The sequence below is a fragment of the Terrapene carolina genome, unplaced genomic scaffold, assembly GCF_002925995.2.
Source record: "Terrapene carolina triunguis isolate 2854851 unplaced genomic scaffold, T_m_triunguis-2.0 Scaffold95, whole genome shotgun sequence".
NCBI classification, from domain to species: Eukaryota; Metazoa; Chordata; order Testudines; family Emydidae; genus Terrapene; species Terrapene triunguis.
The window spans coordinates 28691041-28763129 of NW_020664446.1; the positions used below are offsets into that span (position 1 = coordinate 28691041).

General features: G+C 41.1%; 1 protein-coding gene across 1 annotated transcript; it reads left to right on the forward strand.

Moving 5' to 3' along the window:
- The first annotated feature begins 3095 nt into the window (after window positions 1-3095).
- LOC112109443 (gamma-aminobutyric acid receptor subunit pi-like) lies at window positions 3096-55863 on the forward strand. Its single transcript, XM_024203962.1, has 9 exons — window positions 3096-3148; window positions 8868-8971; window positions 25294-25361; window positions 26877-27094; window positions 29121-29203; window positions 33400-33537; window positions 50149-50301; window positions 51305-51498; window positions 55552-55863. The coding sequence occupies exons 1-9, from the start codon at window positions 3096-3098 to the stop codon at window positions 55861-55863; spliced, it is 1323 nt and encodes a 440-aa protein (XP_024059730.1).
- Window positions 55864-72089: the final 16226 nt, after the last annotated feature.

Below are 72089 nucleotides of genomic sequence, written 5' to 3' on the forward strand. Positions count from 1 at the left end.
AGTTTAAATGATCTTTTCAACCTTAAAGTTCTACGTTAGAAATTCAGTAATATCTGTAGGTAAAGATGATTGCTTTAGAAAAGATCAGCAACCGATTCAAATGCTAATGGACATGATCCAAGGACAGAAATACAGTCACAGAAATGTCTGCAAACTCCCTTATTCCACTTGCATGTTTCTTAAAACATGTTCACAAGCCCATAGCAACAACACAAAGGTTACATTTAAAAGAAGGCTTGTGAGCTTGTTATAAAGACAATAAACAATTTCCTGGGAACGAAAGTTCAAAATAAAAATAAGGGAGGCATTACTCTCATATATGAGGAAAGTGTGCTCAAAGGATGAACCATGGAGAATCAGAAAGCATTCATCCAAAAGAAGAATAAAAAATATCACCACAACACTGATACTGTGACTTGAAGTAGGAGTGAAACTGAATCAAAATTCAGAGGGAAATGTTCTGATAACACCATCTGCTCATTTGCACTAAACCAGATTCCCCTAACACAGGCCATCATAATGTCTTATGCATGTTTTTCCACTGAGGACAATGTGTGTAAGTACATAATTTATCTTGATATCAATATCTCCTACCATATTCAATGACCATAGTTAATGAATTCTTCAATTGTTTTAAAGGAGATACTGAAATAGTTTCCCCTTTTTATTGGAGACAGTAATAACCATTACCTTTACTCTTGTCACTTCACTGCTTCTTTAATATGGCAAATGAAGTAACATACCATTCAGATTCTGGTAATTCAACAAATAACAATACAATCATACCATATATATATATACACAAAAGTTACCTTAGGGTAAAAAAAGTTGCTAGCAGTTCACACTCTGCTCAGTTGAAGGATGGGGACAAACCTGTGCAAAGCCTGAACAAATTCTTTGTTATTACTACATTTTCCACGAACCTGCAAAGTGCAAAAGCCTGTGCTATTGCAAAATACATCCTGAAAGCTGAAAATCATGTCAGATGTGATATTTTGTTCATAGCATTTAACATGGATTCTGTATTAAAACTTTCTTTTACCCATCCACATCCAAGATAAATCATTTGTTCTGAATTTTTGTTAATATTTCTCTGGTACACATTTTCTTAATATTTTAAAGCATGCCTGCAAAACTATTCCTATCAGGGACTTGATGATCAATAGTTAATTTCAGATCTATTGTGTGGTTTTGCACAAAATCATTTTGAATGATATACTCTCTATCTTAAAGTCAGGAAATGGATTATAGATCTTACAAACGGTTTTAAAATTATCATTATGGTTGTGAATCAATCTGACAAAAGCAAGAAAATTCCATATTAAAACTAAAACACCTGCCCCCAACCAGACACATTTTGATGAATGTGAATGTTTTTATTTTTTCAGTTCAAGGATTATTTATGGCTAGAGGTAGAAAAACATAGTTTCATTTTTTTCAACTGCCATCTAAACTTTTGTCCATTAACAAAAATCTTGCTAGGGATGTGTAACAAATATAGCTACAGCATATATAGCATGGATTTTATTCTTAGATAGCAATGGGTCCTAAAACTGCTACTTGAGAAAAATACAGTCAAAAGAAATTACAGATTAGTCACCTGTGGGTTGTGGGTGTGAGTGTGGGTGTGCATGTAGTGATACTATAGGATAAAACTGTCTTGAACTTTTTGTTGTTTATAATTTACCAAAAGTATGCAGTTATTTTTAAAGTATAATGCCACTTTTCCAAAAAATAATAAAATTTAAATGTTAAAACATTAAAAACACAAATCTCCATGCTGATGACTCACGGAACTACCTCTCCATTTCAGACCTGTTTTCCTCTGTCCAAATTACAATCTCAGCCTGTCTCTCTGACATGTTCTTGTGGATGTGTAGCCATCAGCTCAAACTAAACAGAGCTCCTAAGTCCTTCCCCCACCAAGCCCTCCCAGCTACTTCCTTTCTTGATGACTGTGGACAATACCATCATCCTACCTGTCACTCAGGCCCGTAATTTGGCTGTCATCTTTGACTCAGATCTCTCTCTGAGGCGTCACATCCAGGCCATATCTCATTATAACTTCTCTAAGATACAGCCTTTCTTATCCATCCACACAGCTAAAATGCTCATCCAAGCTTTCGTCACCTCATGTCTTGATAGGCATGATAGGCAACATCCTTTTCTCTGGCCTTGACAAATGCTGTCTTGCCCCACTCATATGCATTCAGAATGCTGCTGCAAATTTTCCTAGCCCATCTGGAGAGGTTATCCTTCTCTTTGAATCCCTCTCCTAGCTCCCCGTTCTCTATTACATCAAACATAAGATACATTTATTCACTTTCAAGGCCCTTCATGGTCAGTCCCACCCTATTTTCTCTATCAAGCTATTGGTGCTCACTTCTGATCACCCCATGATACCAGTCTCCTGCATCCTTTCTCCATTGCTCCTCACATGCTTGGGAGTTGTTCCCCAGGAATATCTGCAAAGCTACCTCATTATCCAACTTCAAATCCCGCCTCAAAACTCTTCTTTGACAGGAGACACACAAAACATTCAACAAAAGTTAGGCTGCTGGTGTACAGTGACAACAGCCTATCATACTGACCAATATTGTCTCACTATTTCCTTGTACTCTTCTGTAGTCCATTGGGGCAGAGACTGTCATTTTGTTCTGTATTTTTACAGTACCTAGCACAGTGGGGTCCTGGTTCATGACTAGGACTCCTAAGTGCTACAGTAATACAAATAAAATAAATAAATAAATAAACTATTAGTCCGCAAAACGGACACAGAGCTTGAATTCGCTAGAGAGCCAATCTATTACTGAGTTAAATCAAATACTGCTGCCCTTTCAAAACTGTAATTTAAAAAAAATGTGGGTCTTTTTACTTGTTTTAGATATTTGCTAATAAATATGTGGCAACACTTGTTCAGGATAAATTAGCATGGCTTTACTGTATACCATTACCATATAAAAAGCTTCATGTGATTTGAAGTTTGATCTACTATAACCTTTTTTAGAATAAATATTTATCATTATACTTTACTACTAAACCTTTCCCATGTTTGCTTTTAGGAAATACAAGAACTCTTGAAGCCATCTCTGACAATGTGCACTCTTTTCTGGTGTTCCAAAGCCCTGTTTCTACTGATGTTTTGCAGGTAAGAAAGCTAGACTGTTGTTATCCCTTTGATATGTGTGCATAATATAGTTGGGTATCACCAAACAGATTCTAGTTAGAACATTATTTTTTCCCAAGTAACAAATGCACCTGAGAGTCTGACCTTTTAAACATGAATGCAGTTCTACTGAAATCAATAGGGTTGCGAGGATGTAACTTTTCAAAAAAAAAGACAAAAAGCACTCTTTAAAGAACATTAAAGAATAAAATAATTTTGAAGAGGTCTGTGACAGGTTGCCCCCCATTCTGGGGAGCCACCTGATGTACTGGGACACCACTTAGCCCGCCTGTTCTGCCAGCCTGGGCTTCCTTACCCTGTCTTGCTCAGCCACGCCCTCAAGCTTCCTCTAGCACACACACAGGTAGGGACACATCCAGCTGCAGAAAGACACAGAAACTGAAATTAGTACTGAATGGGAAGAATTTTAGCTAAGAAATTGCCCAGCACTCAAGTGCACTTCCCCTCTGGAGAGTAAACCCAAAATTGTATTATCTTGCACTGCACAGAGAACTGTACAGTGTAAGCTAATTGAAATTTGCCCTCTCCCTTAAAGTGGAGAGTGATATGCACAGCTTTTTGCCCCTCCCCCCTGCCCAATTATGAATTGGGTTTAAAACAAAAACAAGTTTATTAAGTACAAGAGGTAGATTTTAAGTGATTATAAGGGATAGCCAACAGATCAAAGCAGATTACCTAGTAAATAAACCAAAAACGCAAACTGAGCTTAACACACTAGATAGGTAGGATATAAATTAGCAAATTCTCCCTTTGAATGATAAACAGGCTGGCAGACTCTTAAGGCACAAGTTGCTTTGGCTTTCCCACGTTTTCATACCACAGGCTAAAGATCCTTCTAGCCTGGGACCATCACTTCCCACTGTTCAGTCCTTGCCCCTCAGGTGTTTCCAGGTGTGTTGTTGCAGGCAGAGTGAGGTTCCCTGATGATGTCATTGTCCCACTTTTATATCTTCTTTCCACTTGCTGGAAAGCTCTTTTGCTGTGGCCTGGATCAAACAGTTCCCATTATGTAGTGCTATCTCTGAGAGGTTTCTATTGTACACAGTTCCTGTGGTAATCCTTGTGCTTGTGTGCATTTCCTCAATAAGCCATTAACATTGTTTGGCCTTTATACTGTTGTACCTGAAAGGCTGCTTGTGGGTGCTTTTAACCTCACAACATGTTTCAGTAACACATACATAGCCAAACTTCATAACGTCACATTCGACAATAACACGTACAATTCAACAAGATGTTAATGTCTAACAGATCAAGACCTTTGGAATGATACCTCACAAGACATACTTTGTACAAAACATATCCTAATTACATAACAGTGGTAAATATTGGGGTTTCAGGGTGTCACAAAGTCTATGCAACATATCCTTCCCCTATGAAAAGATAAAATAAGAGGGAAAAGTTTACATATATTGTGACAGGATGTATAGACCCCACACGGATGAGGAAGGGGCAGAGAGGCATGGGTGGAAGGCCTAGCCCCACCCCTCTGGCCCTGTCAATCATGCATTATAGGGAGGAGGCCTTTAAAAGGAAGGAAACTGCAGTCAGTTGTGGAAGTACACATGCACCAACCACCACCACCAGGGTTGCCCTAAGCAGAAGACTGCAGGAGCAAGTCGTGAAGGGCACTCCTAGGCAGAGGACCTTCACCCCGGCCCTGAGGAGAGTACAGCAGGCTCCCAGTCCCAGCTAAGACAGACAGGTTGAGCCTGTGTCAGAGACCCAGCCACAGCAATTTCCTCAAACCCATTATGCTGGGACTGGATTCTTGGCAGCACTAGACTTGCCACCCTCATATCCCCCTTTTGCTGAAACTCCAGGGGAGTTTAAAACTCTCAGGTTTTCTCCTTCAGCCCTTCACACATACAGCTCCCCCAAACACGTCCCTGTAGGTATCACATCCCACTTTTCCTTTTGGAGGGAATCAAGCACAGGAAGAGTGAAGAAGAGGTTGTCTATAGGAAGGAATCCAGTTAGTCCCTTCTGAGACAGAGGAATCCACAGGGGAAGGATCTGGATTGTGGGTAAGGCCCGAGAGGGTGGCCAACGGGCTTTGGGGACTGTTTCTGTGGCCTGCCAACTATGCTTACTGGCCCCTAAGTGAACCCCACTATACAGAATCTTGATTATTTTGGAGCCAGTTGCATGGAAAATTTTACCCATACTGCTTAATTGCTTAATTATGCCTACTATTTTATTATCAAATATTTTCTCTGAGATTAGTATGTTGTGGACCTTAATCAGGAACTCCTTTCTATTTCCCTTTTTGTTTCATAATACCATGTATTTATGGATGAGATCTCTTTAAGAAATTGGGAGATTAATTGATTATTTTGATAGACTCCTACCCTTACACTCTTTTGCAAATGGATAGGGTATAAATTGGCCATTGAGTTTATTCTGTTGATACTTTGAGCCAACAATCTTACAATGAATAGATCTCTCTTCTGAGGGATAGACTAGCAACAACCTCTTCATCCTACCATGTATATTCTCTGAATTGTGTTTTCTTCACCTATTTACTTGCAAATAATGTTGGACCTGGATAACTGGTGAACAGTTATTTTCAATATATCCTATTTCAATATCTACAAATGACATTTCTCATTTCATTTCTGGGACTTGCCATTATTTTATATTACAGTCACAACACAAAGCATAGCTTACTCCCATTGAAATCAATGGACAACCTGTATAGCCAGTTTCAAGGAAGCAATTTTTGTAAAGAAAAATCAAATAAAACATTGAGTAAAAGCATTCAATACCTAAGTTACAGGAGTATACTGGGGCATTTGTAACCATTAGCTTTGTCACTTTAGAATTAATGCAGGGTCAATAGCATATGCAGCAAAATGACAAAATCCACTGACATTTTACCTTACAGTTCTTCATGTTAAATTTAATTATTGTATAATTTTCCAATGGAATAAAATATATAGAAAATGATTTAAGGTATGTATGAATCAGATTAGATAGATATATTGGGCCTGATCATGTGGGTTTTGTTCAGGAAATATCCCATTGATTTCAATGAGAGTTTTATAAGATTAAGGAAGGATTGTTGGATTGGGTTTTCAAGGATTGATCCTGAGAGGTTCCAACCACCTTCTGTGAAATGTTAACAGTCTTCACCTGGATTTGAGAGCATTTACCATATTTCATCATTGGGTTTTTAATAAGGAAAGAATTAACATACATATTAAATTCTTGATAGACTGAAGTGACTATCAGAGAGTTTCATTTCAATTGCTGATGTATTTCAAAGTATTATTGTTTTGCTGTGTAGAAGCCTCTGTGGTTTGTTAAATATAGAATGTTTTAAAATATGCATTATACACCTGACAGACCAGAACAAATAGGCATTCCAGTCTACTGGATAAATACATATTCATAATTTTTCTAAAACACATTCTCTAGACAGTAGCCTGGGACAGCTGTTTCAAAGTAATTTTGTATTAGGATAAGTGCTAATGCATTTTGGATAAATTCCTTAAGAAAATTTAGGAACAAGTGGTTGGAGCATTGGCCTGCTAAATCCAAGGTTGTGAGTTCAATCCTTGAGGGGGCCATTTAGGGATTTGGGGCAAAAATCTGTCTGGGGATTGGTCCTGCTTTGAGCAGGGGGTTGGACTCGATGACCTTCTGAGGTCCTTTCCAACCCTGATATTCTATGATTCTATGAAAGGACACTTTAGGCGTGTAGACATGTTTAAAAATTAAGTACCAAAGCAAAGGAAGCTCCGGTACATATGTGGCGGAGATGCATAAGGAAAAAGTTCTTGGCTTTTTTCAATTCCCTTTGTTACAACTATACAAGATGCCCTATTGCAGTAGTTACTCCTGCTCCTTTTGAGGTGGGCTAAAGAAGGGAGTACACAGCATCCCAATTACAGAATAGGACTGCTTGGTAGGCTCAGATTTTTGGCCCCAAAGGCAACATGGTACTTAAGCAAGGAGCCTATTTTTAAACTCATAAGTTGGACAGTTAGCTAAATGCTTAAATATCTTGCTGAATCAGGGCCTTATTTAACTTGCGTTTTGGAAACGCAAGAGTTAGTGCTACTCTGCGTATGGAAGAAGTGTAATGTACCCTTCTCCAGCCACCTGAATACGATGGGTTGTCCTAATGCCCAAATGATTATGAGGTCTTGTGGACTGAACAGGACCCTTAGTTATTATTTAATCAAAAACAAGAGGAATGAGGCTGCACACTAGAAGCTCATTACATAAATCCAGAATTATCTTGGAATAGCATAGAGCTGGGTGATAATTAAAGTGATTGAAAGAAATTGTTTCAAAACACCGGTTACTTAATGCACATACCCACCACGCAACAGCTTATGTAAATTATAACAAAGTTGACACTCCAGACCAATGAAATACAATCTGTAATCATATATTGGTCAGAAGAACAATATTGTGTGATGTGATGAAAAAGAATGTTGTCTGGCAATTTTCCCTGGTTTTTTTAGAACTACAAGAAATATATTCATCCACAGCCCATTAAAACTGTGTGGTTAAATTCATGCAACTCACTGACTGTTTAGCTGTAATCATGTGTTCCTGGGTGAGAGACAGAAAAACTGCAGCAAGCATGGCCTCCATGTAACAGATTAAAAGGTGATACTTATACAGCAATTAATTATACCTACATTTCATTAATATTTAAAATATACACTTGATTTAAAGGTTCTTTCTTCTTTAGAAGATCATTAATCTTATAGTGAACAGACTATCTAATTGTGGCCAAGTATTGTTAAAAGAGCATACTTAAAAGAAAATGGAGTAAATCAATGAAATACCTCCGCCTAATAAATCAATTTCCAGAGACAGGAGAATTCATATAGTCTATGTGATTCTAGGGAAAAGAACTTTACAACTGACAATGAAATACAGCTACCTCCCAGCAAAGATTGTGAGAGGAAATACACTTGCCCAGTGTCACACAGTAGCAGAGTGGGGAATAAAACACCAGTCTCCTGATTTCCAGTCCTGTATCCTATCCACAGGACTCCCACCCCCATCTCTACATAAACCTCTACTATTAGGTCACTTGAATAATCTTGTTATACCACTAGTTTTGTTTTACTTTCCTATATTGTACTCATAGCAAGTTTGTGTACATAGGAGCTGTCCACTGTAATTCTACTTTATTTACCCAACATGTTTATTTCTCTCTCTCTTTTAAAATGTGGTGCAGTAAAAGCAGGATTTTGAGAGATTTAGTGTATAAAAATATTCCTTTTTTTTAAACTGTCTTTTTTTCCCTGGGGACTTTAAGTGGATTTCACTGTATAAAAAGAAGCATTGTTATAAATGAAGAAACAAAAAACAAACAAACCAGGAAAGATATGGTACTGTACGTTTTACACATTCAGTGCTAGAGAAACCTGAGTTGTTTCCACAAGCTGTTCAGTTATTAGTGCAATTAAAAAAAAATTAAGGCTAAAAATGATAGTTTCTGCAAATTAGGGATTGAACAGGATTCATGAAGTCTGACATTCTCTAGGATATTATTTTTCTATAGATATGTGCTTTATGAAATACAAAAGCACAAACATTTCATGTTATGTAAATCTAATGGCAAGCAGTCCTTTATGGCTCTGACACAAGTACCAGCTTCAGGAAACTCAATTTTGTCTCTATAAAATTCTTCCTCCATGTTCTTCTTTTCCTTTAGGTTAATGAAAATGTCCACAGCTGAAGGAAAAGGTGAAATTCTTCCTCCAACTATACAGAAAATAATGAAGGGATACAACAAGTACCTGCGTCCATTTTTTGATAGTAAGTATATAAGTTGTTTTGGACAAGTTTACACCGTAACATAGGCGCTGACTTTTGTTTTTGCTGGTGGGTGCTTTTGAAGAGGTGTGTGTGTTTGGGAATGGGGACGGGGGGCTCTGCCAGTTTTGGGGGGAAGCTATTTTTAGCATATTTATACACTTCTTTCATATTCTAGTTATTGAATATGTGTCTATCATTGGAATCTTTACTATTTTAATAATGATTGAATTGTTATGAACTACTAATTAATTGATAATTGCATTATTATGAATAATATATTAACATACTATATAAATAGTATATTAACATCATTGCAATCACCTACAAACTGTCTTCACTAACGTCCCAGGTTAAAGACATTAGGTATCTCACTGTAGCTTTCTGGATAACTGTCACCAATCTTATTTACATCTAGTTCCCTGGTATGGTCTTGATGCACGTTAAGGACAGCTACATTATTCAGTTGCATCTGTCCCATTGACGACTGGAGATGATTTTTAAGTGTTCTGAAGCTGGAGAATGAGTGTTCCGCAGTTCAGGATGGTACAAGCACACTGAGAAAGATGCATAAATTTGCATAGTGCTTTCAGAATACTGCAAATGACTCCAAGATTTCTTTCTTGATGGGTAACAGCTAATTTAGACCCCCATCATTTTGTATATATAGTTGGGATTATATTTTGCCAATAGCATTATTTTGCATTTAACATTGAATTTCATCTGCCATTTTGTTGCCAAGTCACCCAGTTTTGTGCGATCCCTTTGTAACATTTTGCAGTCAGCTTTGGACTTAACTTTGTTGAGTAAATTTGTATCATCTGTAAATTTTGACACCTCACTGTTTACCCCTTTTTCCAGATAATTTATGAATATGTTGAACAGCACTAGTCCCAGTGCAGGCCCCTGCATGGATCAGCATATTGTATAAAATCTGTCTTCCTTGAATAACATGCAGACTCTGAAACTGAAGTTCTCTAGTTTTAAAGTTTAAAACATATGCAGGTCATGTATGGCATTGTAAAATAAATTAATCCAAGGGAAAGAAGGCAATAATTCTAAAGATAGGAGTTCAGAAGCTTAATTCTCTCTGACAAAATTATTTTCTTTTATGTAATCACTTAAAGTCATTGGCTAAAGAGGTTCTTAGATCATGCAGTTATGTTTGAACACATGTGGTGAGACTAGTCGTCAGTTTACCAGCCAGAGCATGTCACGCCACATGTAATTTTTAGAGCAATTTTATAAAATATGAATAGCCATCACTATATTGTATTTAAATTGCATAAAATATCTACATCTGTTTCTCTCTTTTTTTTAAGTGTTCCAACTGCTGACACAGCTGCTTTTGTTTATGTAGTATGTTGGGGGAGATAGTCTTTTGTTAGCAAATAACAAACTATTTTAGGCTATGATTACACTTGCAGATGTAGAGTGCCAGGAGTTAAACCAGCCCTTGGAGACAGCAGCAGGGAAAGTGCTGCCGTGTTTTCACACTGTCAGCTGCAAGCGCAATGGCGTGGCCAAATTAGCAGCTCTTGCAATGCCACAGAGAGCAGTGCATTGTGGTAGCTATCCCAGTGTGCAAGGAGCTGCAGCGTGCTTTTCAAATGGTGGGGGTGGAGTGTGACAGGGAGTTTGTTGTGTGTATGTGGGGGGAGAGACAGTGTGTTTTGGGGGGCAGAGAGTGTGTCAGCATGCTGTCTTGTAAGTTCAGACAGCAGCAGGGGAAGGGGGAAACCCCGACATAAGCCCCACCCCTCGCCTCTCTCTCACACACACGCACAAACGCCTGTCTCTGCTGCAGCAGCATTCCACAGTGATGGTTTGCTTTGTGTCCCAGAGCAGATAAGCATGCCGGCTGTCAGAAACGGAGCTTTGAAAGGGGATAGCTGCACGCCTGCAGCCGAGTTCAAAACAATGACCAGAGTGGCCACTTGACATCAAGGGATTATGGGACATTTCAAGAGGCCAATCACAGCACAGTAAGGCAACACGTCGGCCACACTGACACCCCGGAGTTTCAGCCAGGGTGCAGCAAGCTCTATGTTTCTCGTGGAGGTGGATTACCAGGAGCACTCCAGCTGCAGAGTCCAGGCGCTCTAAGTGCCTTGCCAGTGTGGACACCTCAGGAGTTAGGGCACCCGGGGCTGATTTAATGCGCTCTAATTTGCAAGTGTAGCCAAGGCCTTAGTAAATGTGGAGTGCTAAGTACATTCCATCTAATTTAGGACAATACACAATGAGATAGGTTAATAGTGGTTACCATTAGGATTTCCATTTTTAGGTATAAGAATTGCTGGGGCCACTACATACATATGTGGCTGGATCAGCAGAAAATGACTTTAGTTCTAGTCTGCTTCTAGTACACATTTGTTAATGTGCCTTGGTTGAGTGAGACAGACACAGAGCAGTAGCAAAGCACATCTGTTGAGGTCCAATACTAAAGCACCTCAGCAAAATCACTTTAGTTAAGACCTAACACGTGAGTACATTTTAGCACTGGCTCTCAGCTTCTGGAGTTTGGCCAGAGCTTCTTACCTCTCAGTTGTGTTATAGTAAGTCTGCTAAAGAGGTGGGGTGAGACCATAGGAAATGCATTTTACAGGTGGCAATTTTTACAACAGGATTAATCATGATGGGAGAGAGAAGAAATTTAACAGGGAGTAATGTAGGTGACTGTGGCATTAATGTTTTGGCACCATGTAAATTTTTATGTATTTTTGTGAGAATAACCTATGGGCAGCAGTAGCACCTAATGATGATTTTTAGTAAGGAAGTTATTGAAGCAGCATAGCTCTCTAATGTAGACACAGCCTACAGTGACAAAGACATTTTTTCTGTAAGCGCAGGAACACCACTTCCCTGAGTAACATTAGCTACGTCAACAGAAGCCCTCTTCCTTTGATATAGGTGCATCTACATGGGGGGTTTTCCTGGCATAGCTTAGTGGGTTTTGTTATTGTTGTTTTTCCCCACACTCATGACCAATGTAGCTATGCTGACTTACCTTTTAAGTATAGGCCAAGCCTAAAGTATAACAGACTTTATTCAGAGCTGCAACTATGTCCACAACCCCTAAATGCAGGGTTAAGCCACTGGATCAGTGTAGTCACATAAACCTCTTCTAGGGTCTTATTATTATGGGTACCTCAACTTTTTTTTTCTTGTTTAGTTGTTTAATAATTGTATACAGAAAATGACAAAGGGTTGACCAAATGCAGATGGATGTTTTGCTGTAAATGGGTGTAGCTTCACTGAAGTCAATGAAGCTATGTTGATTTATACCACCTGAGGATCTGGTCCTAAGTACAACATATAGACCCACATGCATATGCACATAAGCATATATGTAAACTGGCATGAGTCCAAAGTATGCCTGTACAATCCCTGAAGCGCAAGCAAGTATTTGTACATATGTATGTTGGATACACATAAAAGTGTGCTTGCGAATTTGAAAATCTGGGCCATAATGCTGCTTACATTACCCAGGAGACTCTGCAGATTGTATAATCCATTTTATCAAGGAGTTCATAGATTTGATAAAATCATCTCCTAACTGTTTTCATTAATTTTCTTGTACAAACGGACATTGGAATACAACACACACAGTTTTCAGTGTGCATATTCTTGTTTGTATCTGCTCTCCATTTGATCTGCTATTAATTATATACTCAGTAAAGATGTTTACAGAAAAAAATATGCTCCCAAAAGGGAATTAATTTGTCATATGACTAGATCTTGTTAAGATGAGCTGATTGCTGGCATCAACAATGATTAGAGTTTAGTATTAACTAGGTATAAAGGGATCTAGTAATATGATTTAATCTAGTGAAAAATTGAACCAATTTTATCCTGAATTTTGAAATCCAATAGCTCGGAGGTTTTGAGGTTTTGCTTCAGGCAGGACATGAAGTTTCTTAGTGTGATCCTTGCGTACTAGTATCACTCTATCAAAAAAAATTGACACTAAATTCTCTTTAATATTTAGCAAATGGATTTCTAACCCCAAAAAGAGAACATCATTTATTAACAGGTTGGCATCAGACAGTTACTGTGGATTCCCCATTGCTGTGCCAAGAGGGAGAGAAAAGTATCATTGTCATTAATTAATGATACATTTTAAGGAGGCATAATTTTTTGTTTTAGCAAAGCCTCCATCTTGCCAGTTCCTTTTCATGTGTCATTTATTCTGAGGTAGACAAATGACTGGAAATTATTTTCAATTAAAAAAAAATCAAGCTAGAATCACCATTGAAGAGACTATGAAGATATTTATTCTTGTGAATACAGTGAACCTGGATACATTCTTCTATAGCAATAGAAAAATGGTAATTTATTCCTCTTGTATGGTGCAGTATCCATGTAGTTAATAGAGTCTAATCTCTCATAGCTTTTTGCAGATGTAAAATTGTTCAAGGGGTTTTAGGTTTGTCTATATCAGATCTGTTTAAGTACATATCCACTCCTCTCATTTACTAGAGGTTTGTAGAGTATTTAACACAACAGGGCACCAACCTGGTTGCTAAAAGGTGTGTAATGGTCCCTTGCTCTCCCGCTCGGAGGGAGACCACTCAGGCTGGTTCTGTCTGGCCGGGACCAGAGTCCACAGGACAGCCAAGAGCCCACAATAGGGCTGGGCGATCAATAGTCACTGTCAGGCTTTAGCCTGGGTTTGGGTGGTTCAAGCGGTCAGCCCTTAAACAAAGTCTATCAGGGCAGGCCGTGGCCTGGGCGGAGCTTAGGCAGCCAGCAAACAGCCAGTCTGTCAGTGGGCTGGGGCCTGCGCTTGAAGAGGCTCAGGCAGCCAGCAATAAAACAGTCTTTAGGGGAACTGGGTCCTGGGCTTGAAGAGGCTCAGGCTCCCAGCAAGCAACAGTCTTTTGGCTGGCTTTAGCCTGGGCGGGACTCAGGCAGCCAGCAAACAACTGTCTATGGGTGAGTTAGTAAGGGAGGCTCCTTCCTCAGGAATAGAGCTTCCCTGCACAGTGCAGGGAGTCAGTCACCCTGGGGTGAGGTGGCAGGGGGACGTGGACCCACACTACTCCACCGCGTCCCAGCCCAGTGCCCTGGCAGGGGCAGGATTGGCTGCCCCTGCGTCAGCGGGGATCCAGCCGTAACTCGCCAAGTCACACCTGGCTCTGCAGCTGGCTGCTCCATGGCTGTCCCTGGGCCACTTCCTGCCTCCCCGGGGTTTGGTACCTGTAGCCTCCAGGCTTCCTCTGGCTCCTCAGGGTACACGGCAGCAGGCACTCTGGGCCGGTCCTCGTCAGCACCTGGGGATCGGGAACAGCCAGGTATAGGTTCCCCTCTGGGCCGCAGCAGAATGGGCAGAGCGTCCTTCTCCTCCGCAGGCTCTTTCCCAACTGTGCTGCGGGGCCTGCCTTTTATACTTCCGGCCACGCTCTGGTGCTTCCGGCGAGGGGGGCAGGGCGATCTAGGCTCTGCCCTCCAAGGCCATTCGACCTCACTACAAGGTGCTACTGTAATATCATTTTTTAAAATTATTAACAATAACAATAATGTTCACATTTCCTAACTATGCTCCTGCAATGCTTTTCTTTTGCATCAGTTCATCAGTCAAGTCAGAATGAATTCAAAGGATGGGAGTGGGGTGATAATATTACAGAAAAATCGAATTCCCTAATGTAGAATGACTCCTCTGTGTATCTTACTTTTCATAATTAATGACTGTGAATTCTCCTCTCCTTCCCCCACTCCCTTCTGAGTTAATTTCTGTATGTTTGTCTAGTCAGTTTATATTGTAAACTTGTCAGGGCAGGGACCCTGTCTCTTAACTTGTTTAATTTGCTTTGTAAACCACCATATACATTGATTGCCTGGTATACAGATAAAAGGTATACATACAATATATTTTCTTGAAGATTAGCCAATCAAGTAGTTCACCTTTTCCCCAACAGGTGGCATTAGCATGTATTCAAGTGACTGATCAAGACTTTTAAGTAGGCTAGCTAACAGATGGCACCATGATGCAATCAAAAAGGTAGGCTGCCACCTACATCAAGGCATTCTTGCTGGACTATTTGATGGTAAACTGACTTCTTGCCAACCCTTGTATTTATACTCACAACATCCCTGTGAGGTATTAAAGTATTATCTCCATTTTACAGATGAGGAACTGAGGAACAGAGTGACTTGCCTGAGGTCCAACAGGATGTCTATGAGAGAGTAGGGAATTAAACTAGGGTCTCCCAAGTTCTAGGCTCGTGCCCTAACAACTAGATTATCCTTCTCCAAGAACATGATGGCTGCCTCCAGATGGGAAAGAAAAAGCCCATGTTTAAAGGCCACTCTCAACCTTAAAACCATATTTTTTGTGAAATTATCATTTTCTTTAGCTTTGTAACTAACTAGTAGACACTTTACTAAAGTCTGTGTCAGCTGGTGCACATGCTCTAACATAGCGACTTTGGGTAAAATTTTCAACAGCCCTAAGTGATTTAGAAGCCTAAGTGTGATGTTGTGCAGTCTATATGGTTTTATAAAAACATGATAATAAGTGAATATAATGTAACTGGGATAGTTTTATAAAAATTTGATAAGTGACTATAATGTAATTGGGATATGCTTCATGCAAAAGGTCTCTTGTAAGGTATCATTACAAAGCTCATAATCTACTGAGTGTGATCATCCTATTTGTAGAAATGTACTACTCTTGTATCTAAAACTAGAAATATAAAACATAACTCTGAGGGCCTATTGTAATTATGTAAAGTGTGGGCCATTAATGATGGTTTGGAATCTTGATGACTCCCATTAACAAGGACCATTGTCTGCAGATGACTGTGTTTACCTGTGAGTCTTCCTGTATACGTGTGTGCTGGCAAGTGAGTAATGAAGTCTTGCAGTGACATGTGATCATGTCACCTGAACTGGAATCCATCTTTAACCTGGTGCTTTTCCAGTGAGGGGGGGTGGAAACCCAGAGAGACAAAGGGTTCCCGCCTTATGCAAAAGATATATAAAGGGGTGGAACAGAAGAGAGGGAGAGAGGAGCCATCATGGAGAAGCCCCTAGATAACACCTAAGCTGGAACAAAAGCTGTACCAGGGGAAAGAATTGTGCCCAGGCCTGGAAGGTGTCCAGTCTGAGAAAAACTTACTGAAGCATCTCTGAGGGTGAGATTATCTGTATTTAGTTTGATTAGGCATAGATTTGCGCATTTTATTTTATTTTGCTTGTGACTTACTTTGTTCTATCTGTTACTACTTGGAACCACTTAAATCCTACTGTCTGTATTTAATAAAATCACTTTTTATTTAGCAATTTACTCAGAGTATGTATTAATACCTGGGGGAGCAAACAGCTGTGCATATCTCTCTATCTGTGTTATAGAGGGCGAACAACTTATGAGTTTGCCCTGCATAAGCTTTATGCAGGGTAAAACGGATTTATCTGGGTTTAGACCCCATTGGGAGTTGGGCATCTGAGTGCTAAAGACAAGCACACTCCTGTGAGCTGTTTTTGGGTAAACTTGCAGTTTTGGGACAAGTGATTCAGACCCTTGGTCTGTGTTGGAGTCAGACAGGAGTGTCTGACTCAGCAAGACAGGGCGCTGGAGTCCTGAGCTGGCAGGGAAAACAGAAGCAGGGGTAGTCTTGGCACATCGGGTGGCAGCTCCCAAGGGGGTTTCTGTGATCCAACCCGTCACACTAAGTTCCATTAAGTTTCAATGAGACACACTCCTAATAGGGGGATTTCCAAAATTACCTACCTACTATTAAAAGTAGGCATCTAACCTGCTTAGGCACTTTTGAAAGTCCTGTGCTAAGTGCTTTTGAAAATGGGCCTTAGGCTCCCAAATCACATTGGGGCTTTTGAAAATTTTAACCTTCATACCCGTCTGCATAGTTTTTCTTGTAGTTCTTAAAGGAACTGGACACCAAAAAGTCAAATTAGATCTTAAGAAAAGCTCAAAAGCTTGCCTTTCTCACCAACAGAAGTCAGTCCAATAAAAGATATTACCTCACCCACCTTGTCTTTCTAATAGCCTGGGACCAACATGGTTACAACAACACTTCAAATTACTACTATGTCTTGTGTGAATCTGAATATTCTTTTTTTTCTAATTATTAGGGCTGTCAAGCGATTAAAACAATTAATTGTGATTAATCCCATGATTAATAAAAATTAATGACAAATTTACAAATGTAGAATTATGTACAAAAAATAGCTGCATTCAAAAATAAACTAATATAAAAAACTTTAGAGCCTAGAAAGTCCACTCATGCCTACTTCTCATACAGCCAGTCACTCAGACAAACAAGTTTGTTGACATTTGCGGGAGATAATACTGCCCATTTCTTGTTTACAATGTCATCTGAAAGTGAAAACAGGCATTCGTATGGCACTGTTATAGCTGGCGTCGCAATATATTTACATGCCAGATGCGCTAAAGATTCATATGTCCCTTCATGCTTCAACAACCATTCCAGAGGACTGGTGTCCATGCTGATGATGGCTTCTGCTAGATAATGATCCAAAGCAGTGCAGACTGATGCATGTTTATTTTCATCATCTGAGTCAGATGCCACCAGCAGAAGGTTGATTTTCTTTTTTGGTGGTTTGGGTTCTGTAGTTTCTGCATTAGAGTGTTGCGTTTTTAAGACTTCTGAAAGCATGCTCCATACCTCATCACTCTCAGATTTTGGAAGGCACATCAGATTCTTAAGCCTTGGGTCAAGTGCTGTAGCTATCTTTACCAGCTTTGGTACCTTCTTTGCATTTTGCAGTGAAAGTTTTCTTAAAACAAACAACATGTGCTGGGTCATCATCCGGGTCTGCTATAAGACGAAATATATGGCAGAATGTGGTTAAAACAGCAGGAAACACAATTCTCCCCCCAAGGAGTTCAGTCATAAATTTAATTAATGCATTATTTTTTTAACGAGTGTTGTTAGCATGGAAGCATGTTTTCTAGAATGCCAAAGCACAAAGGGGCATACGAATGTTTAGCATATCTGGCATGTAAATACCTTGCAATGCCAGCTACAAAAGTGCCATGCAAACACCCGTTCTTTCAGGTGACATTGTAAATAAGAAGCAGACAGCATTATCTCCCATAAATGTAAACAAACTTATTTCTCTTAGTGATTGGCTGAACAAGAAGTAGGACTGAGTGGACATGTAGGCTCTAAAGTTTTACATTGTTTTGTTTTTGAATGCAGTTAAGTAACAAAAAATAAATCTACATTTGTAAGTAGCGCTTTCACAATAAAGGGATTGCACTACAGTACTTGTATAAGGTGAATTGAAAGATACTATTTCTTTTATCATTTTTACAGTGCAAATATTTGTAATAAAAATAATAATATAAAGTGAGCACTGTACACCTTGTATTCTGTGTTGTAACTGAAATAAATATATTTGAAAATGTAGAAAAACATCCAAAAATATTTAATACATTTCATTAGGTATTCTATTGTTTAACAGTGCGATTAAAACTGCAATTAATCATGATTAATTTTTTAATTGCGATTCATTTTTCTGAGTTAATTGCATGAATTAACTGCGATTAATTGACAGCCCTACTAATTAGGCTAATTTATTTGAGTGCTAATACAATTATTTTTAAAAAAAATACTGCATTTCCTATTTAACATGCTTAACAATTTTACACTAAATTCACACTCTTATATCCCTCTTCTCCTCCAGTCACCAGTATTCCAGACAGACAGCCCAAAACCCCATGCCCACTCTCCAATTCAAATTTGGGTTAAAAGTTGGGACTCCCAAATCTCTGTGTTGAAGTTAGCCACAGTCTAAACTAGGGTGAGTATTTTATCCCCTCTTCCTACAAAGAGGTGTACTTAAAAATATTTTTAGGCAGGGATAGTCTCACTCTCAAAGTTTTTCATAAATCTGTCCTAAGTGAGGGGAGTCTCAAAACTTTCTGTTTAGTTCATCATCGTCTGATTTCTTCTTTCCACTTCCTCTTGTCTGTCTTCTTTCCAAAGAAAAGCCAAATATGCAACTTATTTACATTATTATAAAGTAGATATAAAAAACTTAAGACATCTGCTCCCTCAGAATTGTTTCTTTCTCTTCATTTGTCACCACAATCCAATTGGCCTTCTTGGGCTAGAGAGCAACACTATCTACATGTAGATGTCAATAACATGTAATGTTCCTCAATTAGACACTCTTTAGAGAGAATTCTATTGTGCATTTATATATTCTAATTTCTCTAATATACACAATCTTGAAGCTTTCAAAGTGCTTATTCACTCTGCCTTTGGCTAGTAAAAGTTTTATACATGAGAAATAACTATTGTTTCCTTGTGGACAGTAATTTTTATTGCATAAGTCCATCCCCTGTTCAAAGTAAGAATGGCTAATCACAGTAATAATTAGTTTACATTTATATTTCTGGATCTTGCATTTTATGCAAAAATGTAGCAAAAGTAATGATTGTTAATGACAAATCTGACTTTATTAGTGTAGCGTGGCTGGGGTTGGACTGGAGAGAGAAAGCATGGAGTGCTAAGAGCCAAAAAGACGTTCCTTGAGCCATCCTGCTTGCACAGTGCAACAATGTACTCTGCAGTGCTCCTTGCTGCTCCACAAGGATCAGTGTGCATTTCCTCATAATGCAGTGACAATAGCAGGAAGAGGATAGGGGGCCCAGAGGCCTGCCCTAAAAATTAAATGAGGTTAAAATGTATCTCCTGTCGGCAAATATAGAATTACATCAGGCTAAATGCAATCCCACTAAACAAGATGCCTGTATTGCTGAAGCATGGTGTGTGCACTATATCATCATAACATCATGGCTGGATGTATCAGCTGAAACACTGACCATAATTAGAGCTTTTACAAAACTGTCCTGAGGGATAAATTTTTAACACAGTTATTGAAAGTTAGATGCAAAAATAACAATGCATGTTAACTAGATTTGTGCACACAGCACCACAGTTAGGACACTCACTCTCTTTGACCAGGGGCTATGAATAGATTCCCAGCAATAGCTATTGCAGTAATAAAGAACAGAATATGTGACTTTACGAATGTAAATTATTTTGAGCTGGGGTTGTACACATACAGTAACGCCTCAGTTAAAGTCATCAGCTTAACGTTGTTTCGTTGATGATCAATTAGGGAACATACTCATTTAAAGTTGTGCAATGCTCCACTCTTACGTTGTTTGGCTGCCTGCTTTCTCCACAGTCCCCCCCCCCTCCCCCAGCGCCTCCCGCCCTCCGGCAGACCCCGCGGATCAGCACCTTCCCCCTCCTCCCCCCACCTCCTGCTCGCGGCAATCAGCTGGCTTGCGGCATTTAGGAGGCAGAAGGGAACGGGGAGGAGTGTGGACTCAGCGCGCAGGCTCCCCCTCCCTCTCCTGCCTCCCGAACGCCGCAAGCCAGCTGATTGCCCCGGGCAGGAGGCAGGGGGGGTGGGAGGGGGAGCCTGCGCCAAGTCATCACTCCTCCCCACTCCCTCCTGCCTCCTAAACGCCGCAAGCCAGCTGATTGCCCCGGGCAGGAGGGAGGCGCGAGGACTCGGCGTGCCTCCCCCCCCCCACCTCCCGAATGCAGCAATCAGCTGGCTTGAGGCGTTTAGAAGGGAGGGAAGGAAGGGGGGAGGAGCCAGGATGCAGCGTGCAAAGGAAAGGGGGAGGAGATGGGGGGGAGAAGAGGCGGGTCAAAGGTGGGGGCTTGGGGGAAGGGGTGGAGTCGGCGGGCTGAGGGTTGAGCCCCCCGTCCCTGGTGCTTGCAGAGTAGGGGAAGCTGCCCTGGAACCTAACCCCCCCCTTTTACATTAATTCTTATGGGGAAATTGGATTCGCTTAACATTGTTTCGCTTAAAGTCACATTTTTCAGGAACATAACTACAACATTAAGTGAGGAGTTACTGTATTTGCTAATGCTGCTTGCAAAGCACATAAGAACATAGGAATCTGCCATATCAGATCAGTCCAGCATTCCAGTTAATCCAGTGTCCTGTCTCAGATAGTGCTAGTAAAAGATGCTTCAGAAGAAAGTTAGAGGAACTCTTTAGTGGATATTTATGGAATAACTTTCTTGTAGAAATTTTGTCCTAACCTCTGTCCGTTATTTTCTAAGGACTGTTGATTTATAGCCTCCCTCCCCAAACACACAACATTCTATATGTAACTGTGAATATTCTCATCAATATAAATATCCATTCCTTTTTTTAATCCTACAAAGCTCTTAATCTCAATGATAACTTGGGGCAATGAGTCCCACACACAAATTATATTTTCTATAAAAATATCTTCATATATCAGTTGGAAATTTGCTGTCAATATAATTGAATCATTCCTATGTATCCTTTCTCATAATGCGAAAACAAGGAATGCATAATTTATCCTCTTTATACCATTCATTATTTTGTATAATTCTAACATGTCCCCTCTTATTCATTCTGTTTCTAAATGAAACAGTATTATTCTTTTCAATTTTTCTTTATAAGGAAATATTTCCATGCCTCTGTTCATTTTCACTCTTCCTGCTCTGAACCCCACTATTTCTGCTCTCTGTTTTTTGAGAAAGACAGACCAGAATTTAACACCACATTCCAGTTGAAGTTATAGGATTGATTCATATAATAGCATTATATTATTTCCAGTATTATCATCTATCCCATTCCTTATTCATCATAGCAATGTGGTTGCTGTTGTTGTGTTAGTATACCACTACACATTGAACAGGAATTCCTTTGGGCATCACTTGTGTTTGTCAGCACTGAATTTAATCTGTCATCATTCTGCCCATTCACTCATTTTTGTTAAATCTCTTGAAAGGTCTGATTTTTTGAGTCTTGACTAATCTGAATAATTGTGTGTCATCTGCAAATTTACTATCCCACTGTTTAACCCTTTCCCAAATCATTACTAAATATAATAAACACTGGTCCTAATGGAACCTTGACACATGCCACAGTTAACCTTTTGCTGTGCTGAAAATGGACAACTTATTTGACAATTTATTAATCTTTTTGAAAATCCAAATTATGTCAACACATTCATCTTAGTCCACTCTTTTGTTGACATTATCAGAGAACTTTAATCATTTAGAGAGTCACAGTTCTCTTCTACAGAAGCTGTGCTGGTTTGTCCCAATCATGTTATTCACCTAGCTGTTTTATAATTCTGTTTTTAATTTGTTCAGCCAATTCACCTGGTACTAGAATAAATCTTACTGGTCTGTAATTTCCCGGATCATCCTAGCACCTTTTAAAAATAGGTTTAACATTTTCTGCAATCTTGGACAATAGCCAATTTTAACTAGAAATTGCATATTTTTACAGGAGGCTCAGCCCTTTCATTCATAAGTTCCTTCACAACTCTTGGATGTGTGCCATCCTATCATAGTAACTTGGGTTGTTTTAATTTATCAGTTTGTTCCATTACTTTTTTTTTATGTCTCAGAGTCTGTTAGTACCTCATCTTTATTACCAGAAAACAGTAGGTACACGGTAAGTATCCTACTAATATCCTCTATGGTATACACTGAGGCAAGCAAATCAATTAGCTTTTTCTGCAATATCCATACCCGCCTTAATGGCTTCCTTTTCATCCTGGTAGCCAACAGACCTACAGAGTCTCCTGCAGGTTTCCCACTTCTGATATATTTTAAAAAGTACTTGTTTATTTTATATCTTAGGGCTATTACTCTTCAAAATTCCTCTTCATGCACTTAATTTCCATTTTATATTTTACCCACATAGTTTATATTCTTTCAGTTGGCATCATTAGTCTTCACTTGCCATGATGATGTCAACTTATGGCACTTGCAAAAACAGACAGTGCAAAATAGCTTATCCTATTCTGGATGTGTTAGTATACATTTGTCCAGAGGGTACCAAAGGGATTACGTTTGAACAGTTTCAGCTAACTCTATGATCATTAACAAATTTATGTTCTTTCACAATATGGTACAAGATTGAAACTAGGGATGGGAAAACTTAATTATGTCATTAAATAAGAATAAATTATATTTTTAAAAAGTATCCTTCATGATCGTGTTACATATAAAAATAATTAATTATTAAAACTAATCATTACTTTGGGGGATTGGAGGTTTTTAAGAACTGGTTAGATAAACATCTGCCAGGGATGGTCTCAATATACTTACTGCTGCCACAGCAAGGGGGATGGGATAAATTAACTCTTGAGGCCCCTTCCAACCATACATTTCTATGATATTAAAAGCCTTTCAGAATAGAAGGCGTGCTTTGTATCATAAGCGGTTGACGTACAAAACAGCTGTTAATAGACAAGTCTTTATTTCCTGTCCTTTTCACCATTGAAGAGGAAATGGTCTGTGCTGTAGATTACAAAGTTGTGGTTTCAGACCCAGCTATTAACCCATGTAGGGATGGATCCTGGAGTAATTCCAGATTGCAAATCATAGCATTTATGATTTAATCATTTTTTTTTAAATCATGATTTGCAAAGTCTGATTCATGATTTTTGAACTTTTGAGGTTGACAGTACTGTAACTGCCATATTGCTCTGTCACATGAATGGTCAGTGTCGGCTAATTTCTGTAGGCACTGTTGCAACCTGGATGGAAAGGGATTGAATTTCATGAAAGTCCAGGTTTTGAAGAAGCAGCAAAGACAACTCGGTTGCCAGATCCCATAACTAGACTTTGCAGATTCTGGTTTGTATAAATTACTATGCAGGGTTTGTTCAATGTTAATAATGAAATCCATTTTCATGACAATTTACAGGAGAAAAGAATGGGAAATGGTATAAACATGAACAATTCTTGTGGCAAATTTTACATAGTAAAAGCTTACCCTCTTCCTGGCTTGTCATGAGCTGAAGATGATGAAAGTTAATATAGAAACCAGGAAGATAAGACAACAGTGATGTATTCGAGAACTCTTCAATCAAGTAATTTAGTTCCAAAATTTGCTTGGATCCTCAAAAGTTTAGTCTGAGTAATGGAACAATTCCTCCATCCCTAAATATAGTGTACAATGTACAGGGAAAATAGACCAGTGTGCTACTTTAAACTGGAGCATTGTATTAAAATTTTTGACAGAATCCCAAGCTAACCACCGCTGGAGTGTCTTCCAAGAGCACCAAACTTGGCCATGATCATACCCTATTCAACAGGGCCATGTCTCCTCTCACCTGTTCAGCAGAGTTCCAGCTCTTAAAAGTACAGGATGCTGGAAAATAGAACCTTGCCATTCCATCCAGATCTTACTCCAGGAAAACATTTACAATTGTACTAACATATATATTGTAACTTTAAGTGCTACGCAAAATATTTGATAGTGGGACTGCTCCGGACCCTATATGTCACTCTGGTAGCATATACGAGATATTAATGCACTGCAAAGAGCTGAAGGAGCATCATAGGGCCACTGTAAGTAGATACATTTTATCTAAACCTTCCCTTATTGCTAGGTGAAATATGCTCAACTTCTCATAATTACTTTAAAAAAGCTGTGCATATATTCAATGTTGGTTTCCTAGTAGATGCTCTCTTTTTTTAATCATTATGCACACATTCAGCCAGGACAATTGTGTACTATGCTCTCATGGGAGCCCTTCACAATTCTGAATACTTCAGTTCACAACTGGTCACCTTCTCTCCACACTATGTAAATCTCGACTCCTTTGGGGCATCAGAAGCCTAGCCCTACAAACATCACTATGAAACAATGACAATACTGTATCTCCATCTGTCTAACTAATATATTTCTAAGGTGCTTAATCACATTGTTGTATAAGGGTTCTTCACTAAAGCTATAGTATTTTTAGGGGAAGAATGGAATGACCAACTAGCTTTCTACCATAATTATACACAACTACACAAATGATTCATTGCTAATGATCAAAAAGCAATTAGTGATGTCAAGATACAGTGACACAGAATAGACAGTAATCTCTTAAATAGACACTATGTAAGGTAGCTCATATAGCCCAACTGCAGATTAATCATGTGACAGACCCAGAAGCAACTCCATAGCTGACTAACATCTGAGGAACCAGCTGCTGTAACTGGAAGAATTCTTTCCATGGCTGTGCATCTGAAAGCAAAAGGGTGTGATGTGCAGTTGGAATAGTACCCTCAGCACCTTATTGCAACATGTATTCCCCACAGCTTTCATTGAAATTAAAAAAGCATAACATTTTATAAAGCCTTGCAAATAAAGATCTAAAGAACAAAAGTTGTGATCTAAATATATTAAATCATTGTATCATTAAATAATTAAAATATAGATCTAAGTTACTATAATTTTGTAGTCTGTTGTAAATGATGAAAACTGAATATTTAAATACAATTACTTTAAACAATGTTCTGATTTTCAATTTTTTTCAGACGGTCCTGTCTCAGTAGGAATGAGTATGGATATAGCAAGCATTGATACAATATCAGAAATAAACATGGTATAGTAGCTTTGTAATATTTTTTATCTTATCTAAGTTAATGCCTGTTGTTTTACAGACCCCAGTAGTGTAGTTTTGAGATGGCTTTCCTTCTTGTTCAACCAACACCATGCCTTGGATATTAGGAAATGGAGCCTTATATTTAAAGAACACGAAGTAGTTATGTTATGATAAGATTGTGCCTTCTGTAAGTACAAGTGCAAATCATGTCCCCCATAGATCAACAGCAATTAGATGTGTACTTTACACAATATTCTGCCATTCCAATGAATGACATACATAACAGCAGTTATCTCCTGAATGAGACATTTCTGTCCCTGTGCATTTGAGAAAACTAGCCACATAGGACCATTAGAAACCAATCTCCTTCTATTTAACCATAGCAGAAATCATACTATTATTCTTACCGTGTGTCTCAAACAACCATTCATTCTAGCTGTATTTCATTACAAAAAACCCACAAACGTTGAAAAAAATAAGGAGACAAATAGAGTATACCTTTTTACTTTATATATTAAAGGTCTAATCCTGCTCCCATTGGAGTAAATGGCAAAACTCTAACTTCAAAAGGAGTTAGTTTGGGTCCAAAGGTAGGATCTTACTAATTTTTTCAATATCAGAATTAAAATTAAATATACCTTTTTAACTAACTTTTTATTGCTGTGTATTATCACTTAACCATTAAAGATTTGAATCTGTCTACAGAAAATAAATATCAATATCCTTTTTGTATTACTACATACTTCCTTACATGTATCAGTATTTCAAAAGAGTTAGAAACAATGCAAAGATAATGTAATATAATGGCAAAAGCATTAACTTTGTTAAAATCAAGCATTGATTTTAAAAGTGGCTAATGAATGGCATGACTGATATACAAAGTAAAATGTCATATTTGAATCAAGACTAAAGGCGAGCTTTGATGAAATGCAAAGCCTTGATGTCTTTGGCATTATTAAGTTACCCTTCTCATTCTGAAGGTGTAAGTTGTGCTATTGATTGGTTGAGTTCCCTTGATTTCCAATTACACTTTCTTCCTTGACCCTTATACATTTGAATGTGCACAACTATATTAAAATAAAAATGTTTAGTAGTTTACATGAGGAAACAGACGTTTGTAGTATTTACATAAATTACCCTGAAGGCCATAGATTTACGAAGCCAGCTATGTCAGTGGAGAGTTTGGCCAATAATGTTTGCTATTAGAGTCTGTTCAGTCATAAGGGACTAAATCCATTAGAGACAACACTTATTCATTATGTCAGCCACACACCAAATGACAAGAATTCTCAAATGCTGGAAAATTTAACAGCAAGCAAGCTAGTAAAACTGCTTACTTTAATGCCAATAATTAAGAATTAGAATTGCAGAGTCACAGTCTGTTTTGCGTGACCCATAACTCTATTTCCATGCATTGAAGAGAGGAGAAAAAGGACAAAATTTATCTCAAATTACTTATGAAAAACAGAAGAATACTGGTTTGATCACTGTGACATTTTCTGTATCTCCTTTCAGGATTACACAGCTACCATATTTCTTAGACAACGATGGACTGATGAACGACTTTGTTTTGAGGGTAATAAGAGTTTAAGCTTAGATGGTCGTCTTGTAGAAATGCTTTGGGTACCAGACACCTTCATAGTAGACTCAAAGAAATCTTTTCTTCATGATATCACTGTTGAAAATCGTCTAATAAGAATATATCCCAATGGAACAGTCCTTTATGCCATACGGTATGTATACTTCATAAACCATATTTACACATAATTTCTATTTACATTTTAAATTATTCAGATTAGCATGATTTGGTCTTAATCTGGTCCAAGTTTAGAAATTTTTCTGCTTGGAGACATCTACTATAGATATATTTTTGCAGTTCTATATAAATGCAGGTATTGTCTGGCTATACCGAAAGAAGGACAGGAGACATTTGACATGGGTTTAATCAGGCTGCAACTTTATTATTAGATGTCTGGGACTACCTGGCAGATAAAAGTGTACAGTGCAGGTAACATGTTTATTCTATGTAATTACCCAGGGGGCTTTTACCAGCTCCCTCTCTTTTTCCATCCGGGTCAGGAGTCATTAGGGGTCACCAAATGAAATTAATAGGCAGCAGGTTTAAAACAAACAAAAAGAAGTATTTTTTCACACAATGCACAGTCAACCTGTGGAACTCCTTGCCAGAGGATGTTGTGAAGGCCAAGACTATAACCGGGTTCAAAAAAGAAATAGATAAATTCATGGAGGATAGGTCCATCAATGGCTATTAGCCTGGATGGGCAGGGATGGTGTCCCTAGCCTCTGTTTGCCAGAAGCTGGGAATTGGTGACAGGGGATGGATCACTTGATGATTACCTGTTCTGTTCATTTCCTCCGGCGAATTGGCCACTATTGGAAGACAGGATATTGAGCTAGATGGACCTTTGGTCTAACCCAGTATGGCCGTTCTTATGTGCCATCAGCAAATCCATTGCTGGGATGTGACCATACCCAGGGGGGCTTCCACCAGCTCCCCCTCTTTTTCCATCCAGGTCCCTCCAGCAAATCCAGTGCCCGGGACCTTACCATCTACCCCCCTCATAGGAGGGTTAAGGTAGGCTATTAGAATGAGGAATTGGCTCCCTGACTTACCAAGCATAGGAGTCCCCAACGATCCCCCGTTCATTCCTTCAATGAATACCTCTTTTTATGTACTTTCCAAGCTGTTTATCCAGTTATTGTCAGGGACGGGTCTATGTTTTTTGCCGCCCCAAGCATGGCAGTCAGGTGGCCTTCGGCGGCACGCCTGCGGGCGATCCGCTGGTCACGCAGATTCAGTGGCGTTTCTGCGGGTGATCTGCCGGTCCCGCGCCTTTGTCCTACCTGCCGCCGAATTGCCGCCGAAGCCATGGGACCGGTGGACCTCCCGCAGGCATGCTACTGAAGACTGCCTGTCTGCTGTCCTCACAGCAACCGGCAGGCTGCCCCCTGCGGCTTGCCACCCCAGGCACGCGCTTGCTGGGGCGGCAATTCGGCGGCGGGTAGGACGAAGGCACCTGACTGCCATGCCAATCAGCCAAATATTTCTCCCTTCCTCCCACCCCGCAGTGTAAAGGGGCAGGGCAGTCATTGGCACCAGCTGCGTGTAGATATTAATATCAATATTAAGTCTTTGACATTGCAGGGGCCTTGAGCTTTGGTGCACCTTGGTCCCTCCTGTTCTCTGCCAGTGGTTCACAGTAGCTTAGTCTCCTGTGGATCTAATTTCAGTTGATGAAGTTAGTGCAGGGATGGCTCGGTGGTGTTCGTGACCTGTGTTATACAGGAGATCAACCTATATTATCCGATGGTCACTTCTAGCCTCTAACTCTGATTCTATGAAAATAAAAGCCACTGCAATTAACATATTAACTAATTGATTTCTAAGTAAATCAGCTTGCTTAGATGTAGCGACTAAATTCAGCAATTAGACCTTGGGCAACTCCAATCATTGCACATTACAAATTATTACAGGATATGGCCCATTACTTTTAGTTGTTGTTATTTTTCTATAGATACTTAGAAAGCAAAGATTTACATAACAAGTGCGAGATATTTTATTTATAGTTTGAACCTAACCTCAATTGTTCCTTGTTTACATAAAGCATCAGTTACCTTCTCCTAGGCATATGTATTTGCCCACAAATATTAGTTGAAGAAAGTAGGACAACCCATTTCTAATTATAGTACATACAATATTATGTATAGTTAATAACCATCTGCTTTCGGTTTTTAAAGGATAACTGCAACTGTTGCATGTAGTATGGATTTGACCAAATACCCTATGGACAAGCAGACATGTACCTTGCAACTGGAAAGCTGTAAGAGACTTTATTACCGCTACTTTTATATCGTTAGGACAATATTTGTGATCTATTTTAAGGGCTGCTAGATAATGTATAACATTATCAAAGAGGGCCAGGATTTACAAAGAAGACTAGTGAGAATTGGGTGACCAACTGCTACTGAATTTCAATGGGATTTGGGTGCCTCTCTATTTTAGGATAATTTGAAAATCCAGCCCCAGAACACTGAAACACTAAGGGCTTGTCTTCACTATGGGCTAAATCAGCGCTGCTGTGATCAATGCAGTGGCGTAGATTTAGCAGGTCTGGTGAAGACGTGATAAGTCGATGGGAGAGTGTCTCTTCTCGATAAAGCCTGGTGTGGACACCGCTGTAAATCGAGCTAAGCTACGTCAACTTAAGTTTTATAATTTATGTAACTTAACTATCATAATTTAGATTGAATTACCTTCTCAGTGTAGACAAGGTCTAAGAATAAAGAGAAACATAAAAGACTATGAACCTGATTCTCCATTCCACCACATGCAGAACTCCATAGACTTAGTTCTGCAAGCAGATGATCTTTTCAGTAGAGCTGAGCAAAGGATCTGCAGTCACTATTTCATCAGTTTAGTTGCTTCTTTTTTTCTTTGCTACAGCCATCCTATAGTTCCCACATCAAATTTATCTGTGTGAATTGATCATGAGTAGTTTGTTGCGACTATTCAAGAATTGATATTCCAAACTCAATCTATTTTGATTAGCTAAGATTGGTCACTTATGTAACATGCTATTATTTCTGTTCCCTGATCAGATGAGTGTAACTCTTGTAATCAGAAAGATGATTTGAAACCTCTGGGGGTCTTGAATTTCTAAGGGAGAAGTAGCAGATAATCAGTCAGGGAATTTTAAATATTTAGGCACACAAGACATCCCTGAAGCATCATTCATAGAAAAAAAATAGGTTAGTATTAAGCTTATTGGCTGGGACAGAGTTCAAATTTAATTTTCTCTCTCACATTAAAGCAAAGTAATTGCATCTATAGTTCTATCGGTAAAGGCTGTGGACAGATCCTTGTGTGGCTTCTTTAATGGTCTCCATGCCAGAGCCGTGGGGATGGAGAGAGAGTCATCACTGGGAAGACTAAGATCTAAATCCTACATTAAAATATACCACTTTACATGTGAATACTTGCACAAGTGTAATATGTAATATCCATGAGTACTTGACTATGCAAGAATAAAACTAGTTTTCTACCACTATTCATGCAAGTAAAACTCAATTGAACAATTGTTCATTGAAAGTGAACGCAAAAAGGGGCAAGAGCACAATTGAATCAAAGACTTTCAAATTTGAGGAAATACTTGTGGAATTTTTTTTGCAGTATTTTCCCATTTTTACCACTTCTTTTCTGCAAAACAACAGCACATCACATATTCATTTTGCAAATTATTCTATGGGTAATTTCCATCAAGAAGATGCTGTAAAATTTAATATTATGTTGCCATTTAAGGGTTTTATCCTGCAAGGCTTACTCACAGAAGAGTAAGATTCCCACTAAAGTCAGTGGAAGTATTATGGAGGCCACAATCAGAAGGACTAGTTAGCAGTGATATTTTTTAAAAAAAAAAAAAAAAAAGGGACAGAGAGAACATATTGTTAAGTCAAAAACAGAATGATGTACTTACATCAACGACATTGCCTAATGAGTCGTTCAGCAGTTTCTGTAGTTCCCTCAGGAACTTAAAATGTATTTGACAAGGGGAAAAATAGAGGAATTCCCTGTCTAATTGAAAACTCAGATTTTTAGAATGATTCCATCTGTTATTTTAGACAACCCACAAGTATCTCCTGACTAAAGGGAAAACACGGTAATATAATCTAAACTGCTCCCATGGCATTCTTCTTTAGTTTCTGGAAAAATAGCCAAGAACACAGAGTGCGAATGAAAAAGATTATTAACAGCCTTTAGCAGTGGTAGTCACTTTTTTGTTAAAAGCACTTTAACAATTATTTTTTGGGGAGTTACAGATTAATAGTGTTAGTTTTCCTATTGGATAAGCAACACTGACTTGCAGAAGAAGAATATTTTACTTCTCTAGATACTGTTCACTTGTAAATATGGTTGCTGGGTATTATACACATATATAACATTTATAGTATAAAGCAAATATTTGAACTAAAATAAAATGTTAGGAATTTTGGTTAAACTATTATAAACATAAACACTTAAATAACACTACAAGATAATGATTATATGAGGACATTGCTATAGTGGCTTATGTAATGAAACACCTTACCTTCATTTGTAATGTTGCTATTTAATTATAAGAGCTGATTGAAAAATGGTAACAAAAATATCAACAAGAACTGTTTTTTTTGGTAGAAATCATAAATACTTCCAACCAGTTTTAATAATTCCACAATGAGAAATTTCTCAGTCACTTATCTCCCAGAAAATCAATTTTCAATTGACTATGAAAGTATTAATTATTATTAATATTACTGCAGCATCTAGAAGCCTCAACCCCAATTGAGGCCTTGTTGTGTTACACACTGTACAGGCACATAGTAAGAGACAGACCTTGCCCCAAAGAGTTTACCATTTCAATCCTTCTCGACACTGCAAGTATCCAATCACATTACTATGTTTCCACACAGGCCTCTATCTCACTTGCAAATAGTTATTAATCTTTTAGACCTACCTTTGAACAGTTATTTCCTTTTTGAATTTGCTCTTCAACTTCTGTTCAGTGAAGGTCCTGCACTTATTCTTGAGAATCAGGGAAAAAACATAGACTCTGAGGAGAAAGGAAATCTACTTATGAGATTCTGAAAACCTTTAGGTCTGGAAAAGTTCCTGCAAAGACTTACTCATGTGATTAACTTTATGCATTGTGAGTATCCTATTAACTTGTTTGGGACTACTTACAGCTCATAAAGAACCTGAGACGTCTGCAGGATTGAGGCATTAGTATGGATGTAAAAGTTAGCTCCTCCCACTCAATGTCATTTAAAGAGACAAGAGAATACCCATTAAAGAAAAATCATGTGGTTTTGTTCCTATCAGTTTCAAAGCTTTTGTCAATACAAACTTCCTCTAACATGCTGTGATATACAAAACTCATGCCCATACTCTAAGAATAACATTAGCGTGGGGAAACAATGTAATATTTCTATGCAAAATGTAATTTGCAGATAGTCATGAAGGACCCCCTCCCTCCCAAAGTTCTTCATAAATGGTAATGGATACGATTAATATTTTGATACCAAAATATGCTCTAAATCTGTGAATTGCTCAGATAGAACTATTTGCCTTTCCAAAAAAATGGGGACTATTAAAGAAAATAAAAGCCTCCTTTCTGTAGTGTGCTTGCTCACAACTTTCTCAGGCTTCAAGAATTGTTTTTATCCACTGCCAGTTCATAAAGTTAGATGAAACCTGGAATTATGAACATCTGCATTTCTGAAGTGACTCAAAGCTATTTTGGACATCAGTGTGAACGTCACTTTGCAGTGAATTGGAATTGAGTTATTCCACAGGGCAGCAGAATGAGCAACAATGAGACTCAGTGTCTGTCAAATGCAAAAATGATCGATCTATGTAAACAAAAATAGATATTCAAATGCTTGCTCTTAATACCTACATCAATATACTCTCAACTGGACCATATATATTAATGTATAAACTGGCCACCCTCTAATTTAATGTAAAATACTCTTCAAAGGTGTTTTATCGATGTATAAGCCATGTACTGATTAATGTATACACAGCACAATTGCTGCCTGTTACATACTTCTCCCACCTTGGGTGCCAGTCATCTATGCCGGTTAAGAGAAGCCTTCCCTAAAGCATGCACAACCAGTAGGCCTGTAAAGAAGTCTCCGTGTTATAGCATATGTAGGTTATAAGCTCTGCATTTCCAAGCTCCAGCAATTTTCCCTCTTCCTGTCGGACTTGACGGGCTTTGCCTTTAAATGTCCTATACAACACATCCTTTTATTTCTCAGTTTATACCAGCTTTTATTTTTCTACACCACCTATAGTATTTCTTTTGAGACCAGGCACTCAGATTAAATTTTCAAATTTTGTCATACAATTGCATTATTTATAATCCAATTTTACTTTTTTTTTTTCAAATGGTAAAAGATCATAGACAAACATGTTCTACACAAACTATTTATTATATTTAACAAAAAAGTTCACTGGTTGGTTTGTCTATAATTACAGGGGGCTATAATATCAATGATGTCCAGTTTTACTGGACCAGAGGAAATGATTCAGTTCGAGGCTTGGAGACACTCCGGTTGGCACAATATACAGTAGAAGATCATTTTACTTCAGTATCTGAAGCAGTCTATGAAACAGGTAGGAACTCCCTTTGAAAACTTTCCTCTTGAAGTTCAGAATATGGGGCTGAAAGTACAACGGCGTGAAGGAACTAAACAATTTGCCTTTCTTTTAGTATTTGCAAAAATGAAAAATCTCATCCAATTTCATTCATGTAAGCTATATAGCTTGTATGATATTCTTTAGGGAATTTGTAGCCTCTTAGAAAATGCACTCAATTGTTCAAATGTTTACAGTTATTGGACTTCTGTGGTAACATCTCGGAAAGTCGCATACAATTTGAAGAAGCTAATTTCAGGCAAAGTTCTGCTCATGCAGCTCTTAGCTGAAGCTTATGTTGTATGCTATACAGAATACATGGGGAAGAGAGAGAAGGAGGAAAAGTGTTTAATGTAACAATGAGGTTGTAAAGTGAAACATTCACATGACAGGGAATTCTAAAAGATAAGCATCTAAATTTTCAAAAGCAACTAGTGATTTTGAGTGCTCAACTTAAGACACCTTAAATAATTTGGCCTCTGAAAATCAGATATCTTTCAGGTTTCTTTAATTGGGCAAGCGAAAAATCACTAGTCACTTCTGAAAACATAAACCAATATTTATCCCACAGTGTTAAAGTCTTGTACAACTTACAAGAAATGCAGACTTTGCCACTAGGTCTTGTGAGTTAAACCACAGCTATTTGGTTTTGGCAGTTTCAGTCAAACCTTGATAAGCAGATCCCTGAATAAGCAAAACTGTGAGTTACCCTACCTAAGATATCTAGGGTACTATAATTATCATATAAGAAGTTCCATAGGACTTCTGCAACTCTGATTCATCATAGAACAAAACTGTGGAAAATATTTCTTTAGCTGTGAGATTTGACGTTTTGACTGTATAAGTTATGGTGGCTGTTCTGGAGATGCCAAAGGATCTTTCAAAGGGAAGAAGAGCTATCAAACATGCTTTATCCTCCTTGAGTTATTCGATGACTCTTCTTTATTCCTATTTTATGATACATATTAAATACTATTTGTCTTATGCACAAACTACCATGCCAACCATAAGGATTTTCTTTATGTAAGGCCTCCTAATGCACTCATTTATATTGTAATTCAGGACTCTGGTGTATGCTTTCCTGACCCTCAGTTGCACACAAATTGCAACTTCTTTCCTCTACTGCATTGTTGGGATTTTATTCTTGAATAACACAGCACAGAAGGAAACACTATGATCTAACCTGAAATATTAACTCAGGTTAAAGTATCAAAGTCCTCTAAATGGATATAAAAATACAGATGAAACACAGAATAGCAGGCTTCATGATCACAAAGAGTCTTACTACTTATATAACTGGCATCTGTTTCTCTTCCTCCCTTCCACAGCCCCTAGCTAAACCACATCAGGCTCAGTCAAAGGAGAATAATCCTTTAGTGCTGTTCTGCCCAGAAGCGAAGCAGGACCTGCTCACCGTTCAAAAAAAAAAAATCTGTTTAATACTTACCACCTTCCCCTATCGCATGTAGGGAGGATCCAAACTGTATCAGAAGAGCAAAATGGATTCCATTGTTTTTCCTCAAATGGAATAGGGGCAGTTTCCCACTTAAGTGAAATGCAGCTAGAGGCACAGTCACATCTCTTGTGGACCCTCTCCCCCTGGTTTCAGGGCTAGCTGTAGAACATTAAACACATTTGCAAAGTCAAAGTCTATTTTACTTAACTTTAACAAATACAGCTTAAATTTATTAGAATTTCCCATACCTAATTGTACTTGGGATTCTTCTGTTTAAGAACACAGCATTGTTCTTCTGTGCAGTACATTTCTAACAGCAAAGCTGATGAAATAATACCATAACCCTCTTAATTCTCTTTTAAGCCTTTATGAATATGGTGTTATATACAGAGGCTGTTCAGTTTTCCTACAATGTTTCATGGAAGCACTGCAATGTATTCTCTATCCTCTATGAAAAAAATTAGAGGCAAAAAGAATTATTGTAGATGCATATACACAGTATTAATAAAAAGAGCACACAGAAACCAAAGTTAATAATTATTTAGCTTTTTACAAACATATATTTGAAAGTATCTTATAAATATTATTTGTGCCTTAAAGGCTTCTGTGAGACTAGGCAAAAAGCAGTGTATAATTCTTCTTACAAATGATAAACCGAGACAGTCATTGGCAAAACTGAGATTAGAATCTTGCAGTTAAGGAGGAGATAAATCTATAAGCCTGTCACACAAAAAGCTTTCCCCAAGAGAAGGAAAAAGGGTGGCAAAATATGAAGTATCAGAAAACAATTTGTACATCAAGCAACAAAAGCAAATTACATAAACCAGTCCAAGAGCACGTTAATAGCATTGCCACTTACTTTTCTGAGTAGAGTGTAGCTTAATTTTGGAAATAGGAAAATTCTGAGCTACAGTCACTTACTAGATTTTTGGTCAATACTTAGCTTAACTAAAGTCCCCAATCTGCAAACATGCACATACTTACCTTTAAGGATGTGAATAGGCTCACTGAGTTCTGTGAGCATCGTCATGTGAGTAAAGTTAAGCATGTGTGGAAATGTTTGCCAGATCAGACCTGAAGGGTGGATTTATATTTCTAGCCTTTTTAACATAATCTGGTTTTATTATTCTAATTTAGATAGTATATTCTTTTAATTGACTAGAGACATTTCTTACATTCACAGAATAACAAACAAAGGCATAGAAGAGAATGCTAGTTTGATACCTACTGTACCCATATACCAGCTGTCCTTCCTCATCTAGAAAACACAAGGAATGAAATTGTAAAATGTAAAATTGTTTAAAACTATAGTAGAGATAGTTGAAGCTGGTGAAGAAATCCAATTCTGCTTTAAAATGTTAAGATAGGTACATCTGAAATTTCACATAAGTACCATGTTCAGCTATCATTAGCTGGTTTGGGTGGGGAGATGGGATGTTGAGGGTTAGGATGCACAAGCACGTGTTTAATAGAATATTCACACAAATCTACATCAGTTACGGACTACAGCCAGTTGCACCTACAGAATCAGCCCAGGAGTCTGTACCTGGTCCTGCAATCCTAACATCCAATGCCCACATATGAACAGGGCAGAAGGCAAAGCTGAGGCATTGGTGGCCACAGGGGAAGCAACAATTATTAGGTCTCTCCACTGAGTGAGCTAGATGTGTGCTCTCTCCCATTGCTGTGGCTGTTCTCACTTTGACTAACCACTGAAAGAGTGAATGCTCTTGTTGCTCCATTGGAGATACAGGCCCATGCCACTGCTGTGAAGAGGATGATGTCTTTCAGCTGGCAGTATAGGTGTCTGGGGTTGCCCAGGAGGAGGAAGTCAATGTGGGGAAAGCCAGGCTCTTTCTAACCTGGACCTTAGTATTTCCACACCATACTGCTTCTTATGATCCAGTAGACTGCCTACTAAAGAAAGAACTTTGTAAAAGATCCATGCAGATCTCAACAACAGCACAGTTAAACTAAATGTGAAAGCATCTTGCAACCATACCTCAGCATAGCCAAACTACATATGTAATGATGTGGGGGGGGGAAGTCAAAGGCCTCCACTTTCCATTGTCCATTAACTTAGGGTGGCTTCAACATTGAGGGCTCGGCCTGAGACACATAGGGCCTAACTTTACAGATAGGCTGACCACCTACAATTCCAATGGGCTTCAATAGGAAATATAGATGCTGAGCACCTCTGAAAAGCAGGCCCTGCGTGTCTCAGGCTGGACAGACATCCAAAGTGAGTGGACGTGTTTGAAAATGTAGACCACAGCGTATTCAGTATTCCTCTTAAAACAGAACTCCAAAGTAACAATGTCTAGATAAACAGGAGCTGTATTTCTCTACAATTACGTTCTTCGGTTTGGAATGAAAATCATCATTGAGTCTACTTGGTGCAGAGAGGCAGTGCAAAACTTTTGGTAGGTACTATTTAAGGCCAGAGAGGGTCTCTGGGGAACCATGGATAGAGTGGCAGTGGATGGCATAGGAGGAGGGAAGTCTCTGGACTTATTACATGCCTTGCAGGGGGAAAGTACAACAAACACATGCTCACTGTTAAATGAGAGGCTTGAGAGCAGATCCATGTATTATGCACATCAAAAGGACCAGAAACTCTGCATAGGAGATACAGAGCAGTAGTGATTGCTATTCTGGACAATAGCTGGAACAACAGCCATAGAGGAGCTGCACTGCAGTCCCACAACCTAGTAGCCAGGAAGAGGAATGGAGAAACTACTCCTTCTCCAATTTCATTTATTCAAGAAGGGTGATCTTCATTCTAAACAGTAATAGCACATTTTGGTCATATACTGCAAGGTACAATTTTCTGTAGTCAGCTATGTTTGAGGCACCCTTTCAAATGTTATTTAACTCTTCTCCTTGTGCCCTCATTTAAGCAAAAAGCAACACCTTATAAGGCACAAGAGGAGAAACAAGGGATGCACGGCTAAAGCCATATTAATGCCTTTGTGCAGGATGTACACCATACATCTTAACTGACACCCAAGGGGTTAGTATACATATTTCATGGGGGAGAGCAGATTGTGCTCTTTGTGCCTGAATGCACACTTCTTTGTGGAATTGCATGGGATAACAAAAGTGCATCTTATATAAAGAGCTCTGTGTAGCTCTTTATAAAGTTATCTAGAGTAAATTTCACCAGAAAGAATACAGGAAATAGCCATGGGCCAAATGCTCCCCTCCACTTACACTGAGCAGAAATGAGAAAGGGAATGCAGAAAGCTAAAAGCAGCATCCCTGCAGTATGGTTCCCTCTACAAGCTCCTCCCACTGCCACTGATTGTTGGAGGCAGAGATGTGGGAGAAGTTGTTCTATGTGGCAGGTCCTCATCAGCCAGAAGTACGTACAGTAAGGATTTCAGTTATAGACCAGAACGTTATTATACAATTGGATATACAGGATGATTATCAACTGCCAAAGATAAATGTTTTAGCTTGAGAAGGAAACCTGTTTATTTAATCTTAGGTATATTTCTCATGTGGTGCAGTGACATTCCATATTGATAAAACCATGGTTATGATAGTGATGTCTCTTTGAAGAATCAGAATCACTGTTGGAGACTAGTGTATGGCTTTGGACTCCAAAAGCCAAATTCAGAGACAAATTATAAAATGGGGTAAGCCAGATCTCCTTACACTCAGGCCTGGTCTACACTAGGCGTTTATGTCAAATTTAGCGCCGTTACATCGAATTAATCCTGCACCCGTCCACACCACGAAGCTATTTAGTTCGACATAGAGGTCTCTTAAATTCGATTTCTGTACTCCTCCCCAACGAGGGGAGTAGCGCTAAATTCGACATGGCCATGTCGAATTAGGCTAGGTGTGGATGGAAATCGACGCTAATAGCTCCGGGAGCTATCCCACAGTGCACCACTCTGTTGACGCTCTGGACAGCAGTCCGAGCTCGGATGCTCTGACCAGCCACACAGGAAAAGCCCCGGGAAAATTTGAATTCCTTTTCCTGTCTGGGCAGTTTGAATCTCATTTCCTGTTTGGACATCGTGGCGAGCTCAGCAGCACTAGCAACGATGCAGAGCTCTCCAGCAGAGATGGCCGTGCAATCTCAGACTAGAAAGAGGGCCCCAGCATGGACTGATCGGGAAGTCTTGGATCTGATCGCTGTGTGGGGCGATGAGTCCGTGCTTTCCGAGCTGCGCTCCAAAAGACGGAATGCAAAGATCTATGAGAAGATCTCTAAAGCCATGGCAGAGAGAGGATACAGCCGGGATGCAACACAGTGCCGCGTGAAAATCAAGGAGCTGAGACAAGGCTACCAGAAGACCAAAGAGGCAAACGGACGCTCTGGATCCCAGCCCCAGACATCCCGTTTCTACGAGGCACTGCATTCCATCCTAGGTGCGGCCGCCACCACTACCCCACCAGTGACCGTGGACTCTGAGGATGGGATATTGTCAATGGCCGGTTCCTCGGACATGTTAGCGGACGGGGAAGATGAGGAAGGAGATGAGGAGAACGAGGCAGTCGACAGCGCTTGCAACGCTGATTTCCCCGACAGCCAGGATCTCTTCATCACCCTTACAGAGATCCCCTACCAACCGTCCCCAGCCGTTAACCCGGAGACAGAATCAGGGGAAGGATCAGCCAGTAAGTGTTTTAAACATCTAAACATTTATTTTTAACAGAACAGGAATATTAACAATAACAACAATGGGTTTCTCATGATTAGTTTGCCCTAGGCGCTTAACGTTTCAGTCCTGGGCAGTGCAACTATTCAAAAAAAATCTAACAATGTCCGGTTTAGCATGATTGTTCTGCCCAAGCCGCTCTACTGTTTAGTCCCTGCCAGTGCAGCTACAGTAAAATGCGGTCTATATGTCCGGGGATAGAGCTGAAATCCTCAATGGACATCTCCACGAAGCTCTCCTGGAGGTAATTGGAAAGCCTTTGCATCAGGTTCCTGGGGAGAGCGGCCTTATTGGGTCCTCCGTAGTAGCAGACATTTCCGTGCCAGGAGACAAGCAAGTACTCCGGGATCATTGCCCTGCAGAGCATGGCGGCATACGGCCCTGGTCTTTGCAGGCTTTCCCGAAGCATTCTTTCTTTATCAGTGTCTGAGATCCTCATCAGGGTGATGTCGCTCATGGTGACCTGCTTTGAATTAGGTAGGGGAATGTTAGTATTGGGACTGTTTGCCCGTTCCTTTACAGAACTGTAACCGCCGGTTTACAGCCACGCGGTGGAGGCGGGAGAGGGGCAGCATACAGGGATCTTTCCCTGGGACAGCCGCGAGGGGGTGGGACAGGGGCAGAGTTCATGCTTGCCGGATTGCTGGCAGCAGGGACTGGCATTGCTTTCAATGTGAAAGGAGGCCAGTGCTACTATTGAAGTTTTAAGCAGCCACAAGTCTACGGCTTACCATGTCTGCCTGCTACACAAATTCCGGTGTCCTGCCCCGCTTCTCAGATCTGCAGTGCAAGACCCCAGGCACTGAATGCGAAGGCCGAAAATTCGACCTTGTCCTGAGTGCGCATGTGATAGGTGCTGTGCATGGTCTTGTTCACAGAGAAAGACTATGTTCTTTGTTCACAACTACATTTATCTTTCTGAGGAATTCACTCCCTTTTTCCCATTCCCACAGCCACAGCTGCGACTGTCTCACAACCTAGCCTGGCATCACACTCCCAGAGGCTAGCGCAGTTTAGGCGTAGGAAGAAGAGGATACGGGAGGACATGTTCTCGGAACTAATGGGCTGCTCCCGAGCCCAGGCAGCACAGCAGACCCAGTGGAGGGAGAACTTGTCCCAAATGCACCGTTCACACATTGAACGGAAGGAGAGGTGGCGGCAGGAAGACCAGCAGGCAACTCAAACGCTGCTTGGACTAATGAGGGAGCAAACTGACACGCTCCGGCACCTTGTGGATGTTCTGCAGGACCGGAGGCAGGAGGACAGAGCCCCGCTGCAGTCTATCAGTAACCGCCCTCCCCCGCCACCAAGTCCCATACCCCCCTCACCCAAAGTCCAAAGAAGGAGGGGCGGCAGAGTCCGTGAAAACTCTCACTCCACCCCTACAGAGTGCTCTAGTACTAGAAGGCTCTCATTCCCCAAAATTTGACAAGTCCTTTCCTTCCCGCCTCACACAAGCCCCCGTCCAAGTTTCACCCCCCAGTTTCATGTGTAGTTGCTAATAAAAAATATGTTTCTGTTAATTACTGTTTCCATCATGTTCTTTTAGAGGAGAGTCTGTCTGAAGGGGGGGAAGGGGGTTGGTAATTGGACAGGACAGTCACCTTTACCAGGTTACAGAGGCGGGGGCAGGTTCAGCAGCAGGGCACACACACATTGCAGTCACTAGTTACCCTGGTCAGTCTGGGAGGTGGTTTTAGTGTTCTGTGGGGGGTGGGGGTGCTCTGTGACTTTGTGGCGGGGGAGGGCAGTTACAGATCTTATGCAGCAGTTCTTATCCTGGATCACAGAGCCACGCAGCAGGGGATCTGTAACCATCCTCCCCCTGCCACAAAGTCACATAGCCCCCCCACACACAGAGTCCCGAACAGGAGGGGTGGCAGGGTCCGTTGAAACCACCAGTCCACCACTGTGGAGCCTGTCATTCCTGGAGTTTGGAAGCGTCATTTGCATCACTACACTACACCCGCTCCCCACCACAGTCTGCGTCCCAGGTTCAACACTTTCCCACGAAAACAGTAATAAAGAAAACGGTGTTCATTAACAAAATTCAAGTGATTTTATTTTTAAACGTGTGTTGGAAGGGGGAACGGGGTATGTAACTGGAGAGGATACTGAACATTTAGTGAGTAAAGAAACGGGGGCAGGTTCAGCTTCTCTGTACACAAACTGAAAAGTCACTGGTTACCCTGCTCACTCAGGAACCTAGCTTTCAAAGCCTCCCGGATGCACAGCGCGTCCCGCTGGGCTCTTCTAATCGCCCGGCTGTCTGGCTGGGCATAATCAGAAGCCAGGCTATTTGCCTCAACCTCCCACCCCGCCATAAAGGTCTCCCCCTTGCTCTCAAGGAGATTGTGGAGCACACAGCAAGCTGCAATAACAATGGGGATATTGGTTTCGCTGAGATCACAGCGAGTCAGTAAGCTTCTCCATCTCCCCTTGAGACGGCCAAAAGCACACTCCACCACCATTCTGCACTTGTTCAACTACCAGCTGAGGAGTTCTTTTTCAGTGTCCAGGGCGCCAGTATAGGGCTTCATGAGCCAGGGCATTAGCGGGTAGGCTGGGTCCCCGAGGATGACTATAGGCATCTCCACATCCCCAAGAGTTATTTTGTGGTCCGGGAAGTAAATACCTTCCTGCAGCTGTCTAAACAGACCAGAGTTCCTGAAAACACGAGCGTCATGAACCTTGCCCGGCCATCCGACGTTGATGTTTGTAAAATGTCCCCTATGATCCACCGGTGCTTGCAGTACCATTGAAAAGTAGCCCTTTTGGTTGATGTACTGGCTGGCCTGGTGGTCCGGTCCCAGGATAGGGATGTGAGTTCCATCTATAGCCCCACCGCAGTTTGGGAATCCCATCGCGGCGAAGCCATCTATGATGGCCTGCGCGTTTCCCAGGGTCACTACCTTTGAGAGCAGTACCTCAACGATTGCGTTGGCTACTTGCATCACAACAACCCCCACGGTAGATTTGCCCACGCCAAAGTGGTTCGCGACTGACTGGTAGCTGTCTGGCGTTGCAAGCTTCCAGAGGGCTATGGCCACTCGCTTCTGGACAGTCAGGGCTGCTCGCATCCGGGTGTCATTGCGCTGCAGGGCAGGGGACAGCACAAAGTTCAAGGAAAGTCCCCTTCCGCATGCGAAAGTTTCGCAGCCTCTGGGATTCATCCCAGACCTGCAGCACTATGCGGTCCCACCAGTCCGTGCTTGTTTCCCGGGCCCAGAATCGCCGTTCCACAACATCCACATGACCCATTGCCACCGTGATGTCCTCGGTGCTGGGTCCCGTGCTTTCTGACAGGTCTGTGCTACTCTCCGACTTTAGGCCCTCACGGCGGTGCCGTAGCCTCCTCGCCTGATTTCTCTGCATCTGCCTCTGGGAAAGGTGGATGATAAGCTGCGAGGCATTGACAATGGCCACAACTGCAGCGATGGTCGCAGCGGGCTCCATGCTCGCAGTGCTGTGGCGTCCGCGCTGTCACTGACCAGAAAAGTGCGCGAACTGATTTCCCGCCGGCGCTTTCAGGGAGGGAGGGCGGGAGTGACGGACGGATGACGACAGTTACCCAAAAGCACCCTCGACACATTTTTTTACCCAGAAGGCATTGGTGGCTCGACCCAGAATTCCAATGGGCAGCGGGGACTGCGGGAACTGTGGGATAGCTGCCCACAGTGCACCGCTTCCAATGTCGACGCTTTCCCCGTTAGTGTGGACTCACAAAGTCGAATTACTGTCCTTAGAGTGGACACACACATTCGACTTTGCAATATCGATTCCACATATTCGATTTAAGTAAAATCGAACTACTCTCGTAGTGTAGACATACCCTCAGACTTCCTTAGACTTTACACCTGCTTTACCATTGCATAGGGGAGTCTATATTGGTATATGCCACTGAGCCAGAAAAGGCATATGCTATGCTGAGTGAGAACCATTTTTACTTACACCTTCTGCTCCTCACTGTGTATGTTACACCCGTTTATTTTCATGTAACAATATTATGAATGTAAGTATATGCAAGGTATCTAAATAACCATGGGGAATTCAAATAATGTAAGGGAGCCTAAGGCTATGTTTTCACTACATACCTGAATTACTCCTCTCGAGTTAGCCTGGCTTGAGGGAGAGCCACTACAAAATAACACTTGATTTGCACAGAGTGATTGCTATCAGCTGACAAATTGTGCTACCTTAAGCTTTACCTTCTGCCCCCTCTCAGGCCAGATAATTCAAGTTAAAAGTACCCACAACTCTTGAGTTACGGGTTTTTGGGTATGGACAGAACTCAAGTTAGGGACAACACTCAAATAGCTCAAGTTAACTCTGCTGTGAAGACAACACCACTACTATATCTCATATCTCCTCCTTTCAGTTACACAGGAGAGCAGTTTTATTAGATTGCCTAATACTGTACTTTCCATTGTAGAAGATTCTTCTGAGCTTTTTTGTAAAGCTGTGTCACCTCCATTGTTTCCTTGTATGCAGCAGGTCTTTGAAATTTGGCAGGGAGAAAGCCCTCAGACTAGAGGAGTGCCTTTTCTCGGTGCCATGAAATTCCATGCAGGTTAACTGAGGGTACGTCTACACTGTGAGTGGCAGTGAGTTTCGGAGCCCAGGATGACAGACACAGGCTTGTTCTGCAGCACTAAAAATAGCTGTGTCGACATGCAGCTCAGGCTAGAGCTTGGGTTCTGAAGCCCAGGGATGGGGTGGGTCTTCAGAGCCTGAGCTCCAGCCTGAGCCACGATTGTCTACCCAGCTATTTTTAGTGCCGCAGCAGAAGCCCAAGTCTGTTGACCTGGGTACTGAGGCTTGCTGTGTAGACTATTCTGAGTTATAAACTGTTAAAAAACTCTCCACTTCCCCCCTTTTTTTGCTTGCATTGCTCAAGACATGCTGGCACCATGACAAAACCCAACAACCTGGACATGCTAAGGCTGAGCCCATGCTACCACAAAATCAGCAGCACACTCCGCACTAGGAATGACAGGAGTGGCCAGGCATGGTAGTTGTTTGTGAGGGGCACGGTCTCTCCACCAGTACCATCCCCCTTCCTGGACTTCTGCATATGGGCGCAGAGGCCCCTCCACCTCTACGGTCACAAAATAGGGCACGAGCTCTTGGTGTCCTGGAGGAGAGACCATTCAGTCTCAGCCTGTAGTGCCAGTGTCCCATCCCCTACAGTCTAGGACAGCAGCATTCCCCTGCTGTCAGCTAATACCATTAGTTCTGTAGCTCAAGCTGTGCTGCAGTGTTGAAGTTTCAGGAGTCAAACTCTTCTGATGATGGGCGGGGGGGATTGTTACAGTTGTACATAACAGAATTTGTGTTTAGCTTTTTCCTTTTAAAAATAACCTAGGAAATTGCATGCAAAACATTTCTTAGAAGAATGTTATATAGGTTGCAAAATCAAGTTAGAAAATGCCAAATTTACAGTTGCCTGCACAACTGTAATGCTTTATGTTACAGTGTGTCATTACGTCATCGCACAGCATTTTTCCCCAGCACCTTTGCCTCGTTTATTGCACAACATGGATGAAGAAAGGGGCAGAATTAGTGTTTCATGGGAAACCATAAATTTGACATTTTGAAACTTTTGAATGCTTGACTTCGGCCTGATCTACACTTGAAAATTTTACTGGAATAACTCTTTTGGTTAAGGAAGTGATTTTTTTAAGATATGTAGTTATATTGGCAAAAACCCTACTACAAGTGCAGTTATATCGGAATAAAGGAGATTTATGTCAGTACAGTTTTCCTTTCCCTGTGAGAATAGCTACTACCTGTATAAATCTCCTGTTGTACTATATAACTGACCCCATTAAGGAGGCTGAACGCTCAACTATACCGGTATAGTTAAAACGTTACAACTTTCGAATGTAGCCAAGCTCTTTGTAACCTTAATAACTTTCTTTAGACTAGTTTTATGTATGTAATTTAAAAAATATTGTAAACATTTAAATGTAAGCAGCCATATTCTAGTCTGGTAGCAATAAGACAGACCTGCGTGTGCATTCGTAGGCTGTGGTTGCACTTCACACTGTTAAAAAGTCCTGTCAACCTCATACTTCACAATGCACCTGAGGGATGCACAAATAGCCTATTAATGCAGATATGCTGTTATGGCTTACCGCTAAAGTGCATCCATATTTATAAAGCACAGTCATGACTCATGGCACACAATATTAGAAACAAGCATGTAACTTCACTTAGTCAAATAAAAATAGCTCATGCCAACTGACCACAGTGAATACCTGAATTTGACCCTTTCATTGATATTCTGGTAGAACTAGTAATCACAGAGTTTGGGAAAATTTGAATTTTTAAAAGTTAAAGATTATCATCTTTTTGTAACCTTCAAAATAAAGTCTGTACTGAACATTAATTGTAGTTCCAGTTATGTTAATAAAAATCAGATTGTTTCTTTATTTTCATGCATTATAGCCTAGAGGGAACATAAGGTAAAAGCAAATTCACAGCCTGAACTTTAATTGCACATACGTACAAAAGCTCACTTAGGAATCTGGGACTATGAAGGACCAAATACAGACTTAGCATAAGGGTGTGTAATTCCACTACTTATGCCAAGTCTGCATTTGGCTCCAAGATTCAGATCCTTGTGCAAATCATAGAAACATAGGACTGGAAGGGACCGCAAGAGCTCTTCTAGTGGAGTCCCCTGCACTCAATGCAGGACTAAGAATTATCTAGACCATTCCTGACAGGTGTTTGCCTAACCTGCTCTTAAAAATCTCCAATGATGGAGATTCCACAACCCCCCTTAGCAATTTATTCCAGGGCTTAACTACCCTGACAGTTAGGAAGTTTTTCCTAATGTCCTTGCTGCAATTTTAGCCCATTACTTCTTGTCCTATTCTCAGAGGTTAAAGAGAACAATTTTTCTCCCTCCTTGTAACAACCTTTTATATACTTCAAAACTGTTATCATGTCCCCCCTCATTCTTCTCTTCTCCAGATCAGACAAATCCAATTTTTTCAATGTTCCTTCATAGGTCATGTTTTCTAGATCTTTAATAATTTTTGTTGCTCTTCTCTGGACTTTCTCCAATTTGCCCACATCTTTCCTGAAATGTAGCACCCAGAACGAGACACAAAATCAGTTGAGGCCTAATCAGCGCAGAGTAGAGCAAAAGAATTATTTCTTGTGTCTTGCTTACCACACTCCTGCTAATACATCCCAGAATGATGTTTGCTTTTTTTGCAACAGTGTTACACTGCTGACTCATATTTAGATTGTGATCCACTATAACCCCCAGATCCCTTTCCATAGTACTCCTTCCTAGGCAGTCATTTCCCATTTTGTATGAGTGCAACTGATTGTTCCTTCCTAAGTGGAATAGTTTGCATTTCATTCTATTTACTTCAGACCATTTCTCCAGTTTGTCCAGATCATTCTGAATTTTAATCCTATCCTACAAAGCACTTGCAACTCCTCCCATCTTGGGGGGTTTGTAAGTGTACTTTGTATGCCATTGTCTAAATCATTGATGAAGATATTGAACAGAACTGGACCCAGAACTGATCCCTGTGGGACCCCACTTGATATATGCCCTTCCAGCTTGACCATGAACCTCTGATAACTACTCTCTGGGAATGGTTTTCCAACCAGTAATGCACCCACCTTATAGTAGTTCCATGTAGGTTGTATTTCCCTAGTTTGTTTATGAGACGGTCATGCCAGACAATATAAAAAGCCTTACTAAAGTCAAGATATACCACATCTTCCACTCCCCGTCCCCATCCACAAGACTTGTTACTCGGTCAAAAAAAATTAGGTTGGTTTGACATGATTTGTTCTTGACAAATACATGCTGACTGTTATTTATCGCCTTATTATCTTCAAGATGTCTGGAAATGGATTGCTTAATTATTTGCTCCATTATCTTTTCGGGTACTGAAGTTCAGCTGACTGGTCTGTAATTCCCTGGGTTGTCCTTATTCCCCTTTTTATAGATGGGCACTATATTTACCCTTTTCCAGTCCCCTGGAATCTTACCCCTCTTCCATGTCTTTTCAAAGATAATCGCTAATGGCTCAGATATCTCCTCAGTCAGCTCCTTGAGTATTCTAGGATGTATTTCATCAGGCCCTGGTGACACAAACATTTAACTTAAGAAATTTTTAACTTGATCTTTCCCTATTTTAGCCTCTGATCCTACCTCATTTTCACTGCCGTTCATTAAGTTAGATGTCCAATTGCTACTAAATTTTTTGTTGAAAACTGAAACAAAAAACTCATTTAGCACTTCTGCCATTTCCACATTTTCTGTTATTGTTCCCCCCCACACACACACACCCTCATTGAATTTTGGGCCTACCCTGTCCTTGGTCTTCCTCTTGTTTCTAATGCATTTGTAGAATATAAATATTACCCTTTATGTCTCTAGCTAGTTTAATCTCATTTTTTGCCGGATAGATGAGCTAATTGACCGATTGGGAAAAGCATGATTTTTGTCCTGACCCAGGGTTATTGGCAAATCCCCCTGGCCAATGCAAAGAGAAGACGTCCTTTTCAACACCAGAGGGACTGTATCAGTACACTGTCCTCCCTTTTGGTTTACATGGGGCTCCCGCAACTTTCCAACGACTCATGGACAAGCTGTTGCGTCCACATGGCAAGTATGCGGCTGCCTATCTTGACAATGTCATTATACATAGCCCAGACTGGGAGACGCACTTCAAGAAGGTGGAAGCAGTCCTGGACACCCAAGGCGGGGCTGACTGCAAATCCCTCCAAATGCACAATTGGGCTAGCAGAAGTCAAATACCTCGGGTATATAGTGGGGAGGGGCATGGTGAAGCCCCAACTGAACAAGTTAGAGGCAATACAGAATTGGCCCCAACCAGTCCAGAAGAAACAGGTCAGAGCATTCCTGGGACTAGTTGGATATTATAGGCGGTTCGTCCCCCACTTTGCTACCAGGGCATGCCTGTTAACAGACCTAACAAAAGCTCGTGGCCCAGACATAGTAAGATGGACCAGCATGGCCGAGGAGGCTTTTGCAGATCTGCAGACTACCCTCTGCACCGACCCAGTGCTGGTAGCTTCAGACTGGGAGAAAGAGTTTATCTTGCAAACCGATGCCTATGGGTCGGAGAAGAAGAACACCCAGTCCTGTTCCTCAGTAGGAAACTCCTGCCCAGGAAACATAAATATGCTGTAGTAGAGAAGGAATGCCTGGCGGTAAAGTGGGCCATAGAAAGCCTACGCTACTACCTACTCAGACAAAGGTTTACCCTCATCACGGACCATGCCCCTCTGAAGTGGATGCACCAAAACAAAGAAAGAAATGCAAGAGTAACAAGGCGGTTCCTGTCGCTACAACCCTTCTCCTTCAGAGTGCAACATAGGTCCGGAATCAAGCATGGCAATGCTGATAGCCTGTCAAGGGTACACTGTTTGCCGACCCAAGTAGCCCAACCCCGTAGTGTTGAGTGGGGTGGGGGTGGGGGGATATGTGATAAACTCAGGACAGACAGCTGCAAGGTGTCTGTCTGGGGGAATAGAAAACAGTCGCAGAAGGTTAAAATGCCCTCCTCCCTATCAACTGAGAAGGGGTGACTACAGGTCAATCAGGTTCAGCTGAGAAGGGGTTACCAGAGATCAATTAGGATCAGATGAGAGGGAGTTACCTGAGGTCAATTAGGATCAGCTGATTCCAACTAAGGGCTGCCTGAGACCTTTTAAAACCCTCTCCTGTTGGAGGTGTGGGGGAGAGAGAGAGTCACGCTGCCAGTAGGCTAGGAGCAGCAAGACAACAAGACTCACCAGGAGGGGAGGCTGCATTCCCTCTCATAAGGGAGAAAAACAAGCCCAAAAGACTGGCTAAGAGAAGGAACAGGCTGCCCCTGTGCAGCCAAGAAGGACTGTTTTTACCCAAGCCCGTCTCACCAAGGCTAAAAACAGCTGAGCCTGGTGAGACTGATAAGGTGCCTTGCCACACTACATTTAAATATGTTTCCAAAAGTCAAATTCTTAAGGTTGCCTTGTGATAAAGTAGATTGATTTAGTTAATTGGTTTCCCCACAAATTAGGAGTTTTGTTCCCTCCTCCTATTCCACTTACCCCAATTTAATACCTGCCACAAAACCTATTTGCTCAGGTTTAGTGTATAGAATGGGTGAATCTCACATATACTGAGTATAGGTTTATTTTAAGAAAAGTTCTCCTCTCTATACTGGAATTTTAGCAAAACAAAATTGATGAGAATTAAAATATTTGTTTACCAATTTGGACCTAATTAGAGCTTTTACTCAGTATCAGAAATGGAGATTTAACAGATTTGTTGGGAAGTGTGCAAGACAAACTTAGAAAAAACATTTTTAATGTTTAAAATTGACATTTACAAGAAATTGTGGTAAGCGGCACCATCTAACATTACCTTATACCGAGTAATTGTTTGTTTCAAAAGGTTGTTTGCTCCTCTTTTCACAGGACGCTATCCAAAGTTAGTATTCCATTTTGAGCTCAAGAGGAACATCTTGTATTTCATACTAGAGACATACGTACCATCCATCTTGCTAGTTGTACTCTCCTGGGTATCATTCTGGATAAGCCAATCATCAGTTCCAGCCAGAATCTGCATAGGTGAGTAACTGACAAAAGAAAACGGAGGTTGAAACATTAAAAGGTGTTCTTTGTTGCACAGTACATAGCATTCGTTTCCAGAAGTTGCAAAGACTTCTGTATTTTAGGCAATTACTTCTTCGGTTTGCCATACGTGCAATACATCATGTAGATTCCCCTCGGATTTTTATGTCTGTGTATTATTTAACAAGGAAAATGTCCTGGGAAGCCATAGGGAGTCTAGATGGCAGGAAAGCACAAAGAACATTCATTCATTCCTGAACTCACTTCAAAACATTCAAGTACAATGTGTTGCAAACAAGAAAGAATTATGAGGTGTTTGTGAGGTTGAACAATACATACTAATTAACACATGAATAACGGAAGAGAAAGTACTGTAAGAGATTAAAATAACTCGTATTAAATGAGAGAGAGATATGTGGAGTTGGGAAGAAGAAGAAACAGCTGCCACAAGACTGAAATGTTCAGAGCAGAGGAGAAACAATTATAAGATGCGTCTGGATTTGTAAGAAGGAAAGGTGTCCATACAGAGTGAAGACAGTTGAATGGAGTGGTGTTGGCACAGTATGTGTAACTTCACAGAAATGGTCACTGTACCTACTTTCATGTGACTGCTACACAGCCGAGATACAAGATAATTACATTGTGGTTATAAAAAATCATTGTGAACCATCTTTGTAGTCAGGGAATATCCAGACCGTTTGCATAATACCATAATAATCACAAGTGTACAGCATGAGTCATTTAAGTTCCTCTCATTTTAGTTTACAGACTCTCTGGATTGTTAACCTTGTTTCTATTTTTTTTTAAACATGTGGATTCAAAATCTTAAATATATTTAAAAGTCTTATTTCCAGAACATCCAGCAGTAAATGTGGTTGCACACACTGAACAGTTTACCGTGACCATAAAGCTCAGAACACACTAGTTTGCAGCTATTCCAAATGCTGCATAGAATGCCATAACTAACACCACTTTTTACCTCATTCCTTGTGTTCCGCAGGTGTGACAACAGTGCTTACCATGACAACTCTCATGATGGGAGCCAGGACTTCACTTCCTAATGCTAATTGCTTCATAAAGGCAATTGATGTATACCTTGGTATTTGTTTTAGTTTCATCTTTGGGGCTTTGCTGGAGTATGCTGTGGCTCATTTCTGCACTCTTCATCGTTCCAATTTGAGGGTACACACAAAGGTATTTAAATGTTTAAATATTTGAGTAGAACAAATACTTAGGGAACTCCTTGTCAGGAGAGAACATTATCTGCATTAGCATTAATGGGAATTGTACATACATTTAATGTAAATATTTCTTACAATAAGGACACTAAAAGGCACTATGGGTCTGACAAAAACTAGGGAATTAAGCACCCTTGAACTTTGGGGTATTAGAAATCTAGCTCTGAATTTTGCAGCTCAGGCCCTCTTTACTAGAAGACACTTTATGTCTCTCAGTTATATCCACACAACCCAATGACAGTAACAAAGAATAGTTCATGAATCACTGAAGTTTTTGGCACTATTATTGTGGCATTTATGTCGCAGCAGTATGTAGGAGAAGGCATGGAATTGTCTACCCCAGGAGGAGGAAAGGCAGAGTTTGGGGCTGTTCCATGCACACAAGGGGGGGTAAGCAATCTGCCATATCCATGAAGATGGAGAAAATTACTTCCCTGAATGAATACTCCTTGCTCTGCAGAGTGGCATGGAGTGAGTGGGGCAGGGCCATAGCTCTGACTCCGCCTTACCCCGTTTTAAATGCAGGGACTGCTACTACAGGAGGCCCTTACATAACTACACAAGAGTTGGGCAATCCTCTGAGCTGTCTGTGCAAAGGCCACTCACAATCTGACTCTTGCCATGACCATAACGCTCACTGCTGTTTAGATGTAACTGAGGGCAGCATATTTGGGTCACAATCACTTACTAGCATTTCCTCTTACAGCTTAGGAAATTATTTTTTTAACTTCTTGTCTTCCACCTTGCTTGCCCAGGTATTAAGCTACTCCATCCCTTGAACCTGCCCAGGGCACATGCTACGTGATATCCTGACCTTTCTATTTCCCATATAACCCCATTCTTAGCAGCAGTTGCAATCACTACATTCACAACTCAATGCCCCACACTGTTGGTTACATCAGTGGAAGTGCTCCTGGTGAGGACATGCACCACCAAGAGAAAAAGCTAGTATGGACATGAAAAATCACAGTAATTACTGTGGTGGCATTCTGTCGACCTAACTTAGGTCGACTTAATTTTGTAGTCGAGACAAGGCCTGAGCAAGAAATTGTGCATACAAAATTGCAGAATCAAAATTCAGAAGACAAAGTTGAACCCATTTTGTAATTGTAGCCTTAAACAATGAGTAAGAATGATCTGTGTTGCACTCTGTTTTAGTATTTAAATAAGATCCAGCATTGGTTAAATTGGCACATTTTAGTCCTTTGGATGCGCTGGGGATTTATGGTTTATAATATGAACTGTGAAATAGCTAGCCATATACAGACACCTGCAGTAGCAAGCTCCATGTGAGCCATGATCAGCACAGACAACATCAAAGTCGATGACAAAAACTGATGAGTCACCTGCTGTATGGGAATTCAAGCACGATGTCCCATTCATTTCAATACAATTAGCCCACTGCGTAACAGTCTGAATAAACCAACAGGTTACCTTTCAAAGGCCTTACACCTTGCTTTCTTCTGTATGAAGGACAGAACCTACTTTTATGACTAAAGAAACTCTTTTGACTCTTTCCCCTGTATAAAAGAAAGGGATCCTCATCTAGCCTTATTTTTTTAAATTGACCTTTGGATAGAGAACAAGCCTGGAAACTTTCATCCTGAAAGGGGAAAGTGCCACAAATTGAAAATGGGGTAATAGTGGAAACACTCAGTCTTATATCTGCTGGTCACACCTGCCGCAGCTACAATGCACAGCATCACATTGCCTTTACAAACATATTAAATTGGCTTGGCAAAGGAATCTCCAGGAGCACCAGATACCATGACACTCTTGGATGAAACACTTAATCTTGAAAATCTATAATATTCAGCAGAAGTGACATCTTTCCTCCTGTCAGCTGTTGGATGTCAAACACTTCAGTTAATATAAACAGCAACAGCAGATAACATATACAGTACTTTTCAGCTCTCATACAGTACCTTTTCATGGATGCTGCTGTATTCAAACAAATCCCTTCATAGTGCCACCTGCTATTCTCTCATTAAGAGCTGGGAGTGAGAGAAGAGTAAATGGTATCACATTTAAAAAATACAGCTGCAGTTGAACTCTCTCTTGAAATGCAAGGTTTTCATAATGTAAAACAGCATAATTATTCTTCTCACACAGTACCCCAAAGCCCCTCTTTTTCAGAAGTCCCCCAACATCCTTGATTTGTAAGGCAGATAGCTATTTGTAGTTCTGTTGTAGATTCTCTTTCTCCTTTTCACAGGTGCAATATGATAATCAAGCTAGTGCTGTAAATGCATCTTTTTATGTTCTGTGAAAAAAGAGTGGCTTGGAACACAGCAACAGGAGTGAGACATGCACCACGCCATAGACAGCATTTTCCACTCAAGTTTTAAGGGCTTCCTAGAGAAAAGAAATAAGTTAAGAATAGCCTAATAAAGCATAAGCCACCTGTGAATCATTCACGTGCAGCTGTGTGAAAAGAAAAATGGCACATAGGCAGTGTCCTTTCCTGCTGTGCAATAAAACTGTAATTCTGCACAAGTTTTATTTGACTTTATCTGGGTGAGAAATCAAACTTTAAACTGAGCAATGCACTAATTCCCACCATTTTAAAAACACAGATGTTGTTCTGCTCCTTTTCTCTTTCTAATAAATGAGAACCTGGGAATAGTCAGGTTTCTTCTGATAGATTTCTTGATTTTATTAACTTTTGAAGTGCCAGTTACAATCATTATGACTCAGCCTTGGTGCTTTGTTTAAAGGGTCGGAGATGCTGCTGGGAAGGATTTTCTCTGGCATCATGAGAACGATGTACTGAGTACAGTTTTTAAAGTAGAATAGCTAAGAAATAGGTTCAAAGTAAAACTCCATATCTAGCATTTCCTCAGGCAGTGTTTAAAATCCAGACTGGAATTTTATGGCTTAATCTTATCTGTGGTTTATAAACATATTTTTAATCTCAGTTTTTGGTTTCAAATTACTGACATTGCTGCAAGAAGCTATACTGCAGATAAAAGGAATATTTGCCATCAGGTGCATTGTCTGGGAAGACCCACTGTGTTGTGCATGGTTTATCTCTGTCAGATGGAAGAGACTAGATTTTTCTGGCAAATTGAAAAACAAAAATGATGGTGATGATAATTTTTCCAATTCCTTCTATTCTGTTTCACTGACTCACTGCATTTTACTTCTAAATCTGAGGTTGAATCCTGTCCCCATTGAAGTCAACAGCAGAACTCCCATAGATTTCAAAGGGTCAGGACTTCAGCCATGAACTTTCTGGCTCAGTGCTCTCTCCAATCAAAGCAAAGGAAAACCCCTTGAAATATTTGTGTAGGGCTCAACAAAGTGCTGCCCTGTTTCAGCAAAGCTCTTAAGCATGTGCTTAACTTTAACCCACTGAACTTTAAGCATGTGTTTCAACTGCTTTGCTGGATCAGGAACGGAAATAAGGGATTATGAAATATTGAAGTATTCATTTAGTTGTGAGGTTCATTCCTCTTCCTTATCCTTGTCAGTGCTTTATTATTTTTTAAAATAGATCAGCCTTCATCAAGAGGCTGATGAATAGTCAGCCTACTGTGCCAAGAGTAAGGTTCTCTCAAATTCTGAGGTGCTTGAACTAGCTAACTAGACCTAGGGGTAGCTGCAGCTCCACTGATCTTCTGCTAAAATAATGATATACTCCTAAACAATTCCTAGCTGCTGACAATTAACTTGATCTGATTGTTTATCCCCTTTGATACATTCAACAGATTTCATGCTCACGTCAATGTTTGATGGAACATTTCTGTACAAATCTAGTTTTCCTGTACACTCAGATTTGAACTTTTGCCAAAAGCTGCCATGTAAGTCATTGTGTTGTCCCTGTATTTGGAGACTTTGAAAACTGACAGTAGTTGCTTCCATGTATGTGTACACCCACTAAAATCAGGTGTGCACTACAAAAAGGGAGTCATAGGGAAACCTAATCATTCAGTTCAGTGCAAATGTAAATATATGCGATGAAACATATGCTTAAGTGCCTCTATCCTGCTGTTTTATTTCCTGTCAGGATGAGGATGAAGAGGTTGAAGAAGAGATTAATGGAGTACTGGCAACAATTGCAAACAGTTGTAATGTCTCTGACAAGATTAACAAGGTTGATTCAAAGCAAAACATCAATACCAGCAGTAACAGAAAAGAGGAGAAAAGTAAACACAGTGGGTGTAGTTCACCAATGACAGTGATGAAAAGACTCTTCTGTATCTCTGACTGTTTCTATGTTAAAAACCCATACCACATAGACAACTATGCCAGACTCTCTTTCCCATTATCATTTATCATAATAAATGTATTTTACTGGGTGTATTATTTGTATTTCTAAGTATTTTAAACTATAAAACTGTCATGTAAATGAAGGTAAGACATAATGAGTACAGTTGGGAAAGTTGCATTGGTTTTGTCAAAGTGACATTTTTATTTTACAATGCAGTATGGTTAGGGCCCTACCAAATTCATGGCCACAAAAATGCATCACAGACCATGAAATCTGATCTCCTCCATGAAATCTGGCTATTGTAGGAGAGGAGCAAAGCTGGAGGCACCCCAGCTTGGGGGCTCCTACCATGCGCCGGGCTCCAGCTGCTAGTCCTGGCCTAGGCTGGGGAGGGACTGGACTACTTCTTCTCCTGCAAGGGCTGCTCCTGAAGGCAGGTCAGATCCATCTCTGGGAATGTCCCCCAGCTGCAGGAAATGCCACAGCTACTGGCTGTGAGCCAAGCTCTGAAGGCAGTGTAGAAGAGAGAATGGCTCTCAGCCCCCAACCCGGGCAGAGAGGCTGGGGCCCCAGCTATCAGCCCCAAACCTGGGCAGAGAAGGAAAACCCAGACGTATAGTAACCCACCCTCCATATCCTGCAACCCTCACTTCTGCGCTGCTGTTGGCGGCCGCATTGACTTTAGAGCTGGGCACCTGGCCAGCAGCTGCAGCTCTCTGGCTACCCAGCTCTGGTGGGTAAGCAGTAAGGGTGGCAAAATCCCACAACCACCCTACAATAGCCTTGTGACTCCCTCATGACCGCCTTTTGGGTCAGGACCCCCATGGTTGCAACACTGTGAAATTTCAGATGTAAACATCTGAAACCCTGAAATTGACTATTTTTAAAATCCTATGACTGTGAAATTGACCAAAATGGATCATGCATTTGGTAGGGCCCTAATTATGGTAAAAGCTTGCCATTTTATCAAATAGTACTTCTATTGAGTTTCAGGTTAAATTACTGTTCATCTGTTAAATTACTGTAGTATAAGATCTGTTACTGTAAATTACTATAGTCCAAAATTGACCTAATTTTAGCATGCCTATCCCTCTGTGTACTATTTATCAAAAGCCAACAAGTTCTGTTTTTAAATGTTAAATTTTGTAAAATGAGAGAGTTATATAACACTAATTTCTGCACTGCATCAAATATATTTAAAAATAAAATCAGTAAAGTTATTTTTCTGTTATGTTTCCATCATTATGTCCCCTCTGGCTTTGTCAATAATGCATACATCTCCAAGAATATTATGTAACAACACTTTTATCACTGGAGATTACATTTTTTTTGCTTAACAGCAAATAAGTGGTTTGAGGGATTGAACTATTAACACAATCCAAAACCACATGTAAGACTTTGCAAGATTGCAAATAATTAGTAACACTGACCCCTAAAAATACATAGAACTCCCAAAGCCAAAGAGCTTGGATCCAGATCTGTAATCTTCCCAAGTGAAGAGATGTTTAGATGTGGTGTTTAGGTGTGGGCCAGTCTCTAATGGAACATGGCCATTTATACTGCCGTTTACACCCTCGCAGATAACCATTACGCCAGGGCTAAACCTGACGTGCTTAGTTTAAAGGGACAATTTCCCTTTCAATCAATCTCCATAGAATATTTCACCTTTATTTAGCATAACTCAAAAATTCTAACCAATCTTAGTTTTCACATGCAGTAATTTTCCAATTGCAAACTGATAGTCTTACACAGCTAAAATTGTGACCCGGCTAGCAGAATAGTTGATGATAAATCCTATAAATCATTCTAAATAGTAATTCACAGCAGCAGTAATATTATGGAAATTATTGGGTATATGACCCATTTTTATATTGCTACACAAAAGTCCAGAAATAGTGTCTCTCGTGAACTAACTAGAATTCACTGAGCAGCTCACGTGTGTGTATACTGTATATCATGGAAAGTGCAGTGATCTGACAAGTATTTTATATTATAATGCACACATATGTACTTGTGCAGAATATTTACACCGATGGGTTCATATCCACCCATCAGTTTTCTACTTGTGAGGGAAGACATCACTACATGTTATGGAGGAAAATTCCATGTTCTTAATATGGCACTGGATTTCCACACCCCTATTAAGTCAATGGGACTGGTACCATCAGTTCAATAGAAGCAGATGTAAGTCATTATTTAGAACATATTTGATATAGTCCCATATATAACAGTTGAGTGTTTTAAAAAAAACAAGCCAATGAAAAAGACAATCAGTTGGGCCCTTAAGTACCTTTGAGGATCTTGGCCTTGGTGCCGGATTTCTAAGGCCTCACAGGCTTTTGTGTCAACAGGTACTGCAGAAGGGCAACTCCAGATTCTCCTCCTAGAACCCTTTTGAAGGAAGAGGGAGCACCTACCTCTGATCTGTGGGTTTCTGAGTTCAGAATGACCTCTCCTGCCATTCATATAAAAGAATGTGGAAATGATAAACCAAGGTAAGAGCACTTGCATTAAGAACAAGAAAAAGAAGACCTCTAATTCATATTCTGGGATGTCTATATATTATGACAATGTCAAAGGGAACCATTTTTTCTTTAACATACTGAATTTATGGACCTGACCCTCCAGTCTTTACTCATGCAATGGACTCCAAGAGAGTTGCACTTGAGCATAAGCTATGGGACTGGGCTTTATTTGGGATTCATTTCCAGGTTTGTTTCCCTTCTGTTATTTCAGCAGAAAGTATAAAATAAAGCTCTGTATTTGGATTTCCAAATCTATAGCTTAAATTCATCTTATCTTTTTGAATAGCCATTTGTATTTGGCAAATTGGTTATATTAACATAGTAAATTGGGGGAGGAGGTTATTTTTGCTAGAAGCACAAGGTTACCCCTTTGGGTAATATAACTTTAAATTAATTTAGAGACAATTCGCAGTAAATGTACTTTATGAAAGCTGTCTTCAGGTCAAAGGGACTTTATTTGAAGTGCAAAATCCTATAATGGAATCTGCTCTCCCACTGATGTGGTAATAGTAATGGGAGTTAGACATGGAAATTCCCCATGCATTCATGAAAGAATAAACTGAAAAGCCATCTTATGTATAATTATAATTTGCATAATTCTGTATTAATGACAAATTCATAAAAACAAAACTTGATTTGGCATGAATGCATCTTAAGTAGAAGCAGTTGTAATCTTCTGGGACAGGGGAATGGATTTCAGTGCATTGCATGTAGAATTAGCAGCAAAACTTGTATGATCCCTCTCTCACACATAGCATTTATCCTACAGTGACAAGTGACCATCTCCAGTCTCCTGGGTAACTGGCTGCAATAGATACTCTAAATACATGAAATTTATGGAAGAAGTTTTGAAGATAAGATATGAGGGCTAGAGCAGAGATGGGTAAGCCTCTGCTGGTACTAAGACCAGAGGCTGCAATACAAGCTCAGATGTCTAAGGCAGAGAAACAAAAATGGTCTGATTTTCACAGGTGCTGGGATATAAAGGAGAAAGGCTCTATCTTGATATATATAGCTAACATCACCTGAGATATTTTGCTCGTATGTCTGTCTGCTTATTGTGGTCTTGTTTATTTTGATTGTAATCTCTTCAGGACAGGGGCTGTTTCTTACTATGTATTTGGAAAGCACCTAGCATATTTGGGGGAGCTACTGTACTTCAGATGAATAAATAACAAGGGACACCAAATGTGCAAAATCATACATAATGGTAGCACTGCTATCTGCCGTATACATTCATATGGCAAAATTCTGCCTATGTAGTTACGCATAACTCCGACTGATTTTTATGGGAGCTGACCATGAGTTTCATGAGGGTAGCATTTAGTGCAATAAACATGACTCCCCACACACATACACTTTGAAAGGTTTTGAGCCACAATTCCTTTTCTCTGGTGTATCAAGCTCCCTACAGTTGCTTAATCACATACATTAGATACACAACTCTGACATTAGCAAGGTACCATTCCTGGGTACTAGTAAAAATACTCTAACTGCTAGGTCATCTTTACATTTCATCATAACAATGAATTTCCCTGTGTATGTCAGGCATTTGGGATATTAGTCCTTTTTCTGCTAGTTTTCCATATTACCTGCTTTGTTGCTGTCAATTGACATTCACTGGGATGTCAAGGAGTACATAATATGGTCCAGTCACTGGTATAGCAGAGGTGTTCTGTTAGATGTACCTGGAATATTCAGCAAAATTCAGAAAGGTAGTACTAAGAAGGAAGGAGTCGTAGAACAGACATTCATTATCTCTCTAATAAATCAAAGTGTGTATTTACAATCAATATGAGGATATATATATATATATATATATATATGGAGACTTATTTTCAAGTGTGACTTAATGCAACTGAATTAGTTGCTGAAATCCACATTTGGATGTTCAAATTGGCACATATTATAAGTGTATAACCCAGGCATCTATCTACTTAGGAGTTCCCGTGAGTACCCAGATGCAGCATTCGGGTGTCCAGTTACAGCCTATTTGTATTCAGAACTAGAGCTGGTGGATGGAAATGTTTTGATTAAATGATTTTTTACTGGAAAATGCCAATTAGTCAAAGCCTTCTCAAGTCCAGGATAGAATTTTTGGTCAGAGAGACACTGACACCCCAGAATAGCCAATAGCTGATTCAGAGTACAGTATGTCCTGATCCTTGATTTCCCACAGCCCAGCTGAGTGCCACCAGCCTATGGAGTGAGTCAATCTTGCTCTCTTTCTGTGGCCCAATGACTATTTAATGATCTATACAAAGTGGAACAGCTGCAAGAGGAGAGATTGAGAGAGCCACTCCCCAAATAACCTATAGCCTGGTGGATGGCGCACACAGGGATGTGAGAGACCAAGACTCAAGTTCCTACTCTGCCTGATTCAGAGCAGGAACTTGAACCTGTCTCTCCCATATCCCAGGTGAGGGCCCCAGTTCACAGGCTATTGGCTATTCTAGGGTCACTCTCTTGGTCTTGTTTTTTCTTGAAAAATTCCAGAATTTTATTTTTGTTCTGATGCAGAAGGAAAACAAATTTTGAAACCTCAAAATTTTTCATGAAACAGAATTGTTGGGCCAGCTTCATTCAAGACACTAGTAGCTTGAGGATCTCACTTATCGTTGTTCTTCTGTAGACTGTTCCCAAGAATTACTATTGAAGCACCATCTTCGCTCTCAAACTAGGGGAAAAGCAAGCCAAAGAAAAGCCAAGAAAAAACAAACTTCACCCAAAAACTCAAAAAAAGCAATCAAAAAAGCCACACACAGAGGAAAAGAAACATTATACAAACCAAAAGGGATTACAAGAAACAGAAAACTAATTAAACTGTCTCCTTTCTTCTTCCCACTAAAATATTTTGCCAGTTGAGTAGTGAAGCAAGGAGCCCTAGAATTACAGTGAAGAGAGCAATCCAAGGAGACCACTAAAGAATTTACTACTATTGGTACAGTTCACTTCATGCAGCAGTAGATGGAGCTAATTAACTACTCTTCATGACTGGGTGAGCAGATGTAAATGTCAAATCCTAGTTATGGATGGCTCTAGGGGAAGGTTGTTGCAAGCTGACATCTGTACTATGGCAACTAGGTCATGTTTGCAGTGACAGATTAATTAAAAGCAAACAAAGCAACATTGTCAGGTGGACTACTGGGGGCTCTTGTTTTTTATTCCAGAGTTCAGATATTTTGGTCCTCCTTACAAATCCAGACTACCCTACCTAGCTATGGATTGTTTAAAGCACCTATATGCTCACCACTATTTGCCTGAGTATAAACTGACATAATAACCATAACACCTAGTGATTTACTGATGCGAACATGACATTTTCTTTATCCCTATCACTCTGAACATGGCTAATTCTTCCCATGGGTTGTCAATATGCCTCCACTATTATTATAGCCTTTCCAGTTCAGTCTGGCAGCTGCACTACAGACTGATTGAGGACTATACTGTTTTTCCTATAAAGATTTAATAACCCTGAATAAACGTTTTCAAGTATTTCACTGCATTACTGCTAACAATTCACACTACTGGGATCAACATAATTTTAAAAGAGAACACAATTTTTTTGGAAAAGTTTCCCTACTTAGAAGAGCTTGCTGAAACATTGGGAATCTGAACAGCAGGATTCTATTAGGCTGATTAAACTGATCACTGCATGAACAAATTATCCCAACCTGGCTGATGAACACTAGAATGAACTCTGCTGTAAATTCCTGCAAGTACTGATGTTAGCTGCCTCTAAACTGTTATCAGCAAAGACATTAAAGCTCCCACTGTACAGACAATCTTTCCAACCTGGTGACAGCATGGCGGGAGGGCTATTTGTTAGTATTTGAATCCCTGGATGAGAACCTGCTCCTGATTTGGGTTCTGTGCCAGATTTCAGACTGGAAGGGGTCAATTGACACCATCCAGTTCAAATGTAGCCAAAAAAAAAATAAGCCTGAATTTACCCACCAGCTGATCTATCCTTTCATGGCCTTTTCCACCTGCGAAGGCCAGGCAGGCCTGCCAGAAACCTCTGCTGCAACATCTCAGGCCAGGTTACAATTACCGTTGGGGAAAAGATCAAGCTTCACCACCACCCCATCTCTCCTTGTCCTAATCCTTAGCTCCACCCCTTTACTAATTCCCACCCAGGTATACATTGATCCCTTCACATGGCCCCTCCCTGACCAAAGTATGCAAGAGCATCATCCACTGACTGCAGAATGTGTCCCTCCATTCATGCCAACTCCCAGTTCCCTCACCACTGAAATCCAGCTGTGAATTTCCAGAACTGGCCACACAACTGTGGGCCAAATGCACAGTACTGCACTCACACATCTTGTCACCAATGCCTCTGACTTGTTCTCTTGATCCTGAAGGAAGGGATAAGCAGGAAGAGTTTAGCACATATATACCACTGAATTATCCCTCTCAACAGGGGCCTCTGTACCCTTGTATGCATTTGGATACTGCCATTGTTAGCCGGAAGCTGTTGGGCTCCTGTTCCAAGCTGTGCTGTGGATGTAACCACTCCAATACTGAACAACTCGCACTCTTTGATATCACCACAGACGGACACTTTCTTTTCTGAGGTAACTACCTTCCCTGTGAAGAAAGAGTGGCCTGGCACCAGCAACCGCCACACAAAGCCAGTCTGTATGTACTGTTTTGACAGAGCCAATCCCAGCCTCCCCACCCTCTTATAGCACTATGACTTGCCTTGTCACCCCTCAGTTGTGGGATTTGTTTTGTTTTCTTTAACATTATGAGAGTGTCTGTAGGCTTGGCCTGTCAAAAGAAAGTGACCTTCATAATAAAAAAAAAATGCATCAGACTAAAGTACAAGGAGCATTGGGAGTAGCCAAGAAAGCATCTTAATGTGAGCCTTCCTCTAATTTGCAAGCCCTCACAGGAGGGAGCAGGGTGAAGGAAGAATAGACTGATCATTAGTCTGTGTCATTAATTTCCTCATATAAAAGTAGAGTCTCAAACAATATTCCCCAGGTGCCTTTTTGGGCACACCCATCAAAAGAGAGGCTCACATATCCACTACCCTGCAACTCCCCCCACCCTCTTTTTAAAATAAATCCTACCTCTTACTGAGCAATGTAAACACTCTAAGGACTTGGAAGTCTGGAATCTATCAAATCTACAGCTTTATCCAGTATCTTTTATTCAACTGAGCACCCTTTCCACAATATTCTCTCCCTTGTCATGGTAATCCCACTGGAGCACCCATAGCTAGCACCTTGAGTTCAGTACAGTGAGGCCATTCCCATACCCATGGGGAACACCTGGGGAATACGTCAGCACTGCAGCTCGGAGGTGCGATTCCCCTGGCAGATAGACAGATTTGCACTAGCGTACTAAAAATAGCAGTATGGATGTTGAGGCAGGAAAGGCAACTTGGGCTAGCTACCAGAGTCCAAGCCAGCCTGACCCCCCTGGGTCTGAGCTCAGGTGGCTAGCCTGAGCCATCACCTGGGCTGCAATGTCCACACTGCTACTATTAGCACACTATCTAAAACCTAGCTAGTGTAAGTCTGTCTACACACCCAGGAATAGCACCTCTCAGCTGCAGTGTAGACATACCCTGACTGATCCCTCCCGCACCCCGTTCTTACGGAGTGTCACCTCCTCTGGGCGCTGGGTGCTCTGTGGGTGCCAATATTTTTTTAAACCTCTGTATTTGTGTAAGTTCCCACAGCATTTGCCCTCGTTGAAAGGCACATTGTTGCTTGCAAAGACCAGTTCTCCAGCTTGACTGCTCTGCCTGCTATCATGGCTTCACTATCACACACACAGATAATTTCTATATGTTTCCCTTTCAGTATTATCTCTATTGGCTTTGAGAAGGTGCACTATGATTGGAGCAGCCAACCCTGCTTAAGTCTGCCTTGCTGAAAGAAAGATTGGGACTGATAGCTGTGGTGGCACTCACCACATGGTACGTCCCACCTCTCGCCACACACACAGTGGGAGCTTCTCAATGGCCTTAACTTCTGTCCCTACATTCCCTCTCCGAGCTGGAATCCAAGGTGCTGATCCGTTTGCCTGCTGGAAGGACCCATGTTCTGATGACTGCTGCCACTACCCGATCCTGCCCCTATGTATCGTCTGCAAGGGGCCAACCCCCAGATTCCACCACACTGGGGTGCTTTACCTACACCCTAATGTATGAGCACTGGGACCCAGGCAATCCACAGTCCCATCCTAGTCTGACAGCTCAGCTGCTGGCAACATGTGAAGACTATATGCCAGGCCACTGCTATCTCCTGGAGAATCTAGGGTAAAGCACAAACCTCATGTAAAGGACCCCCCAACCCCCCAGGGAAACCTTATGGGCATCTCAGCTTTAGGGCTACCCCTAAGTTTCCTGAGAATGGGCTTTCTCCTTCCCACCTGGTCAATTATTTCAGCCCATGGGAAAATTCCTGATTTCTTCCCCATTACTCCTTCCTGCCCCTTGCTGCTTGTGGGTGGGGGATGGAGGGGGGCAGGGGTAAGGGAGGTGGAGAGCTCAGCAAGTATGCCAATCACTCTGCCCCTCCAGACTCACTCCCAGCTAAGGAGAGATCTTCGCCAAGGGAAACCATCTGCACTTGCTGCCATCCTCCTGGGGCAAGCGGGGTGTGTGTCACCTCGCATGGGAAAAAGCTCTGGGTTCTGCTGTGTGCGTGAGGGGCACAGCCCCTGGCCTGCCCCAGGTGCTACCTCCTACTGACCTGGCTGCACCCCTGGAGGGTGATTTCTAGCCAGTCCTACTAGAACCCTGCTGGGCACCCTTATGCTCCTTGGGACCCCACCAATTGCTCGAGGTTGCACAACCGTGTGTAACTGCAGCAGGCTACTCTGCTGCATGCCTCCCTGACCCTTCTCTTCACAATGCAGATTGGCAGCCCTAGACTGGAGGAAGAGCTTATAAACCTCCCTCTTAGTTGTACAGGCGCTAACAGGCTTTGCTATACCCTTTCCTCCAACCAGCCAGGCAAGGGACCCTGTCTTCAAGCCCAAGAGGAGGCTGAGTGCCCACAAGGAGCAGAGAGTGGTGCAGTTCTTAAAGAGTCTAAGGGTTTTCTTTCCCCTGCTGGCCCAGGCAAAGCCTCCCCACCTCTGAGGAGAGAAGCATTTTTGTTGAATTCTGAATCCCAGAGCAGTCCAGCCCACTTTTAGCCTTATCTATGTGAGCAACGGTTACCATCTAAAATGATAGAGTTATACAGGTTCAGTTTCATTTTTGAAAAAGCCTATTTTTCAATGAAAAAAAAATGTGTGTGAAAACTTCTAACCAGTCCTCATAACAAACTCTCATTTAACGCACTCTCTGTACCAAATTCATGGTCAGCTAAGGCCATGTTCACACTAAAGAACTGAGCCGTTGGTAAATGAAGTGGTTATTTAGCATTGCTGTAAGCACCAACAGGGCAGTGTGCTCTCACGAGCCAGGTTGTTGTGGGTTCAGGCCCATTGCAGGTTTTCCCTACAGCCACATTCACACTGTACTACACCACTGCACTTACACAGCTCTCTGGATACTTGTGTCATAGGTCCTGGAACAGATACCAGAATCATCGGATTATGGGAGATTTTCAAAGTCCTGGGGGATTACGTTATAGAGCACAGGTATATTGTAGAAGTACAGATCAATCTCCCATAGCATCCTAGAAAATGTTCACAGTTTCCTAAGGGAAATTTAGTGATGATGTCATTTCTAAGCAGTTATTTTAAATGACTGTTCCGTTTGCTTTTCTTGTTTAGCAAGGAAGGTTTTTCTACTGGAGCTTTTGAAAAGGCAGTTGCAGTGAGGAGATGGAGGATGTTCCAGCAGTACATGTGAAGAGATGGACACAGAGATAAATGCTCATGAGATCAGTCACCTACCACTGCTGCATTTGGGATAGAACACAGACTTTTCTGCTTCAAAAGCACAGAACCGGGATACTTGAGCTAGAGGAGAACCTCCATTTGAGCTTATTAATATAAGGCCTATGACACACAGTTAAGTTATTCTATTAAAACTAGTTCCATCATGGCATTATTCATCTTAATTCTCTCTCATTTCCTTATCTCTTTTCCCTATCTTTGTGCTAGGCAATTACTATTGTAATGGGCTTTAGAAGCATAATTATTGTCCTTCACCAGCAGGGGACACAGCTGCTGCAGCTTTGAACTGAAAGAGCGACATACCGATGGACCCAAATTCTACCCTGAATCAGCTAAACAGATTGTTTCCAAGAAGATGTAGGAGAGTATTAGCAGTTCCCTGGTCCAGAGAGAGATCCCAGGAATACAACCTAGAAAGGGAAGATCAGAGTAAAGTCTGCATGAGGCAGCCTTTCACTCTGTGAGGCTAGGAAGAGCAGACTAAAATGGAGAAATCACAGGAAAGTCTCTGGGTGCCAGAGTTCTTAGCTAGAAGGGCAATATTTTGCAAGAATAATAAGCATCACAACTGACCACAGGTAAAGTAAAGGGTCTATACCTAGAAGTGATTGGAAAAGGCTTCCCTCTTCTTATAAAAATTAAAGCCTAAATTTAGATGGGGGGAGGGGTTTGCAGTGGAAATGAAATTACTGCATTCTCCTTCCAAGCAGTTTGTCTCTCTGTAATCCTTGTTATGGTGCAATTCACTGAGACTAAGGATTTTGCAATACTTTCAGTAGAGGTTTTAGTCAGTTTTATCTAGCAATCAGAAGAGGGTGCTGTCAGCTCAAATGTTATTTGGATGTTGTTTTGATCATTTTGGTGTTTTTTAATCAGTTGGGATTAATAAAATGTTTAATATGAAAGAATTCATTAAGGGTTTTTCTTATCGTAGGTATTTCATTCCCCACACTGTGCTGTAAAGACAATTAGATTTGACTACTACAAGTGGATCAATTCTAGAGCTTTGTAAATACTAGACATTTTCCCTCTATATATACTCATGTAAGTTACCTTATAATGTATTTGCTCTGGTTATACTCACATCCTTTTTTACATGTTTACTTTCCAGGCACATTCATTCATGCAATCATGTTTTATTGCCATGAATATTCGTAAGAAGTGAATTCCAAAGATCCATGAATAAGTGTTTTTGGAAAAGAAATTTAAAATTTGCTTGAGCCCATATTAATACCAGTAATGACTGCATGTTTATCTAATCGTGAAACAGAAACCAAAACATGCGATTTAGAGGACTAGTAGCCAAGACATTATAACTATCTCACAGACAACTGATTAATTGAATTGTACAGATAAATAAACCAGATTAACTTCATGAAGAGCCAGGACCATCAGTAAATCAGTTTTGTTTTGGTTTTATTTTGAGCCCTGATTCAGTAAAGCATTTAAGCACTGGTTTAACTTTAAGGAGTACAGGTAGTGATATGAAAATACCAGATTTTTTTATTTGTTTTAATAAAATAGTTTCAAATATTAATGATAGAACAAAACCTACTAAAAGGTTCTCTGATGTATATGGCTCCTTCAAATTTTTGGAGGTACCAGTGTTCCAAGATGATCAAATTATGTTTACTGGCATCACCAGAACACACATATGCAGTACCGGTAGTAAGGCAGCCTCCAAATTTTCAGATTGTGCATTGTTGATTTTCATGTTTTCAATACTCAGTGTATATATATATGTGTGTGTGTGCACGTGCACACAATTCCCTACTTATGTGCACACACACTTTTGGAAACACATGCCTGGGTGCTCTTTGAAGGAGCCTGCTTTTCTCATTCGCATGCTATCCCAATAGCAGCATCAATGCAGAAAGGAAGAATCACACGCCAATATGAAATAGAAGCAGCCACCACTGGCATGATTCTTCACAGCCTTGCACTGTGGTGCACTGCACAGCACAGCCTGTACAAAGCAGATGTAAAACACTGTTAAATTAGAACGGTAGAATTTTAGTCTCACTTTGTAAAAGTGAGAATGACTACACAAGGTGCAAGGCAGGGGAGAATCAGGCCTCATGTCTTCTATTTGTCTGCACAGTGCCTTGCACACTGTAATGGTGTGACGACTCACCGGTGGCACTTCCTGCTGGTTGTCCAGGCCCTCTGCAGGCCAGTGTCTCGCCTTGCCACTGGCCCCTGTGTCCCTCCCGGACCCCAGTTCCCCTCTACGTCAGTGTTTCTGCGCCTGCAGTACCCCACAGTCTCGCTGGGTCTCCCCTCCTCGGGGAACCCTCAACCACCTCGCCTCAGTCTTTGGCTACCGCCAGTCACTGTCTAGCCCCCACTCACTGGGGTGGACTTATAATTGCCACTCATCATCAGCAAGGAGGGTTTGAACCTGTTGCCTCTGCCTACCCTTGGGCTGCCCTCTCTGCAACCCCAGTACCCTTCTTGGCCTTTAACAAGGCCTGCAGTCTGGGGGGGGAGGGGTTCCAGGTTGGAGCTCCCCAGCTCCTCTGGCCTTCCCCTAGCCCTGCTCCACTCTAGGCACTCTGTTCAGCAGCCAGGCCCATCCCTCTCAACAGCTAGAGAGAGACTCTCTGTGTGCTCAGCTTCTGGCCCCAGCCCTCTTATAAGGGCCAGCTGGGCCCTGATTAGGCGGCCCACAGCTGTGGTTGCTTTTCTAATCAGCCTAGCTGTCTCCGCTGCAGCCCTCTCCAGGACTGCTTTTACCCTTCCTGGGCCGGAGTGGGGTGATCACCCCGCTACACACACCAATTTTGTGCTGAATACATAATAAAGTATAGATACTGATGTTTATTATTGCACTTAAGAAAAACACAATAGAGCATAATAAAGATCACAAAATACGTAGACTGGGCTGCTACCACCAGTTCTCTTCAACCCTTGGCAGTGGCACTGGAACAGCCTCCTTACCCCTGTCCATGCCCCCCACCCAGTTGAGGCTGGAAGCAGGGCTGTGGCTCCTGGAGGGGGAGACCTGGACAGGGGTAAGGCGGCCAAGGCTGGGGCCACAGCTGGGGGCGGGCATGGGGCCAAAAGCAGAGCCCTGGGCAGGGGCCAGCAGCTGGGCCCCCATGTGCGGGGCCAGGAGCAGAGCCCCCGCCATGGGGCCGGATGCGGGGCGCTGGGAGTGGAGCCCTGGGAGTGGGGGTGGTGTCAGGGCCCCAGGAGCAGAGCAGGGGAGTGTGGCCGGTTGCTGGGACCTGAGCCCCAGGTGGGGAGATGGGGAGCGGAGTGCTGGGCATGGGGCTAGTGCCTGGGGAGCGGGGCCAGTGACCAGGACCCGAGCCCCGGGCGCAGGGCTGTGGAGTGGAGTCCCGGGCAGAGGGCTGGGATCAGGGCCCCAGGCGTGGAGCCAGCGGCTGGGGAGCAGGATGCGGGGCCATCCCCCGGGACCCAAGCCAGGGAGTGGAGCCCCAGGCGCGGGCCCGGCAGCCTCACATAAAACCTGGGGGTGCTGCAGCACCCCCCTCACCCTTATTTCCTGTGCCTATGACCCTTGGATGGATTTTCTCCCATAGTTAAGTTCCTCTACCTCAGACTTCACTTTGGACATCTGGCTAAGCTGCAAATAAAGACGCGCCACAGCAAGTCTCAGAGCCTGGGTCAACTGACTTGGGCTCGCGCTATGGAGCTAAAAATAGCAGTGAAGACATTCCTGCTTGGGCTCAAGACACCCCCACCTCCCGGTTTCAAAGCCTAAGTGGGAACATCTACACTGCTATTTTTAGCCCATAGGGTAAGCCCAAGTCAGTTGACCCAGGCTCTGAGACTTGCTGCCGTGGGTATTTCTAGGTGGTGTTTTTTGCTGTGTAGACGTACCCTTTGAGGCCTGGGAAAGAAAGTTTCTGTCTCAGTAGCACTCTCTCCGTGACCCTGAATGTGATCATCTGGGTTTTTATAGCCCTATTCATTCCCAGAGGACTTTGCAGCTTTTCCCTCCTAAGGATCTGCCTCTGCATTTTGTATATTCTGCATTTTATGTCAAGCTTTTTTAAACAACTACACTGCAGTTACTTTGTTAAAGCTTCTCCAGAACAAACCACTGTGAAATTTTCCTCCTTGGTTTCCCCAGCTGCTCTTTTGCAGCTGTGGTATTTTAATCACCATTAAAATGTGTACATTTAGTATTGTCAAGCACCTGTGTGGAGATCTCACATTTGCTGTCGTTCTTCATGGGATTAGGGAACTCAAGAGCTCAGAACAGAGGACCCTTTATTTTTTCCATTGCTGTTACAATATAGCCCATATATGCTTGATTTCTCACATCTACTTACAGAGTCTCCCCCCAAAACTGTTCTCCATTAAACCATGAGTAGCTAAAATGAAAATTCTTAGGCTAGTATTTTTATTCTTCTAATATTGTCTGGCGTGATAAAATGCCACCCACAATTTTACTCTGAAGTTTACACTTGTGTTGAATCTTAGCTTTATTGGTTATTTTTGAGAGGTAAAGAAAAATTCACATTCACATGCAATTGCATCTGCTTTGAAAGTTACATGAGTGTCGAATCCTGAATATATGCATATATAGAATTTATAGATTTTGCATGCAAAATGCAGTATGCAGTGTTTGAATCTAATCTAGTGTTTGGATGAAATGCAGTAAAATCTTATGGCCAAAAGAGACTCTAAGCATACACACTAGACTCTAAGCACACACACTACACTCTACTCACCCCTAAGCTAGATTTCTTGAATCACTTGGGAATAAAGCACTGCTTTTTGGGCCTCCTTGTATTCAATAACAGTGATTGAAATGCATCTTAACAGGATACATTCTCTCTCTCGCTATACACGCTACTTGAAAAATATGGCTTTATGGACTAGCATTCTAACTGGTAGATTTTTCAACAGTTAAGAGACTGCTTTTCAATTACCAGCATCAACAGTCAGAGCAGAAGTCAAACCAAGTAATAAACAGAATTCCTGGGTGCCGACATGCTGAGAGAGGTTACTCCATAGAGTAGTCTTTAGGGAAAGAGTTAAGAAAGTATGAGAAGGAAAATATAGCAACCTTGCTCCACTAAGTCAGTTTATACTAATAGGGAAATGGCTGATATTGGACAGGGCTCTGCTGTGAGGAGAATCTGTCTATAGCCATTTCAGATTAAGGCTCATGGCATGTAGTGTTTCTAAGAAAAATGCAGAAAAATGAAAGACAGAAATTGTAGAGAAGGAGAATAAAAACATTTTTGTCTTTCCTGTGAAGTTTTTCTTTTGACAAACCGAATACAGCAGATAAGAAACGCACCCCCACTATTGTGGTTAGGACCATTTTTCTTTTCTGATCCACATTATAGAACCTGCTGCTCTCCCCCCGCACACACACACGCTGAGGCTCTGCTATATATTCTGCATCTTTTCTAAGTGAGGTTCACCCAAGAGCCCAGCAACCACACAAGGCCTTAGCACTGCTTGAGCCCTCGTTAAAGGTGATGGGACAAGGGCAAAGTAGCCATGCAGAACCCCATCCCTGCAAGCTGGAGGGAATCTCAACATCAGTCCTCGAGGGGGACTTTAGTGGATTGGAGAGGGAAATTTTGCCCTGAACAAGTATTACAAATACAAACGCATGCCTGGCATGATCTGAGAGCTAGTAATACACTGTTTCAGACGTTGCCTAGCAAATTCAATCAGATTCATCTAAGGGATTATACTAATGTAAGCAATAATCACTCTGTTTCTATGTGCCTGGAAGAAAACTGGCACAGGTGTAATGAGAACACCGCAAGATGACATTAATGAATTGCCATTTTTCTATTATTATTATAGTGACTGCTGTCTCTCTCTGGCAACACACACACCACCAGACTTTGAGTGATTACTCCTGAAACTACTCAGTAGGAGTTGGGTTTACTGGAACTCACAGCAGAATGTTGGGGAGAATATGAGCATGTAACAGTCATT

Excerpts from the sequence above, each read along its gene's own strand:
- LOC112109443 (XM_024203962.1), top strand. The coding sequence starts at position 3,096 with ATGTGCACTCTTTTCTGGTGTTCCAAAGCCCTGTTTCTACTGATGTTT. Across the intron at positions 3,149-8,867 it reads TTTCTACTGATGTTTTGCAG|GTTAATGAAAATGTCCACAG; the intron begins GTAAGAAAGCTA and ends CTTTTCCTTTAG. Across the intron at positions 8,972-25,293 it reads CCTGCGTCCATTTTTTGATA|ACGGTCCTGTCTCAGTAGGA; the intron begins GTAAGTATATAA and ends AATTTTTTTCAG.